Genomic DNA, 72089 nt, shown 5'->3' on the forward strand with positions numbered 1-72089 from the left:
AGATTAGAATTCAAGTACTGGGAAATTGCCTTTTAATTCACATTTTCAGTCTCATTTTTTCACCAATGTTCCAGTCATAATCACAAGTCTTTAGGAACCCGAATACCCCTGACACTTTCTGTTGTCTGGTCATTCCCATCTCGTCATACAGGTCATTGCTTATTGACAAATATTCTTTTGATTTTTTTTTTTAATTTTGAGATAAAATATTTTAAAATTTACTTTACAGTCAAAGATATACTGTGCTACTTGATAAGAGTTCCACAAACATAAAATTGAAAGACCACAGTTCAGCAAGAATATAGGGAAGTAGTTACAAACAATAAACAATTGAGACAACTCTATTTCACTCAAAAACAGTAAATTTTGAAACAGCTACAGATCATTAAAACTATAATAGAATTTCATTATTAACAATCTGTTTAGCAAAGTTTTCAAACAAAATTTGACAAAACACTATGCTGCAAAACTAATGCTAACAATCATTCTTTATTTGGTTTTGTTTTCATTTTTTAATTATAGCTCCCACATATAAGGAAACAATTGAAGAATTTGTGTTTGTGTCTAGTTTCTCTATGAACATTAAATTCTTTAATTGCAACCATTTTGATGCAATTGACCAAGTTTCATTCTTTTTATAAGAGGAATAACTTTCCATTTCTCTGTATATATATATATATATAATAGCATTTATATATTTATATATATAAATCATCAAATGAATGGATAAGGTGATATATAAAGAAAAGGATATATATAATATCACTTTCTTTATCCATTCATTTGATGATATATATAAATATTTATATATAAATTTATAAGTTATATATTCATATATGTAATATGTATATATATATCACTTTCTTTACCCATTCATTTGATGATGGATACCTTTGTTGTTCCCAAACATAGATTATTCTGAACAGTGTTATAAATATTATGATGCAGGTATCACTGATCCTTACCTTATTTTCAGACACAGCCTGTCAAATTGCTAACACTCCATTAGGAATCTCCGAGTAACTCCACTTATTAAACCCTTTCTTTCCTATAATCTTATAGAATATACTTTTAATGGTATATTGTACTTATTTCATTGTAACTTTTATTAGTAAATGCATAAATGTCTAGGTCCTCTTACTTTGCCATAGGCCTTAGATGAATGAGAAAATGAAATGTAACCTTCAGAATACTTAACATAATAAGGATTGAGTAAATTTTGCTGAAAAAATGATCATTGGATTAGATGATTGGATGTGTTTACACAGAAATTTTACTTAAAAGAGAATCTCAGTATCTATTATGCAACCTAGTGTGTCATATAAATATTATGGTATTAGTATTTTGTCCCCCAAAAGATCCTTTCCACTTCTAGGCCAACAAAATGAAGATTATATGTGATGGAATCCCTCAGTACTCTTCCAAATGGACTAAAACTTGAAAGAATGAGTCATTCTGGTCTCTGCCTTCAAGGATCCAAAAGTTCATTATCTCTTTTCAGAAAGCACAATAAAGTTACTGAGGTGTTAGCTTATTAGAGGATCTCATTTCCAGGCAGTAGCATATTTAGTCTCAGAATTTTAGTTAAAGTTTATTGTCCAACATCATGGTTCAATGGTTAAATCTTCACGTTGCAAGCATCAGCATCCCATATGGCAGCCGCTGGTTCATGTCCTGGCTGCTCCACTTCCCATGCAACTCCCTGCTTGTTTGTTTTTTGCTTCTTTTTTTTTTTTCCATTTTGTTTTCCAATTGACCCAGATATGTTCCGTCCTTGTGGGAGCCCAGATCCATGCCGAATTATTACCCTTTTTCAAATGCACCCAGTCAGATTGTAATTGTATTATTCCTTCTCTCAAGGAATGTATACTTCAATGGAATAGAATGTGAAATATAAATACATAATTATAATACATGAGGGCATGCTTTGTAACATTTAAAGGCTATAGATTACGGGATCATAAAGGTGATAATTGGCTTGGTCCTGAAGATCAATGAGATGAAACATTTGATTGTAAACATGAAAAAATGTGATGCATAGTTTGAAAAAGGACTAAAGGAAACCTAGAGTTATCTAACTTTACTCTTCTATATATGTGCATTCAATACTGTCAGTACTGTTTATTGAAGAGAGTATCCTGTCTCGAATGATGTTCTTGGCACTTTTATTAAAAAACAATTGACTGACATTCCATAATGTGTACTGGTGTTGTCGCAACCAAACCCGGCTCAACCCACACTTTGTTCTGGTGATCGGATTTGCCAGTGGATGACATGAACTGATTCAGCCTGGTCTGCCCCTGACCCATGCCAAATGTGTGCCAGTGGGAAACTTTCCATGGCCTATTCTGGGCTATTTCCTATCATGCTTCTTGCGCTTACCTGCAGGGACTGTGTCCTGCCAGAGGAGTTGCCCAGGCTCCTCCATCAGAACCCCTCCCAATGCCAGATTTTGCGCATGCCAGGGGGTCCTTGAGCCAGCCCTACTCAGTTCACCTCCTGTCCTAGCAGGAACAGTGGCTTTTCCTGGCTGGCTTTCACCCCATTCTGGTTCTTGTTGTTGGATGTTTCAGCCCAGCCATGGCTCGTCCATACCCACATAGAGCTCACAAATGGTTCAGTAGGGGGTTGAGACCCAGCCTAGTCAGTCCCACATCTACCCTGGTTCTCCATGACACCAGATGGTGTTGGGATCTGAACTGGCCTGGTGCATCCAATCCCAGCCCACACTAGTGCCTCGGGTGACTGCAACTGTTTCCTAGATAGAACGCAGCCCCCATTCCAGCACACAAGCCCCTTAGTGGGAACCTCAACCCTGTTGGACCCTTGTCCAACTAGGGGAACCAGTACACATTATGGAATGCCAGGGTGAGGTTGCCTGTACTGGATTTGACTGCAGCACCCAACCAGCACACGTAAGATCCAGGAAGGGAGGGACAGAGCTGGCAGGGGGATTAAGGGGCTGGTCCCCTTGCCGGACAGCTACTCCCACTTTAGAGCGTGGGCTGGGATGAGGACAGACCAGACTAAGCGAGGCTGCAACACCTGTGCGCTGCATGGGGACTAGATCAGGGAAAAGCCAGGCTGGGCTGATTATTCTTGCGGGTGCAAGCATGAATTAGAGCGGGTGAGGGATGTTTGGGCTTGGCCGCAGCATCAGCTGGCAGAAGCTGGCACTGGGGACTAATTCTGTCAAGTCAAATCACAGAACCACCTAAAGAGTGCATAAACCGGGACTGAGAGAGACCTGGGAGGGAAGAAGTGGGTTCCCCCTTCCTGGGTCACTAGTCCCGCGGGAAGGCATGAAAACTAGGATGGGGGCTGGGGTGGCTAGACAGAGAGGCACTCAACAACATCCGTGAGGGCTGGATGGTTGAGTTGGTCAGATGGAACTAAGCTTTAATACCCATTGACAAGTACAAGAGCCAAATGGGATGGGGGACAGACTGGTCTACTGCTACACATACTGGCAAACCAGGGTAGGGGGTGGGCCTGGTGGGGATTATTGTGGGTCGCCCTGACTAGGCTGCAGCTCCCACTGGTTGATGTAAGGGCCGAGTATGTGCTGGGCAGAACCAGACTGGACTGCAACACCCATTGGTTCCAGTGCAACTCGGGACTGAAAACAGAACCAACCCAGCAATTGCAACCACCAGCTGATCGGGGTGATGGACTGTGCCGGGCCCTGTGCTTGCTAGAACATACAAGAATCTGGTCTAGGAATACCTCAAGGTTTCTTTGGATATCTCCCCAATCGAACTGCTGGACTCAGAACTCTAACCAAGAAAAGACAGAAGACAGAACAGGCCAATCATTCATCTCAGCTATATGTTGGCAGCGAAATATGGGGCAAACAGAGACTTTATGATGGACCATATCAATCAGTGGACGACCTCATCTAGCGAAACTGGCAGCGATTCATAACTGGAGAACTATTAACTCCACTTGAGCAAATATCTCAGAGCATGCCCCACATCCAGGACTTGGGGTGGGCGGGAAACCGGGTGGGACTTCTCCCTCAATATCCCCCTTTACCTCAGATACATGATGGAAACAATATGGACATAATAGTATTACCCACTTCCCTATACCCCCTGAACCTTTTTTTTTAACTGCAATTAACTATGTAAAGATTGTCAACAACAATAAAATAAAATAAAGTAAAATAAAATAAAATAAAATAAAATAAAATAAAATAAAATAAAATAAAATAAAAACAATTGACTGAAATGTATGGATTAATTTCTGCACTCTCTGTTAAATTTTGTCTACTGCTGATTTGCCGGGTTGTATCCCAATACTAGGCTGGTTTAGTTACTACAATTTTGTAGTAGGCTTTTAAATCAGGTATTGTGATGTTTTCAGTTTATTTTTTGTTTGGGAACACTTTGAATAATTTTAGTCTTCCAAATTCCAGGTGAATATTAGGCTTTTTTTTTCTAATTCTGTAAATAATTCAGTGATATTTCCATAGACATTGTTTTGAATCCACACACTGGTTTAGATAGCATTAACATTTAACTATATCAGTTCTTCCAATCCATGAGCAAGCAATTGTGAAGCTAGATGCATAGATATCAACATAAAGGATTAGGAAATATGAATAAGCAGGGAAGCATTACACCTTCAAAAATACAGAAGTGCTTAAGAAATAGAAGCTAATCTGAAGGAAATCTGTGAACTATCTGAAAATTTCTTCAAAATAGTAAGGCTTTGTTATTCGGGTTGTCAAAAATCATTGTCTATGCCAATGTCTTAGATTCTTTCCCCTGTGTTTCCCTCTAGTAATTTCATAGTTTTATGTCTTAAACCTAGATCTGTGCTCCTTTTGCATTGATTTTTGTATGGGCTGTAATATGAGTATTCTCCCATAATCTCTCTTTATATCATTTACTGAAGAGATTGTTCTTTCTCCAGAGAATATTACTAACAACTTTATTAAAGATAAAATCTCCTAGCTGTGTGTAATTTTTATCAGGGGTTTATATTCTGTTCCTTGATTTACTTTCATATTACTGTTCTACTATGTCATCTATCATTTTGAAATCTGTTGTGGTGCTGATTTTACCTTTATTTTTTGTGATTTTTTTTTCTTTAGGCCAGCAGAATATATTTTTTTTATTTCCCTGGTAACTTTGTTTTCAACTGTGAAGAACTCTATTCATATTTTGACATAGATTTCAATGAATCCATAAATCACATTGGATAGTGTACATTTTTCTTATTTATTCCAACTGAAAAATGCCGGAGGTCTTTCTCTTTTCTTAATTTTGTTACAAGTTCTTCATGAGCAATATCATTCTTGGTATACAAAAATAATGATGATTTTTGCTTTTGATTTTGTACCCTGAAACTGCAGTGAACACACATGTTCTAGTAGTATCTTGGTGGAGTCTTTTGATTGCCCTATATACAGACTGATGTCATCTGCATTATGAATAATTTGATTTTCTCTCTCAGTATTTGTATGCCTTTGATTACTTTCTCTTTCCTAATTGCTCTGAGTAAAACTTCTAGAACTAGATTGAATAAGAGTAGCAAGAAATGATGTTCTTATTGGCTTCGAGACCTTAGTGGAAATTCTCTCCACATTAACATATTCAATATAATGCTGACTGTGGATTTGTCATGTTAAGACTTTGTTTTGTTGAGGTTTGTTGTTTTTATGCCTGGTTTGTTCAAGGCATATTAAATTATTATTATGAATCAATCTATATTCTATTAGGTGCTTTCACTGCATCTAATGAGAGAATCATTAGTTTTAATATATGAATTTTTTTCTTTACCTTTTAATTTCCTCAGCAATTCATTCTTCTGAGATGCTGGGATCACAAGTAGAGGCTTAAACTTCCAAAATTCTGAGTTACTGATGGAAAGCAGGCTGTTTTTTGTGCCAGCTACCTATGAGTTCTCTTTGGCTGGTTACTTCTTAGGCCTGTGGGCAGACTTCTCAGTCCCTGATGAATATATGGTTCCCTACCCAGCCTCAAGAAATGAGAAAAATAAAAAATAATGTCCACATTTTATGTAATATCATTGACCAACCTAACATAGAGGCCTCAGGTGTTTCTGAAGCCATGGTAAGAATCGATTAGAAGACCTATTCAGTGAAATAATAATGGAAAATTCCTATGGAATGAATAAAGAAGGGGGTATCCATATACGGAAATAACATGGAACTCCTAATAGACACAACCAGAAATGATTGCTTCAAAAACCCCTCACAGCAAACAAACAATCATACAAACTAAAAAAAACCTAAAATAAATAGACAAACAACAAAAAGTAGAGCTTGAAATCTGACAGGAAAGAGCTGGCGTGGATTGGCTCATGCCTCACTGGGTGGGACACAAAGATTAGTTACTCCTCACCATGGTGTTGAGGATTTTCCTGCACACCCCCCCAAAAAAAATGTTCTGCACCTTAATTGTCAACAACTTTCTTGTTAGAGTTGCAAGCCAGTCTAGATTATCCTAAAATCTGCCAAGATCAGCAAAATTATACTTCAACACAACAAATGGCTAAATACTAAAATGAAATAGACACGAGACAGCTGAATGGTACCCTATAGCCATTTTAAGGTATATAGCAGCCGGTCCGGTCCTGTATATAAACTAAAATTGAAATGTCAATGAGCTAATCATAGGTTGTGGTTAGGACTTGCTTTTTTTTTTTTTTTTTTTAACATACTGGTTACACAAAACCATGTCAATTCCATAATATTGTTGCAAATTGCTGTTGATGTTATATTGGGACTCTTAATTGACTGGGATGATATTCTACCATCTCTAACTTTGGACCAGAAATGGTCTCCCCAAGAAACTGTTCAACTCATCTGGACAATAAGTAGCTGGACTCTATGCTTGGTATACGTTTGCAAGGAAAGAATCTTGATTGAATTTGAACTGTAATACTGCATCAAGGTGGAGGAATCCACCAGGAGGGAGGGGAGGAGGAGGGGTGGGGGATTCCTAGAGCCTATGAAACTGTCACATAATGCAAAATAATTAATAAAAAAAAGATACTTTAGAGTCAAATTTTTCACACTAAAATACAAACAAAATTCTACAATATGCATGACTGAAATGGCAGGTTACCTTTAGAGGATTTCTCACTATTTTCTCATCAAAAACACTATAGACTGTGAGGGAATGGAAAGTCATAGTCCAGACTTTAAAAGAAAGAATTTGCCAACCCAGAATACTATACCCAGCAAGGCATTCATTTATACATGAACGTGAAATAATGGCCTTCAAAAATAAACAGAAATTGAAAGACTTTTCCACCACCCATCCAGAAATACAAGTGATGCTTAAGAATGTGAAGGGATATTGAAAATAGTAATTACAGTAATGGAAGGATGTAAAGGTTTAAAAAAATCCCCTAATAAAGGCACAAAGGAAATGCAAAGCAAACAATGAGCATATTTATGAAAAAAAATCTTTCAATAATAACCCTGAGTACAAATGACCTGAACTCTTCAATGAAAAGATACAGGTGACTGAATGGTTAAAAATAAGACCCATCGATATGCTGCCTGTAGGAAACACATCCCAGCAGCCATACACATAGACTGAAAGTGAAAGGTTGAAAAATGGCATTCAATGCCAACAGAAAGGAAAAAGAGGCAAGTGTAGCCTTTCTAACAACAGACAAAATAGAGTTGAACACAAAAACTACGAGAAGAGGCAAAGAAGGACATTACATAATGATTAAGAGATCGATTCAACAAGAAATGACTATAGTAAGTATATAGGAACTTAGTGCCAGGGCACCAGGATCTGTACGTAAAAATTAATAATAAATCTGAAGGGAGAAATAGGCTCCAATACAGTAATAATGGGATATTTCAATATTCCACTCTAATCCCTGGACAGGTTGACTAAACATAAATTCAACGAAGAAACAACAGAGCTAATTTATATCATGGACCAAATTTTTACACAGACTCACACACATGTAATAGATATAGGTAGAACGTCATCCTGCAGTTTCAGAATGAGCATTCATTCTACAGAATGAAACTGGAAAATAAAAATTCAAGAAATTTTAGAAACCACGCAAACACACGGAAATTGAAAAACACTCTGCTGAACTGACAGTGTGTCATACAGAAAATTAAAAGAAAAATTAAAAATTAAAAAATTCCTGGAAATAAAGACAACAACACAACATATCAAAATTTATAATTTATAGCAAAAGCAGTGTTCAAAGAGAAGATTATAATAATTAGTGACTATATTAAATCATAAAATGATCAAATGAATGATTTAACATTGCTTCTCAAGAACTGAGAAAAACAATAAACCAAATCCAAAGTTAATAGAAAGAAATAATTAAAATTAGAAAATAACCAAAAATCCAAGCAAATAAATCTGATACATAAATTCAGTAAACTGCATAGATGGTTTCTTGAAAAAATAAATAAAATTGATATAAATAAAATGGATACATCATTGTTTCAACTAACAAAAAAAATTGAGGGAAAAGTCCCAAATTAATAAAAAGAAAGACAGCAAAGGATACCACATATACAACAAACAACCATTAAAAATTACTGCAAACAAGTTACATAGCAACATACCAGAAAATCTAGAAATTGACAGATTTTTGGACATATAAAATCTACCCAAATTGAGTCATGATGATATCAAAACAAATACAAAAAACACCTAAGACAGATTGAGTCAGTGACAAAAACCCTCCTAACTAAGAAAAGTCCAAAACCAATGGTTTCACCACTGAATCTCTCCAACTTTTCAAGAAGATATAATTCCAGTTCTTCACCATTCAATGAAATTCCAGCTTTGCTTTTTTGAGGCCAGCATCACCACTATCATCATAAATCAGAAGAAAAATTATAAAGATAGAGAATTATAGATCAAAACCTGTGATGAACACAGATGAGAATGTGCTCAATAAAATACTAGATAATTGAACCCACCAACAAATCACAATGATCATTCTCCTGGACCACACAGGGTTTATACCCAACATGTAAGGGTAGTTCAACATACACAAATCAATAAAAGTCCATACCATGGTAACAGGCTGAAGAATAAAAACCATATTATTATCCCAATATATGCAGAGAAATGATTTGACAAATACCGTATCAATTCATGTTGAAAATCTTAGATAAACTAGATATAGAATGCACATTCCTCAACACAAACAAGACAATATCTGAAAATTCAGTTGCCAGCTTGATACTGAATGGGAAAAAGTTGGATCCACTTCCACTAAAATCCTAAACCAGACAAGAATCCCCACTCTAAACACTGCTATTCAGTACAGTCCTGGAAGTTTTAGCCAGAGCCATTATCAAAGAAAAAGAAAGCAGAGTATACAAATTGAAAAACAGGAAATCAAGCAATCTGTGTTTTCAGATGATGTTATCCTCCATGTGTAAGAACCAAGATTCTACTAAGGCACTGAAGAAAACCATAAGAGAGTTTGTGGCCTAGCACAAAGGCTCAATGGCTAATTCCTCACCTTGCAAGCACTGGGACTCCATAAGGGCACTGGTTCATTTCCTGGCTGTCCGAATTCCCATTCAACTCCCTGCAAAAGCAGGATAGGATGGCCCAAAGTCTTGAGACACTGCATACATGTGGGAGACCCAGAAGAAGCTCCTAGCTCCTGACTTCGGATCAGATCAGCTCCTGTCATTACAGCCATGTGGGGAATGAAACGGCCATCTTTCTTTCTATCTCTCCTTCTCTTTGTAAATCTGATCTTCCTTTCCAATAAAAATAAATAAATCTTAAAAAAAGAAACTCATAATAGTGTTTGGTAAATTTGCAGGATATAAAATCAACATAGAAAAACCAATGGCCTTTTTGTACATCGACAGTGCCATGGTTGAGAAACAACTTAAGAACAGTCCCATTCACAATAGTTTCACAAAATACAAATGGCTTGGTATAAATCTAACCAAGGATGAGAGGGAAATCTTTGATGAAAATTGCAAAACATCGAAGAAACTAATATAGAAAGACACAAAAAATATAGAATAATCTGCCATGATCATGGAATGGTAGAATTAATATCACCAAAATGTCCACATTACCAAACATAATTTACAGAGTAAATGCAATCACAATCAAAACACATATGAGATTCTTCTTGGATAAAAAAAAAAAAAAACCCTGATGTTAAAAGTCATATGGAAATACAAGAATGGCTATAGCATTCTTTTTTTTTTTTTAAGATTTATTTTACTTTTGTTATAAAGTCAGATATACATAGAGGAGAGAAAGAAAGGAAATCATCTATTAACTGATTCAGTCTCCAAGTGACCACAATGGCTGGAGTTGAGCCAATCAGAAGCCAGGAACCTCCTCCAGGTCTCCCACACAGGTGCAGAGGGTCCCAAGGCTTTTGGCCGTCCTCAACTGCTTTCCCAGGCCACAAGCAGGGAGCTGGATGGGAAGTGGAGCTGCCGGGATTAGAAGTGGTGCCCATATGGGATCAAGGTGAGTGCAAGGCAAGGACTTTAGTCACTAGGCTACCATGCTGGGCCCTAGCTGTAGCATTCTTAAACAACAAAAAGAAACCTGGAAGCACTACAATACCAAACTTCAAGATATACTACAGATATCATAATCAAAACTGCCTGGTGCTGGAACAAAACAGACATGAAGATTAATGGAACAGAATAGAAATCCCAGAAATAAATTCACATGTCTATAGACAAGAAATATTGTCCTTTCCAGGAAGAAAGGGCTGTTTGTTTTCTTTTTTTTTTTTTTAAATCAAACCATAAAACAAGACCCTTACCTGAAAAGCCATATACAGAAATTAACTCTATTTGGGTCAAAGACCTAAAACTATGATCTCATTCCATCAAATTATTAGTGGAAAGTATCAGGGATGTTCTTCAAGGCATAGGCATTTACAAAGACATATTGGAAAGGATCCCCAGAAACAGAGGCAATTAAAATAAAATAAACAAATGGGATTGTATCAGCCTAAAAAGATTCTGCATGCATTGCAATCTGTCAACAAAGTAAAGAGGCAACCAACACAGTTTGAGAAACTATTCACAAGCTATACAATTGATAGAAGATTAATATCTGGGATCTATAAACAGAAGAAACTCAGCAACAGTAAAATAAGCAATTCAGTTAAGAAGTGGACAAAAGTAATGAAAAGGTGTTTTTCAAAGGATGGCATTCAAATGGCCAACAGATATAAAAAACAATTCTCAGGTTCACTAGCCTTCAGAGAAATATAAATAAAACCACATGAGGTTTAACCTCATCTCAGTTAGGATGGATATCAGACAGAAATCAGAAAACAATAACTGCCAACAAGAATGTGAGGAAAAGATACCCTAATCCACTATTGGTGGGAATGTAAACTAGTGCAACTATTATGGAAGACAGTATAGTGATTCCTCAGAAATCTAATAATAGGTCTACCATATGATTCAGCCATCCCAGTGCTGGAAATTTATTCAAACAAAATGAAATCAGCGTATGAGAGAGTTACCTGTACCTCCATGTTTATAATAGTTCAAATCATAATATCTAAGATATGGAATCAACCCGGATGTCCATCAACATAACTGGATAAAGAAAATGTGATACATATACAGAAGGTGGCTAGGAACTCGCATTTACTTTTAACATATTGGTTACTCATTACTATGTCAATTAATTCCATAATGATGTAAATTTTTGCTGATGGTATGTTGGAGCTTTCAATTGACTGGGATGATACTCTGCTGGCTCTGTCTTCAGACCAGAGAGGGTATACCTAAGAAACCGAGGAACTTGACTGGACAATAAGATGCTGGACTCTATGTTTGGTATATGCTTGCAATGGGGGAATCTCAACTGAACTTGAGCTGTGGTTATGTAACAAGGTGGAGGAATCCACCATGGTGGGAGGGTTTGGGGAGGGGAGGGGAGAACCCAAGTACCTATGAAACTGTGTCACATAATACAATGTAATTAATGAATTAAAAATAATAAATAATAAAAAAAGAAAAAAAATTGTATCATTTGCAACTAACTGGATCCAAAGTAGAAACCATTAAGCTTAGTGAAGTAAGCCAGTCCCTAAAGCAAATATCATATGCTTTCTCTGATCTATGGCAAATAATATACAGAACAGAATAACTGTAATCTCTGTAAGATTTACAATCTGGGATTTGATTAGTGTTAGGACTTTCGTCTATACTCCTGAAGAATAGTATGATTTTTAATTTATTTTATTTTACTTCTACTTGCTTTTTCGTCATGATATCTTTACCTATTGAAGTGTTGAATTTATAATTTTGGAATGAAAGGGAAAATATACCATTGTAATAACTTGAAAAAAAAAGAGAGATGAGATAGAGAAGAGGGAGGGAGGGAGGGAGTAGCCCTTATGCTTCTAAATCTGTCATTAAATATGTGAAATCTATTCATTTTATATGAATAGATAATCAGTAGCTTAAAAAAAGAAAGAAGGGTGGGGATGTGTACCTGCTTCACAGTTCCAGATGTGTGCACTGCCCCCTGCCAAGCCACCAGCCCTGACTCAAAGTTAATGAGTAGCATAGATTTATCCTTTCAACAGAATCACAGAATCATGTGCTCCCATGCAATTCGCAACTCAGCTGCTGCCATCAAACCTTTGCTTATCTCATCTCAGTAGTCATCCCCAGCCGATCCTGGCCACCTTCAAAATGGCAGCCTTACTCTTTGGAAGAGTCGGAGAAAGGAACATGGCTCCTCCCACGTGGCTACCCAATGAATCTTTCCCTTGCTCCTGGCCCCTGTCAAGGCCCAGGCAATGTGATCCATGAGATTCTATGCCAGGCAATGCCGCAAGTGACTTTGGCCACATGTTCTGCTGCTGGCTTTTTTCTCTTGATTTGTTATCTTTCCCAGTCCCCAGCATGGTGTTTCTTGAGGTGTTGATGAGCTGCAGCTCACTCCCAGCTGTTTCACACATCTGTCAGTAAACAGCATTTCTGAACAGTCCTCTTGTCACAGAGCTTCCATTTTTCCCTTCCTCTCTCCCTTCTTCCCTCCCTCCCTTCCTTCCTTCTTTTCTTTTATTTCCTTCCTTTCTTCCTTCCTTTTTTTTTTACAACGTGGAAAATGGTTTCTGTTGAGTGATGGTTATATTTGTAAAATTCTTTGTTTTTTTAGTTTATTTATGATACAGTTCCGTAGGTGAAGCGATTTCCACCCTCTGATTCCCCTCCTGATTTCTCCTATATTATTACAATAATATAGTCCTTCAAAACCAGTCATAAACCCATGAACATATTGTCATCTAGAGGAACTATATAATAGAAAATATCATATCAGTAAGTGAAAATATATTGCCGTATGCATCTCTACTCCCGAATCAAACTGGACTCCCAATGAAACTGTTAAAAATATCTTGACAATCGGATGCTGGACTTTATGTTATTGTTTATACCTACAATGTCATGAAACAATTAAACACCATAGTGATGGACTTTCAGTGTTTTCTTTTCTTTTTTTTTTTTTTTTAAAGATTTATTCATTTTATTACAGCCAGATATACACAGAGGAGGACAGAGAGGAAGATCTTCCGTCCGATGATTCACTCCCCAAGTGAGCCACAACGGGCCGGTGCGCACCGATCCGAAGCCGGGAACCTGGAACCTCTTCCGGGTCTCCCACGTGGGTGCAGTGTCCCAATGCATTGGGCCGTCCTCGACTGCTTTCCCAGGCCACAAGCAGGGAGCTGGATGGGAAGTGGAGCTTCCGGTATTAGAACCGGCGCCCATATGGGATCCCGGGGCTTTCAAGGGGAGGACCTCAGCCGCTAGGCCATGCCACCGGGCCCAACTTTCAGTGTTTTCTTTTGCTTTGCAGACAATTTGTTAAGAAGCTCTCTGGAAAAGTACTCCTTCCTTCATTCTTTTCATATCCCAAGGTAGCCAAAGTTAGTGTGGCTGTCCTCAATTCAACCATATTGGATCCTCCTCTAAAAGTTTTTGTTTATCTTTCCTTTGTGAAAAATAACTCTGCTTGGCAAAATATTATGGATTTGCATTTTTTTCAAAACTTGGACTGTATCTTCCAATTGTCCAATCTGCACATTTCACTTTCAGGAATCCGCCGTCAATATAGTGAAAGGTCTTTCAAATTAGCCTGGCAGTTTTCTCTTGCAAATTTTAGAATTTTTTTTTGATATTGTACTATTGAAAAGGTGATTATAGGGACCGGCAGCGTGGCCTTGTGGCTAAAGTGCTTGCTGTGAACACGCCAGGATCCCATATGGGCGCCACTTCTAATCCCGGCAGCCCTGCTTCCCATCCAGCTCCCTGCTTGTGGCCTGGGAAAGCAGTTGAGGATGGCCCAAAGCCTTGGGACCCTGCACTCACATGGGAGACCTGGAAGAGGTTCCTGGTTCCCAGCATCGGATCAGCGTGCACCGGCCCGTTGCGGCTCACTTGGGAAGTGGATCATTGGAAGAAGGATCTTCCTCTCTGTCTCGCCTCCTCTCTGTATATCTGAGTTTGTAATAAAATAAATAAATCTTTAAAAAAAAAAAAAAGAAAATGTGACTATAAAGGGTCATGGCTAGGTTATTTTCTGCTCATGTGATTTGGAGTCGTATGATGCTTTCATATGTGCATTTCCATGTCTTCCTCCAAATGAAGGAATTTTCCCCGTACTTGTTCATTGAATAGATTCATAAAGTGGCTGTTTTTCCCATTAATACGGGAACTCCCCAAACATTACTTTCATTCTCCTTAAGTTTGTTCTCCTTCTCCTTTATATTTTTGTCTCACAGACATTTAAAAAAAAACCCTGCTTTTTTATTAATTATTTTGCATTATGTGACAGTTTCATAGGCTCTGGGAATCCTCCACCCCTCCCCACGCCCATCCCCCCTGGTGGATTCCTCCACCTTGATGCAGTATTACAGTTCAAATTCAATCAAGATTCTTTCCTTGCAAACATATACCAAGCATGGAGTCCAGCTACTTATTGTCCAGATGGGTTGAACAGTTTCTTGGGGAGACCATTTCTGGTCTGAAGTCAGAGCTGATATAATATCATCCCAGTCAATTAAGAGTCCCAATATAACATCAACAGCAATTTGCAATATTATGGAATTGACATGGTTTTGAGTAACCAGTATGTTAAAAAAAAAAAAAAAAAAGCAAGTTGTTAACCACAACCTATGATTAGCTCATTGACATTTCAATTTTAGTTTATATTCAGGACCGGCTGCTATAAGACCCAATTTTTTTTCCTCTACTTGATCTAGTCCGCTGATAAAGCATCCCACTATATTTTTTCATGAAATGTTGAATTCTTCATTTCTAATATTTCTGGGTGATTACTATTAATACCTATTTTTTGCAGAATTTCTCATTTAGATAATGTACTTATTTACTAATTTTGTTTAATTACTTATATTGATTATCTGATATCTCCTTAGGTAATATTGTAATCATTCTTTTCCATTTTTATAAAACATCTCAATCATCCTTCCTTCATGGTCTGATATTAAATCACTGTTCTGTTCTCTTTGGGGATATCCTATTGCCTTGATGTCTTTTGTTTTGTTCATCCCTAAACCGATTTTGTTGTACCTGTGGAAATCAGTAGTTTCTGTCACTTTTACAGGATTATTTTCATTGACTGATGATATTTCCCTGAGGAAATGTGTTTGAGAATTGGCTTGTTAGACTAATTTGGATTAGTTTGGGTTGGATTTCACAATGTAGTCTCCCTTATCCTTTTAATGTTATAGTTTATTGTAGCAATAGTGGATATTCTGGATATTTCTGGGGCCCAGTGCAATTGCTGGGATCCCTGTCATGCAGAACTCCAGCCACCTCATGTCATAGAAATTAGAATCAGCTATTTCTCAGGTAGTAACAGTAGTCTCTACTACAGGTGTTACAAGTGGGCCTGGTATATAAACATTCAGAAATTACCCAAGTCAGGAGGTAAAGTTGCATAAACATTGGTTCTAGTATAAGGTTGGGTTCATTGACTTCTAACCTCTATCCAATTCCAGAGTCCCAAGAGTAGCACTCATGTTTGTGTGTTGGGGGTAGGGGGGTGGGGAGGGCAGATGGGAGAATGGAGGCAGGGTCCCACCGATGCTGTCTAAAACAGTCACTGAATCCCAGGTGGTTTTCACTCTGGGATGGCAGAACAAATACTCCCAGGCCACTCCAGACTACATGCTGAACTGAGTCAGGTGTAGGAACTCTAGCTCAGAGGCATGAGTGAAGAGCAGTGCAATTTCCTTGGAAGATCATAGAAACATGGAAGCTTCTTTGAAATTATTTGGAGTTCAGTGCAATATTACCCCAGAAAACCTATATAATGATACAGTATTTCAGAAGCATCCTGAAGAAAATGAAGGCAAAAGTCATTTAGAAACCTGAAGGATACAGCAAGGGAAAGACCCCAAGATTTCAATATGATTAAATAACTTCAAAGTGTGCTTGTATATCTGAGAGTAAAAGGGGATGTGGTAAAAAACAAAATCAGAGAATTGAGTAAGGGTCTGATCACACAGGGCCTTGTAGACCATTGTAAGGGTTTAAGTGAGTTATAAAATCTTCATTATATTTTAAGATTTCTCTATTTTGTGTGATTATGTGGGGAGCATTGTTGAATTCAGGGAAACCAAATATGAGACAGTAGCTTTGATGAAAAAATGCAGATGATAAAAACTGTAAGATAATGGGTTGATGAGAAATCGTCCAATTGTGATTATCTTTAGATGACAGAAATGCAAGAAATAGGTTAAGGACTTAATATGAGGCTGAGAAAAAAATGAGTCAACACTGTTGCTCCAAAGTCTGACCAAATGAAAGACTTAGTTTATATTTGTGGGAATTAGAAGTACAAGAGGTAAAATATATTTGTGATAGTTAATTTTTGTATTAAACATCTTTTGTATACTCATATCAGGAACCTTGTTGACCATTGACTGCCCCTCTAGAGCCAGTCAGTTCCTCATATGAAGAGAAGCTCTTCAAGTACAAATAAAACAAATCCAGAGTGCAAATCTTTAGCCACTTTGATTATTTAGCATACAGAAGGCTATTTTTCATTCTCTGTCCTCTTTGTCTTTGTAACTCTGAATTCTAAATAAATAAATAAATCTTCAATAGCTGTGATCTCATGACCTTTTGTCTTTGTCATTCCTTAATTACAATAAAACTTATAGTCTAAAACCATCAGGAATTAAATTTTGTATTAAATTAATTTGTGGAGAAATTGGAATACTTGTACATAATTAATATAACGTATGATGATGCATTCACTATGGAATACAGCATGCAAGTTACACAAATATTTTACTCAGAATTGCTATATAGTCTAGCAGTCTCACATGTGAGTATCTACATGAAAAAATTAAATCAATATTGCTAAAAAATATTAGCATCCACATGTAAACAGCCATTATGTGTAAGTAATGTAAATTGTCACCATCCGACTGGTGAATAAGGATAGCGTGATGTATATATACACAACACACACTCGTCATTCTTTTCAAGAAGAAAATATTGTCATTTGTGACAACAACACGGAAGTACCTGGAGGCCATTTTCTTAAGTGAATTAAGCCATGTATTCTAAGAAAAGTGCATATAATTTTATATGTGAAATGCAAAAATATATAACTCAGAAATTGACAGTATAGTGATAATTAATAAGGACATATTGTTTTATGGGACGGAAAGGGAGATACTAATAAAAAGAAAAGTTTTGCCAGGAGAAACAAGTTTGAGAAAGTTATTATATGACATAGTAGCATATTATAGTATGTTATAACAGCTTATGGTAACATTATATTATTTTTTATCTTAAACTATCATAATTATGTAACACTTTTTCTTCAAAAAATGTCAATATAAGGAAAAATTAAAGACATGGTTGTCGTTTTTTTTTTTTTTTTTGGTGTATTCCTGAAGCAAAATATGGATATTGATTTTAAGTATTATTACCAACAATTGGTGAGTATGTGAGGAAATACATGTCAAATATTTTGATTAGCCTTTACATATGTGTATATATGTCAAAAGATAATGTTGTATATGAAAATTGTATTTCCTGTTTATTTATTAATTAAAATTATGAAAATGGAGAAAATACAAATCTATACCTCACTAGTTGGAAAAATTTTATTAAAAGCCAAACAAATCAAATTATCAATCTAAACACTAAGCCTATTTTCTGATCTTCTTATGAAAATGAGCTGACAAAACTAAGAACTAAAATTACTAAGCTTGTATACTTTGTAAACTATTGATATGGTGCAATAAATACATTAGAATTTGCTCTAAACACTTAACTGCTTTATTTCAAATAAGCTGTATATTTCAATTAAGTTCAATTTCCATGATTAGTTTACACATGTATGGCTAAATTCCTTTATTTAGTGAGGGAGGTGACAGGTTCATTTTTATATACTAAATTCTTACAACATTTGGAAGGATTTCTGAATATTCTAAAAAAGCATAATACTTATTTTGCTGAACTGATTCAAGTAAAGTGCAAATTTTATGCAAATGGCAAAAACAGTATTTGAAAAGAATGTGTACAATATTATAGGAAAGATGGATTAGATTTAAAATGGAATTACATATATTCACTGTAAGAGTTACAACCCATGAAATAATGTAAAACAAAACAGTAAAATTCAATTTTGCCCTCAGGGTGTTTGTGTCATTAGAATTCTTGGTGAACAGTTTTCCACAGCATAAATCCCTCTTTATGTTTTTCGACCTTAAGGAAATCACTTTATCTGCTCTTTGCCTTGGTTCCCCTACCACATTATAGATCTTCTAAATCTCTACTATTTACCATCAAGAAACCCTTCAAACATGAATGAATCAGAACTATGTAAAACTGTGGAAATATGTTTATGGTATATGTGTGTGTTCAAATAAGAAAATCAGGATTAAGTGTTCACATTATAAAGTTTAACTTTAATAATTTCAATTCACATATTTCCACACCTCTATCAGAAAAGTACTTTATTGAGTCATGCTTTTGAGCAGATGTCAGATTAATGTAACTAAAAACAAAGGTAAAAGATAAGTCAGATAAGCACTTGTTGACAACTGTAGAAAGTTTTATTATTTTTTTTAATTTTTTTATTTTTTTTTAATTATTTATTATTTAACTTCAGTAATTACATTGTATTATGTGACACAGTTACATAGATACTTGGGTTCTCCCCACCCCTCCCCAAACCCTCCCACCATGGTGGATTCCTCCACCTTGTTGCATAACCACAGCTCAAGTTCAGTTGAGATTGCAAGCGTATACCAAACATAGAGTCCAGCATCTTATTGTCCCGTCAAGTTCAACGGCTTCTTAGGTATACCCTCTCTGGTCTGATGACAGAGCCAGCAGAGTATCATCCCAGTCAATTGAAAGCTCCAACATACCATCAGCAAAAATTTACATCATTATGGAATTAATTGACATAGTAATGAGTAACCAATATGTTAAAAGTAAATGCGATTTCTTATCCACCTTCTGTGACCACCTCACCTATACTTCAATTTTAGTTTATACACAACATATAACATTCAAAACATAACATGTTATACATAACATCATATCATCTTAAATTAAGGCAAACATGTGGTATTTAACCTTTTGGGATTGGCTCATTTCCCTTAGCATTATGGTTTCCAGTTTGGCCCATTTGGCCACAAAGAACTGCATTTTGTTTTTTTTAATAGCTGAGTAGTATTCCATGGAGTAGATGAACCATAGTTTTCTTATCCAATCCTCTGCTGATGGGCATTTTGGCTGCTTCCATGTTTTTGCAATTACTGATTGTGCTGCTATGAGCATAGGAGTGCATGTTGGTTTCTCATAGAACAAGTGTTCTGGATATATTCCTAGGAGTGCTATTGCTGGATCATACGGTATGTTGAATTTGAGTTGTTTGAATATTCTCCATACTGATTTCCATAGAGGCTGTACCAGCCTGCAGCCCCACCAGCAGTGGAGTAGGGTTCCCTTTTCCCCGCAACCTCGCCAACAAGTGTTGTTGGTGCTTTTATTCATGTGGGCCAGTCTTACTGGCGTTAGGTGGTACCTCATTGATGTTTTAATTTGGATTTCCCTTATTGCCAGGGAACTTGAGCATTTTTTCATATGTTTATTTGCCATTTGGGTTTGTTCCTTTGTGAAGTGTCTGCCCATTTCCCGTGCCCATTTCTTGAGTGGCTTGTTTGTTTTGACATTTTGGTTGTTTTGTAGCTCTTTGTATATTCTAGACATTAGCCCTCTATCACCTATGTCGTGTGCGAAGATCTTCTCCCATTTTTTATTTTTTTTTAAAGATTTATTTTTTTTTTTATTACAAAGTCAGATATACAGAGAGAGGAGGAGAGACAGAGAGGAAGATCTTCCCTCCGTTGATTCACTCCCCAAGTGAGCTGCAACGGGCCAATGCGCGCCGATCCGATGCCGGGATCCAGGAACCTCTTCCAGGTCTCCCACGTGGGTGCAGGGTCCCAAAGCTGTGGGTCGTCCTCAACTGCTCTCCCAGGCCACAAGCAGGGAGCTGGATGGGAAGTGGAGCTGCCAGGATTAGAACCGGCGCCCATATGGGATCCTGGTGCGTTCAAGGCGAGCACTTTAGCCGCTAGGCCACGCCGCCACCTTTGTGACTGAGCGACATGCATTTTACATACTATAATAAAGTGTTATTATAGAAAGGGAGTATGATTCATTTCACCTATACATGTTTAGATACAGAATGTATTGCTGAGATCAGTCTCCAAATAAAAGTATTAAATTCTAAAGAAGCCATTTAATAAGTTATTTTTTCCATTCTACATCTACTATCTTAATCAATGTACTGAATTGTGAGATAAAAAAGTGGTTTTGTGCAAATACCATATCCCTCTATAATTGCGTTTATTCCAGCATCATAATTACATCACAATACCTTTACTACCTATTTTACACAGTATTTGGATGAGGAAAAAAATAAACTATTGTGAGAAATAAAAAAGTACTATATATAATCAATTTTGAATGCAACCTGTGCATAGCCTATTTAGTTCCCAAAGCTCATTCAAGTTTTTCATCCTACAAAGAGTTTTTCTGGAGCATATCAGCTCTCACATTGTTATCTGTCTCTTATGTTGTTTGCTAGTGAGTCATGACAAATACTTTGTCTTTTCATTCAGACTGTAACTTAATAGGAATGAATGCATAATTCTCTGATGATCTCTAGTTCAGCTAGCACAGGGCTAATGAGATAATGGACATTCAGCAACTGCTTTTAGTTTAGTGAAAACACATAGTAAGGGCCCAGTGCCATGGCTCAATGGCTAAATCAACACCTTGCAAACTTCAAGATTCCATCTGAGCTCTTGTTCATGTCATGGCAGTTCCAGGTCCTATCCAGCTCCCTGCTTGTGGCCTGGGTAAGCATTAGAGGATGGCCCAAAGCCTTGGGACCCTGCACCCGTGTGGGTGACCCAGAAGAGCTCCTGGCTTCAGATCGGTTCAAGCCTGGCTATTGTGTACACTTGGAGAGTGAAAAAGCAGATGGAGGATCTTCCTCTATGTTTCTCCTTCTCTATAAATCTGCCTTTCCAATAAATAAAAAATAAAATAAAAACCACACAGCACAAAAACTAATATATTTTATGTGTACAGTAAACTATATGTACATTTTTGTACAAGTCTCTACAACTTTTTCATCTTACTTGACTGAAACTTTGTATACATTAATCTGCAATATCTCCTTCTCCTTCATTTAATCCTCTGGAAGCCATTTTTCACTTTAATGATGTTTAATATACAAAACAATAAAATTTATTACTGAAGGATCTTCAAGGTACTTAAAAAATCTAAGCGTTTGGGGTTCCATTACTTGCAAAGACTGTCAAAATAGATTATGCAACCAAAAAGTGCTGCTGCTTTTGGTTTTCTATCAGACCTTCTGAAAGAACATATCACATATCTGATTTCATCTGATCTATGGTCCATTCATGGAAGTACATAACATGATATTTTCTGGTTTTCAGAGTCAAAGCAGGAGACAATGTGCTCGATTGTAAAATTAGTGGAATATTGGCCTTGTGTTTGGTGCAATAGGTTATGCTGCCACCCTTGCAGTACGAGCATCTCATATGGACATTAGTTTGAGTCACATTTGCTCCATTTCCAACTCAGCTCCATGATAGCAGCCTGGGCAAACAGGGTAATACTCCTGGGTTTGTCCTGACCAAGACCTGGCCATTATAGCATTTGGGGCAATGAATCAGAAAACTGAAGATCAATTCTCTCTCTCTCTCTCTGCAATTCTCTCTCCCTCTCCCTCTTTCTCTCTGTTTCTTCTCCTCTGCAATGGTGTCTTTCAAATAAATAAGCAATACTTCAAAAGTTAGAACTTATTAAACAATTGATGAACTACTAATTTGGATTTTTGTCAAATCAAATCATTTACCATCTATGGACACGTCACCAGATTTGAATTGTTCATGGCATTTTTTTCTTCTGAAATTTCCTTTCCCTTCAAGCCTCTTCAAATACCATTTAGTCTTTTGAATTGAACTTAAATGAATCCCAATACATCCAAAGAATTTTAGAATACTCTTACATTAATACATTCTACTTTTTGTTGCACAGGGTGTGTTGTGTATATACACTGACACGATGTGATCCTATAAAATATCAAGTAGGAGTTAAGCATTGTGGCTACAGTGGGTAAAACAATATTTCTGGACACCTGTATCCCAAATCGAACAGGAAGTTTGCATCACACCTAGTAAGCTTCCTGTTAATGTGCGTGGGCAAGAAGAAGAAGAAGAAGAAGAAGAAGAAGAAGAAGAAGAAGAAGAAGAAGAAGGAGGAGGAGGAGGAGGAGGAGGAGGAGGAGGAGGAGGAAATGGCCCAAATAATTGTGTTCCTGTCATCATATGGTGGGCTTGGAAGGAACTTCTGGCTCCTTGCTTCAGCCTCATCTAGCCCCTGAGTGTGGTAGTCACTTGGGGAGTGTGCTAATGAATGCAAATCTCTCTCTCTCTCTCCCCCCTCCACTCTGCCTTTCAAATAAAATAAATCTTGAAAGCAATGAATGAAGATGACACATTGCTTACTTGTATAACAGATACTAAGCAATATCTGTTAAACAGGATTCACTTTCTGTAATTTCATAAAAGCTATAAGTAAATACATTCAAAACAGCAAGACAAATTTGTTTAAGGATGCCTACAGCAGCAATAGTTGTGGCAACATATTGGAAGTGGGGAATGAAGCATATAAATTCACACATAAGCAAAGTATGCATTCTAGCAATCATGAAAAAGTGCACTGTTTTTTTAAGAGACAACCTAAATAGAAGAGTATACAGAGAATGTGTTCTACAGCAAGCAGCTTGAGAGAAGATAGATAAATTCTCCAAAGCATATGCTATGTATTCTTTAAAAGTTTCCATTTCATTGCTATAAATTAAAGAAACAAAAAAATGATGCAGTAAAAAAAATACATTAGGTAAATACATCTGAGAAGAGAGGACCTGAAATATTACTAAATAAACATTAAAGAAGCTAAAAGAAAATAGAAATAGAAATGAGGAAAGAAATGAAAATCGTTATAGTCCCAATGTAATACATTTATCACATATAATAACATGTGCTGTTTATTTAACATTGACAATCCCTAGAATTACAAATGGAAAGATTTTGTGCTGGCATTTATTACTTTCTGCACAATAGCAACAATTAACTTATAAAGATGGAGGTTCCTCCTAGCTCTGAACTCCAGTTGTCAAACTTTCACTCTGGAGTAACATCAGCACTTGGGTCTCCTATGTATGACTGAATTATCCTTAACCCCTGCCTCCCTTTCTCAGTCCATCTTGAAGCCTTGGTCACAGAGCCCTTGTGTCACCATGGCAACATTTGCCCCGCCCACCTTCTCTGATGCACCAGTTAGTATTACTCTCAGATTGGCAGAACTGCGCAGGCAGCCACAGCAGCTCACCTGTGATCATCAGTTTGGTTAATTCGTGGAGCAGGTAAGCTTACTTCTTCCTCCTGCGAAGGTAATCAGACTTCACTCTCACTATCTCAATAAAAACTGAGGTCGGCAGGGTGGGGAATTGGGAAAGAACAAGGGACTTTTAGAATTACTGGTTCTGGACTGGCACAGTAGCCTATTGGCTGAAGTCCTCGCCTTGCCTGCACCCGGATGCCATATAAGAGCCTGTTGGCATCCTGGCTGCTCCAGTTCCCATCGAGTTCCTTGATTATGGTCTGGGAAAGCAGTAAAGGATGGCCCAAATCCTTGGAACCCTGCACGCGAGTGGGAAACCAGAGTAATCTCCTGGCTCCTGGCTTTGGATCTCGCTCAGCTCTGATCATTGCGGCCACTTGGGGAGTGAACCAGCGAATGGAGGCTCTTTCTCTCTTTCTCTCCTCCTCTATAAATCTGACGATCCAATAAAAATAAATAAATCTTTTTAAAACGTACCAGTTCCTAATTTCTGTAGCGCTTTTGTGAAATTTAAGCTAGAAAACAGGATGAAATAACTTTGAAAGTTTGATATAATAAAAGTAAAATAAATTCAGTTTCTCAAATATGTTTCCTTATTTCTAAAGTAATGCCAATAGCACTAATCTCCAAAGGTTCTTATTAGAGGTAAAGGAGATATATCAAAGTGTTTTCTAAGCTTAAATAATCATGAATACTATTATCAATTTACTGTGTAGCCTTAATAAGGCATTTTGTTGATCTTTTACTTGTCTTTTTGTTAACTGTAAAAGGAAGGAAACTGCATAAAAATATACAGGTTATTAATATGTGTACTTAAATACAATACATGTATATAATTTTAAAGGTTGGAAGAGAAGCAAATAACTATGCATTTCTAATTCTTTCAGCAAAACCTGCCTTCTTCAGTTCTCAAAAACCTCCACTGCATTGGCTATTGTTGTAGTGCTGCAAGTAAATCCACCACCTACAATGCTGGCCACTGCAATCTACCTACGAGATCTGGATGAAACTCCAGAAATCTGGCCCTGGTCTGGCCCTGTCCTAACCATTATGGAGATATGGGGAGCGAACTAGTAGATGGGCGATCTCTTTCTGTGTCTGTTGCTCTCTGTATATATAACTGTATTATTGCTATTCATTAGCAGATGTATTTTCCAAGCTGTATGCTTGCACAGGTCTTACTGTGAAGAAAACATTTATAGGTAATAATGCATTTGTTTTTTGAAGCAAATGGGCAGGTGTCACTATTTAAATTGATCTGGATATTCAATCATCTTAGGCAATTAGTTTGTTATATCAAGTAAGCTACTTGATACAAGGGCTATAATTTAAATATCTGTGTTTCCAAGGTTTGGAACATATAAATTATGCCCCCAAAAGCTCAATAATCATTCAGAGGTCTCAGTGGATTGAAAGGGGGAAAGTTCAAATCTACTTATATTAGACCATCTCAGAACTTAACACTTGGGGCAAGTTTAATGAAATTTTCTTTCTTTTCATACACAGAAATCTGTTAGATATTCCTTATTAGCTGTAGCCCAAGATCAGGGGAAATGAGAGAAGCAGGGGGGAAATGGATAAATATGGCACATAAACCCAGGGACAAACCAATTAACCAAATGAAAAAGAGAAGGAAGAGCTACTAGATTGTTTCCTGATAAAATAGTACTTTAGATCTCCAATAATCACATTTCTTTCAAAACAGGAACTTGGCCTATCTACAGTCAAAAAAATAATTGAATAGAAAAAATGGAGGATTCAAGCAAGTAAGTAAAGTCTCAAAGAAAAGATAGTAATATTGCTCTACTTTCATGTGGAGTCCCAAGAATTAAATCTTCAAAAGAAACTCTGAAAATGTCCACATAAGAATTATTTTTACTGTTTGCAAAATAATTGTATATTTTAATTGTGTGGATTGCATGCTATGCAATTCACAGGTTAACATAGTTATTTTAAAAATCTGTAAAATTATTCCCCAGAAGTCCCAAAAGTAAGAAGACATCAGAGGATATTCTTATTTTTGTGACATTGCATTTGATGATTACCTGATGTTGCCTGAGTATTTTGTTTGCAATCACCAATTATTAAGAATTGGTGCCTTTGGAATAAATAGTCGAGCAGATAAGAGAGGCTTGCTCCTTAGTTTATCCATTTACGATACTCAGAATGCTTTGAGATCTCATGATCTGAAGATAATTAGAAACCTGTTTCTGGCTGAGACTGAGGTATGGGAAAGTGATCCACTCCCAAATACAAAACGCAGATGCTAAGGAGTGCTAACTTCTATGAAGTCTTTGTGCAGAAGCACAAAAGATACGGTTAAATTAATCTTCAATTCTATGAAACTGCAAGGCTTCCTGTTTATTGTGGAAAGATGCTTACTACCTGTGTTATATAATTGGTGTTATATTAATTCAATGCGTAGTATATACTACTGCATTATTATGTCATTAGGATTGCACACTCATTTCTCCTTTCTACTTCATCTTAATTGCTCTCCTTCAGTCACTGTCCTCATATACATGAACCTGCAATACACCAATAAAATTTTCAGCTCTTCTATTACCCACTATTTATTCAGTTATATAAGGGAAACAGACTTCATGTATTTGAAATAAGCAGCTTTAAATACGCAAGGATACTTCCTTCCATTCTGCTTTCCCCCACCCCTCCTTCCTTTCTTATTTTTCTTTAATTATTGTGATGGCATGCCTTCAATTTACTTTATAATTACAAATTGAAGAAGGTAATCCTTACTAATTCTACCACCCAAATGAGCTAGAAGTCTGTATGAAATTATGAAAAACTAAACAATTCCTTAATGTCCTATTGTTTCTAGATCAGATGATGAATATTTTGATACAAAATCAACCTTCAGTACCGAATCTGAAGAAGCAGACAAAAGTCAGGAAGAGAATTTTGAGGAATTTTTTGATGCCTTGGGAACCCAAGAAGAGGAGCTACCTTGCAAAACATCTGAAAAAGGAACAGCTCCAAACGAAATGAGTGATACAGCATGTAGGACAGATTTCAAAGTGTTACTTGGTTCTAAAGCAGAGCTAGTTTAAAAACCAAATTCTGAGGTTTTTTCAAAGTACAAAGCATTGGAAATTTTCAGGAAACAAACACAAATGTTTGCTTAATGTTCTAAATTAAAAATTTAAATAAACTTAAAATTTTAAATTCCCAATTAGAAAGAACAACTTTTGGACCAGAGAGATGGCTCAGTTGGCTAATCCTCCAATTGCAAATGCCAGGATCTGATGTGAATTCTGGTTTATAACCTGGCTACTCCGCTTTCCATCTAGCTGTTTGCTTATGGCTTGGGAAGCAGAAGAGGCCGACCCAATGCCTTGGGACCCTGCACCGTCTTGGGAGACCCAGAGGACGCTCCTGGCTCCTGGCTCCCAATCGGCTCAGCTCTGGCTGTTGCAGCCATTTGGGGAGTGAACCAGCGAGCAGATGGAAGATCATTCTCTCAGTCTCTTCTTCTGTCTGTAAAGCTGCCTTTCCAATAAAAATAAATAAATCTTAGGAAAACAGAACATTTTTCTAAATTTAAATTTTTTATTAGCAAACTGAAAGATGAGGAAGCCTAGGTTTCTTAAATTCTTTCTCTAATAGAACTCTAAGAAATACAGTGAGCATAGACCTCAAATTGAACCAGATGACTTTAGTAACAATCTTCTATCAAATGATACTGTGAATTGTTAAAGATCTAGAAAATATTATTTTATCTCCTTTTATAATTTCTCATTTAACTCTGGAGAAAAAGTCTGATGCTTCAAACACATTAAATGTCTTACTTCCCCTACACAAACCCATTAATGTTGTTTACAGAAAATAAGAGCGTGGGGATTTAACTGAAATGACAGTCAATTCAAAAGGAAGCTTTATCTACTATACTCTGTCTTAGTATGTGAGAAATTTTTTGTCTGTAGTGTTGCAATGGAGCCCATCTTTCAATAATATTTCCATATTGTTTTTACAGTCCTTTCTATAAAATTTCAGTAAAGGTTCTATAACATCAGAATGGCAAAAGTACAAAGTAAAATTTCATAACAAGAGTAGTTTATACCAATTCATTTAACTGCTTGAATCTCTGAACTTTCTCTCAAATTGCTAACCCCATAATGCTTTTTAGAAATAACTATAGAAAAATAATTGTGAAACAAATGTACAAGTGCCTTTGATCCTCAACTCATACACAACTTTTTTCATACTAATGGCCATTGAAGCAGAAAATATGAAGTATATGTTATCAAGGGAAAAATAGAATATTGTGTGTTCTTACTGAATCATTTCTCCTCTCTGGGGACTAGGTGAATTTGTTTGCTTTTTTTTTTTTTTTTTTTTTTTTTGCTTTCCAACATTGAATAAAACGGAAAGTCTTCCTGTGGAATTCTATGATACCTATCAGAAGTTTAAGACATTTCAGGGAGCACTTAGAGAAATTGATAGAGGGCAGACCATAAGGGACTTTCTTTAAAAATGTATAAATTTAACTTAGTCTTTGAATTATGATTTCACAGAAAGTAACCAACTATTATATTTTCTGATCAAATTTATTTGTACTCATAGAGAGAATGTGATATTTGAAAGTGGAATATGTTGTGACCCAACTAAGCCATTCTTAGGATCTCAAAATATTGATTTTTAAAATAAAGAGAGTTTAATTGATGTGAACCCAAATTTGGGAACTTATAAGATTTCTAATTTGTGCAGAAATAAGTTAGCACAGACTGGTGTTTAGAAATGTGAGCTACACTGTGAAGACTTTATCTTTTAAAGTAATATACTTCTGATGTTAAAATGATAGTATCTTGATCAGAATCATCAGAATGAAAAGTTTAAATGCACTAAGCTCTAATCATGTTAATAAATGTAATCCCAAACATAATTTGCTAGGTATTTTGACATTGATATCCTTTATATCTATTAGTTTTATATATGACTATTTTAGAGAGATGAATTTTTGGTGTCTACCTCCATGAAAATCAAAATAGCAAGTCTGTTATCACTTTTCTAGATCTGGATTCTGTTTTTGGACAATTACCTCCGAAGTCCATCATTAAAACGAATCTTCTCTTTGCCAAGCCCGCTTGTCCTCAGAGAAGAGTTCGATCCAAGAACTTTTTCAAGAACAGAAAAGTAAGTATTTAGCATTTTAATTATATCAGCAAAGTAAAAGTTATTAGTTATTATAACTAAAATGGTTTATAGCAGCAGCAGCAGCAGTTAACATAAGTCAATGTAGTATAGCCTCACTTTATCCATTAATGTAAAGAGAAGCACAATAAAGAAGTGGAATTTTTACTGTGCTTGGTTTGCCTTTTTATGTTCATAAAGTGCTTAAACCTCCCCACACAAAAATTGAGGCTTTAGTCAAACAGACAGCCAATCCATGAAAAGAAATGTAAATATTTAAATACATCATGTTAAAAATGTGCTGTAATGTTAACACTCATTTCATTGACAATCTCTTTTGCATCTAGCAACTGTTTAACAAAAATCTGTGGAGTTTGTTTCCAATGCTTGATGCTAGCTAAGCCATAAACAATTTCACCCATTTACAAGTTACTAAAATGCAGGGTATTTGCACATCTATGAATGTCACATAAAAGGTGACCCTCCTGGGTTTTACAAATTACCAGTCATAGTAGGTTAGTCTATGATGAGCAAAAGGTCTTTAAAATAACTTGGCTACCCTAATGTTGAATTCTTATCATAGAAAAAAAAATGTTATAGTCATTGGAATTTTGGAAGAATATAATTATACATTTCAGGTGAGTTAATAATCACCATTTTAAAATTTAAATCAGCATGTTATTTTAGTCAATAGTCAATTAAAAGCTGTTGAAAACTGGGCCCGGCAGCGTGGCCTGGCGGCTGAGGTCCTCGCCTTGAAAGCCCCGGGATCCCATATGGGCGCTGGTTCTGATCCCGGCAGCTCCACTTCCCATCCAGTTCCCTGCTTGTGGCCTGGGAAAGCAGTTGAGGACGTCCCAATGCATTGGGACACTGCACCCGCGTGGGAGACCCGGAGGAGTTTCCAAGTTCCCGGCTTCGGATCGGCGTGTACCGGCCCGTTGCGGCTCACTTGGGGAGTGGATCATGGGACGGAGGATCTTCCTCTCTGTCTCTCCTCCTCTGTGTATATCTGGCTGTAATAAAATGAATAAATCTTTAAAAAAAAAAGCTGTTGAAAACTAATTGAACGGAAAAACAAATATTTGAAGCTCACATTGCAACATTTCTTCAGATTATCTTCATTTTATGGCCCAGTGCAGAATTTAGGGAAAAAAGGCCTATCTGGGGTAAAAATGTATATGCCAACTGACTTTTGAAAGCTGTTCAAAAATAGTTATACTTATCTGTTGTATTAGTTTTTTCTTTCTTTCGTGATTTGCCTTTGAAGTGATTACTCTTTAAACTTATTTATTATAAAGAAATTGTTTTTAAAAACTCCCTCTTTCCAAGGAACACATTCCATCGAAGCAAAAAATCAAGCCTGTGTTATACAGATGCCAAAAATAATTTGAAAAGTGCAAATTCAGTAAATATACATATTTTGTCTAAATAATAGAAAATAATTTTTATTTTTCACTAACATTGGTTCTTAAAATACTCAACTGGATTTTTTTTCTTTGTGTTCTATAGACTGAAGCATAATGAGACACAGCATCATGCCTCTTCAATTGAAACAAAGACATTTCTTGGTGGAGATAATCTCTTTCACATTTCTTTCGGCAGTTGTCATACTAAGTGATTCAGTTATATGTTTTGAAAATCCAGGTATCTTCAACCTATTAACACCTATGTACCACTATTTATAACAATATTTGTGATCTTACCATTATTCCTGAAGTTGTTCTAAAGAATTGTCATTAAAATGTAAGAGGCTCATCGAATTTTTGTACTTTGTGATTATTTTATTCTATATAACTTAAATAATTTTAAAAATTTCTTAAGTACGAGAGAGCATTTAGTGTCAAAGGACCTGTGAGGCTTTTCCTTTAGTGTAGTAGTTAAGGTGCTCCTTTGGACACCTGCACCCCACATTGTAATACCTGAATTCAAGTCCTGATTCTGCTTCCAATTGCATCTTCCTCGAAAACTCATTGGTACAGTGGCGTGCCACAAGTGTCTGCCTGCCTAGGACTGGTGAGGTCCTTAGTCTGACTGCCACGTCTGTATGATGGTACACTGCAAGTTTGGCTGACTAGGAAACTGGCATCAATTCTCAGAATTGGCCAGCTCTTCCCAGAACAACAGTCTAAGTGTAGCGGTTGCAGCCTATTCAGAACCCCTAAAATCCTTGGCCTTCCCACTCCCAGCATAGGTGAAGTCTTAGGACTTTGTGATGCCCCTGGTCTGCCTGCTCCCAAATCAACACATTCACCAATAGCAGGAGTGTCCTTCCTAGGACCCTAATATATTACTCCTCAGCTACCTGCTCTCAGACTGGTACATTTGTGCATTGCAAATGTAGCTCCCTAGCACCCTTAGGGTTCCTGACTTGCCCATTCCCAGGACAGCATATTGGCACACTACAGCAGTGTCCTGCCATGAACTTATGATATCGCTGGACTGCCTGCTCCCAAACTATCATGTTGGTGTGCTGCAGAAATAGCCTTCCTAGGACCAGGCATGTCCCTGGCCTAACTAATTCTACACCTTCATGGTGGTGTAGTATGGTGCAGCCTTCCTTAGGGCAGTTGTGTCAGCCCCTGGTCTTCCACTGCAAGACCAGTGCAGTTGTGTACTACAGGCACTGTCTGCCTGGGACATTGATGGTCCTCCTTTGTCCCTCCTCTCCCAGACCATCACCATGCACAGCACAGGTGTAGCTTGTCTAGGTCTCCTGAGTCCCTTGGTTTGCTCAGTCTCAGACCAGTGCATTGGCACACCATGCAAGTGACCTGCTTAGGTTCCATGAGCCCGCTAGCCTTCCAAAGGCCCCCAGTGGAACATCCCCCTGGAATGTGGTCTCAGGCTCCTGGCCTACCTCAGTGTTGTGCTGCAGGAACAACCACCATGGACCAGTGAGTTTCCTGCCCTGCCTATTTCCAAGCTGGCATGGTGGCAAGTCATGCAATTGTGGCCTACCCTGTAGTCACAAGGCCCCCAAACTATTCACTCCCAACCTAACTGTGGTTTGTCTAGGACCCATGAAGTTCAGGTCTTCCCACTCCAAAACTGGCATAGTAGCACATCATGAGGACAGCCTGCCTATGATGCTGAAATCTCTTTTTATAAGTAATAAATACTTATATACATATATATGCACATGTTTACATATATAAGTAATTAGAATAATCTCATGTTTGTTGGTTGTTGGTTACATGGAATATCTACAGACATGAGTATTTTCTGCAGAACTTGGCCTGAAAATTAGAGCAAACTACATACAAAATTGATCTGTTTTTTTTTTTAAAATTAGCTTCATGTCACACACTAAGATCTTCTAGTAATATATTAGAAGAATTCACTAAAGAGTTCTCCTGCCAATAGCAGCTTGCAGAGAGGATCAAGAGAGAAAGCCAGTAAAACATGGTTGCCTTAAAATGTCACAACCTTAATATGGATAATGCAAAAGCTATGCTTACTTTTGGATTTTCAAGAGGGATTTTCACAGGGTCGATTCTCCAGTAGGCCCTGAGACCACCAAGGGGTGAGCCTGTGCGTTCTTTTGCAGCAAAATCACCAGAGACAAAACTGATGAGGCAATATCCATTTATTTGAAAGAGTTACAGGATTATATAAAGTAAGAAAAGGGGGCAGGAAGAGGAATGGTCCAGACAGTACTTCAACCCAATGACACTGTGACTGGCTAGTAGGCATGTCTATCTCTCTGGACCCTCCACTGAAGCTAAAAGTCATGAATCACAGGAAGCTATGTCTAAGAGCAAACTCATTACCTGCTGAAAAGCAGGATGAATATAGCATTTGACTTCCTAGGGTTGTATGCCAAGGAAGTCCTAGCACAGTTTGATAAAGAGGCAGAGAAGTGAGACTGGAGTGCAGCCCATTGCTCTTGCTGCATGCCCAGTGAACAGGCCATGTTGGGATCTCAGTTAGCCATGACACCCAGCAGGTGTTCCCCCAGAGACACAGTGTGCCATGTACCTATGGTCTCCCACATGGGCTAGGCAGGCAGAAATCCAGGGGCAGTCTCCCACATCTTTCCCCTCTGCTCTTCAAACAGTATCTATACCCAAAGAGACCTTCGCCCAGAGACCCTAAGACAGTAGAGCAGACACTGCAAGACAAAAGTTCGCATAAAAACATCATCTGCCATCACACCACAGTGCAGGCAGAACTCCTGTCACAACAATGTTAATTGTTCTTGATGCAAGCCCAATTTCTGTTGAAGAGTCAGGATGGCAGATGATTGGGATGATTCACATCCCAAGGGCATAGGAAGCTAGCATGGTTATGTTGTTTACAGATTTTGTTGGTTTTTTTGTTTGTTTGTTTGTTTTCATTTTTAGTTTTATTTTGACAATCTTTACATAGTTAATTTGGGTAAAAAGGTTCAAGGGCTATAGGAAAGTGGGTAAGACTATTATTTCCATATTGTTTCTTTCATGTATCTGACGTAAATGGGGATATTGAAGGAGAAGCCCCACCCAGTTTCCCACCCACCCCAAGTCCCGGATGTGGGGCATGCTCTGAGATACTTGCTCAAGAGGTTTTGATAGTTCACCAGTTATGAATCGCTGCCAGTCTCCCCACTCCAAACACAATGAGGTAGTTGAAGAATCCACTGATTGACATAGTCCATCATAGAGTCTCCATTTCCCCGTTATTTCGCTGCCAACATACAGCTGAGGTGGTTGATTGACTTGTTCTGTCTTCTCTTGGTTAGACAGTCCAGGTGGTCTAAGTTGGGGTAGTGCAGACACTGCAGTGGCAGCCATCATGGCCATGAGAGAGACAGCAGTGGTGATGATGAGGTTAAGTGTGTGTTGGGTCTGAGGTAGAGAGAATCTTGTCATGTGCTTGCTTCCAAAGTCCCCCTTATTTGTCATTTGGCTGTGCTGGAGTCCCTGGCAATCACACCATTCTTGCTATAAAGATAGTAAAAAGCGTATTAAGCCACATGTGATCAAACAACACAAGTTGTGAAGTGCAAGATGGATATATCCCTAACATTAGTGAAAGCTGTGATATTTCATATGTACGTATGCTCACTTGAACCATGTATGGGAATAAGGAGGCCACAAACTGTGGAAATTAAAAGGTAACTTCACCAGGGACCAGAGACCCTAACTGCCTGTTATGCCATCTGACACCTCATATCCCTCCCCAGGAGAATGGACCATAGCTAAGACACAGGCCGACGACCATTCTGGCTGCTTCGTGTTGAAAAGGGGGATTGAAAGGCCAGGGAAAGCAGCAAGGCACTCTTCAGGGTGTCGATCTAGAGGTTCCTGATAGAAGATAGAAGTGTGTCTGAAGTATTGATTAGAGCTTGGAGATTTCTCTTTGTTGAAGTCAATTTTTGTGAATCCTAGAACCTCAGAATAACATTTATCCTAGAACATAAAACAGGATAACAAAGCACTTGTTATAAGACTTGTTATATGAGTCATACGGTAGCTAGTAATGGATCAAAAACTGGTTGTGATATACAATAACCCAACAGTTTATAGTGCTATAGTAAGATTTTATAGAACTTTACATACTTATTGCATAGACAAGCAATTAAGATTTCTGTAGTTCTAACATGTCATATATTAGCAATTAGGGAACAGAAGAATCTTAGGTAGATGAACAGAGAAATCCTCAATAAGGTAATAAATGAGGAAGACGTGAACTCTGCGTCAGAGCAGTGATGATGTTCTACCTTAGTAGAGTATAGCAAAACTTAAGAAGAACACCGCCAAATAGCCTTGTAGGGGCCTGGCCAAAGGCACAGTCTGAATAGTAATAGGCCAGCAAATTTTCCGGAAGGATCTAATATTCTATATTAGTTTCTATCTCAGTTCTAAATAAGAACAGTGATCTTTAAATGAGCTAAGCTGGGCCTCCTGAAAGACTCTTATGATTATGCTAAGAGGAAAGGGTACCAAAGCTAGAGCTTGTGGATAATCTCCTAAGTGCTCATGAGCATGTGTGGGGCCATCCTGCTCACCCTCATCACCCTGCTACTGCTGCCTCTGCACCTTCGCCAGAGTGCCAAGGATCCCGAGGTGGTCAATGATGAATCCTCGCTTGTCAGGCATCACTGGATATGATGCTCCCTGGCCCAAAGTGGCCTTGGACTGCACATGGCTCCAAGATGTCCACGCCGTGGGCCACAAGCCCGGCATGTGGGCAGGGAGGGCTTCCTGCTGTGCGTGTGGCACTTGACTCTCAGTCTACCCCTGCTGCCTTCCAGAATCAACCGTATTTTGATTCTTGATTTTTTTAAAGCTTTCGATTCATCTTTCATACTTCCTAGAAAAAATAATAATAGTAAAAGAAAAATCAATTTTTCTGAGGATCACAGTAAATGATTCTATTTGTCACTTCTGCCCTTCCCACTGCCCCCCCCGAAAAAACTGTACATGAGTTTACAAACATATTAACACATAAATAACAAGGGCACCAGGCGATGCCAGAGGCCAGCAGCTGTGGGCTGGCTGCTGGCTTCTTGACCGCCTTCAGGTCCAGGCGCCAATCTCGGGGCACGCCCAAGGGGCAGTTGCACATCCCCTATCATTGCCCGGGCTCCAGCTTGTACGGGCAGGGGCGCTTTCGCTCCCGACAGCTCTTCTGGTGGACTGGTCAGTCCTGCTGGCACTGGGAACCGCAGTAGTGAGCCACCTGGCAGTGCCCACAGATGTTGAACTCCCGGAGCTGCTTCTCGGTCACCTTGCAGGGCGGGTAGTGGCACTCGTACTAGGTGCACGAGTTCTCCTCCTCTACCACGTCCCCACTGACTTTGTAGCACCGGGTCATGTTCAGGACGGGGAACTGCTCTTCTATGGTGTCTGTAGGAAGCTGCTGAATGGCGAGCCAATCCAGGCTCTGCTCCCTCTGTTTTCTGGTGGTCTCATCAGCTCTGGGCTGCCAGCCCCAAGACACCAGGTGGTTGTCCACGGTCACTGCATTGAGATGCACCACCTGGAAGTCGGACACCACGCCATCCTGGTGCCACTCCCACAGCAGCTCGTGTAGGAGCCTGCCAGATTCCCAGCCTTGGTTCTTGTCAAAGGTATGTGTGAAGATCTTAGCACCATTTCCATCTGCATCCACTTCCATGCAGGCATTGAAGGACAGAGAAAGCTGCTCTCCCATGTGCATAAGGAAACTTTATATGTTTCCCTTCACCATAAAAAACACCCAGGGTTCTTGGGTGCTGGTCTGGTATGACACTGGAGTCTGTAGAAGATTCTGGGCTGCTTCAGTCCTGTGTTGGCAACCCAATGGAAGTTGCTGACACGGAAGTTGTCACCCTTTGAGGGCAGTCAAATCAGCAGTGATCTCTTTGGCGGTTGGGGCATGGTCCTGTGTCTTTTTTTTTTTTAATTAATTTTTAATCATCTTACTTAGTTGATTAGGGTACACGGGGTCAAGGGCTACAGGGTGAAAGTGGGTAACACCATTGTTTCCACATTAATATTATCATTTTTCCCTGTATCTCGGGCTAGGGGAGAAACAAAGGGAAAAGCCCCACCCAACCTTCCACCCATCCCAGATCCCCAACGGGAGGCACGCTCTGAGGGTCCTGCTCAAACAGTTTTGATAGTTCATCAGTTCTGGATTGCTGCCAATCTTGCCGTTCCAATCGCAATGAAACCTATTCAGAGTGTACGGCTGACAGTCTCTTCATGGTTGGGGTTTTAAGATCAGCAGTTCAGTTGGAGGAATCTCCAAACAAACTTCATCTGAGAAGATCCCAGACCTGCTTCTTGCGTGGGTTTGCTAGTACAGACCCCAACACCGTCCGTCACCCCAATCAGCTTATGCACATGCTGGTCGTTGTGATTGTTGGGTCAGTTCTGTTTCCAGCCCTGTCTTCCTCGTGAACCAATGGGTGTTGTAGTCCAGCTCGATCCTGCCCACTTCATACTCGGTCCTCAGGCAAACCAGGGGCAGCTGCAGCCTAGTCAGGGCGACTCCCATAACCCCTACCAGTTCTGCCCCCTACCCTGGTTCCCATGCTTGCCAGTATGTATTGCAGGCTTGTCCAGTCTGTCCCACCTCCCATTTAGCTCTCACACATGTCAATGGGCACTGACGCCTAGTTCAACCCAACCAACCTACTCTCCAGCCCATACACCTAGTGGCAGGTGCCTTTCTGTCTAGCCACCCCTGCCCCTATCCTAGTTTTTGTGCTGTCCAGTGAGCATGGTAACCCACGAGGGGGGTGCCCACTATTTCCCTTCTAGGCACACCCACTCCCAGATTGGACACTCTCCAGGTGGTTCTGGCATTTGATTTGACAGAATTAGCTCCCAGTGCCAGCCTCTGCCAGCTAATGCTGCGGCTAAGCCCAACCAACCCTCACCCTCTTTAATTTTGGCTTGCACCAGTCGGAACAGTCAGCCCACCGTGGCCCTTCCCTTATCTAGCTCACATGAGGCCCACAGGTGTTATATCCCTGCCTAGTCTGATCTGCCCCCATCCTGACTCACGCTTTCCAATGGAAGTAGTTGTCCAGCAGGGGAGCCCACATTCCCCTGTTTGCTTTGCCTCCTCCCCCTGATTATCACATGTACTGTTAGGGCACTGCAACCACATCTGGTATGGCTCATCTCACCTTGGCATTCCTTAATGTGTACTGGTATGTGTCGCAACCGAACCTGACTTGACCCATACTCTGTTTTGGTGCTCAGATTCACCACCGGGTGATGTGAACAGGTTCAGCCTGGTCTACCCCCAACCCATGCCATGTGTATGCCAGTGGGATAATTTCCATTGCCTATTCTGGGCTGTTTGCTATTGTGCTTCTTGCGCTTACCTGCAGGGACTGTGTCCTGCCAGAGAAGTTGTCCAGGCTCCTCCATCAGAAACTCTCCCAGTGCCAGATTTCACGCATACCAGTGGGTCCATGAGGCAGCCCTGCTCAGTTCACCTCCTGTCCTAGCAGAAACAGTGGCTTTTCCTGGCTGGCTTTCACCCCATTCTGGTTCTTGTTGTTGGATGTTTCAGCCCAGCTGTGGCTCGTCCATACCCACGTACAGCTCACACATGGCTCAGTAGGGGGTTGAGACCTAGCCTAGTCAGTCCCACATCTACCCTGGTTCTCCAGGACACCAGACGGTGTTGGGATCTGGCCTGGCCTGGTGCATCCAATCCCAGCCCACACTAGTGTCACAGAGACTACAACTGTTTCCTAATTAGAACGCAGCCCCCATTCCAGCACACACACCCCTTGATGGGAAACTCAACCCAGCTAGGGTGTCCCCTTAGCTCCCCTACCGGTCCTATTCCCAGCCTTAGATCACATGAAGGCCAGTGGTTGCTCTGACTCAGCTTGGGTCAGCCCCTCACTTGTCCTGGCCCCTGCCTTAGATGCTGTGGCTTAGCGTCCCTGGCTCACACAGATTAGTAGGTGCAAGGACCTACTTGGCATGAACTGTGCTCCAACCTGATTTCTGTTGTTTCTTGTGGGTTAAGGTTTGCTTGGCCCTGCCCATTCTGCCCCCTTCCAGTGGCAGCCCGGCCCACCCCACATCCTGTTTTAGGATGCACATTCAGGTGCTGCTGCCTTGACCTGCCGTGACTGTTGTGGGTTCCCTTACCCGTGAGTGATGGCAGGTGGCATGGTCACACCTAGCTTAGTCCATCCCAACCCCAGCTTGCAAGCTAACCATGGGGACTTGTATTTCCACAGGGTTGGGCCCACACAACCCCACAGAGTCTACCCCCTGACCAAGTTGTGTTGCGTGCAGGATAGTGTCTTGACCCTGCCAAATGTGACCACTCCACCACTCCACCACCCAGTCAGGTAATGGTACCCAACACTGCCAAAGAGGCCCCCATTCATAGCTTTGGTGTGGGCTGGTGTGTAGCGGTCAAGGATGTTCTATAGTACCAGCCCATCTCTGGATTCCTAATTGGGTTGGTGAATCTGTCTAACCCAAATTATCTTCTGGATACTTCCCTCCAAACCAACGGGTCTCAGTCCCCTTGCATGCCTGAAACTTTCATGACTCTGACACTGGGAATCACCTGAAATTCATTACACCTACACTAAAACTGACCATAGTCATGGGTGGCCCCAGGTAGCACCTAGATATCTTAAAAGCCCCAGAGTTCGCTGCTGGGCAGCCAGCAGGCAAAGCCTGGCACCACTTGGTGCACTGGCCACCCTGGGGGAGGCCAAGGACTCGTTCACTGCCTTCCAGCAGTGTCTTTGGCGTGAGTCCCCAGCATTGGGTCCGACCCAGCAGGGGCAACCCCCCACAGCTGCCGCACTGCGGGGAGCTGCAGTTGCCCCCAAACCCAAGGCCCAAACCCCTCCCAAACTCACCCAGCCGCAAGGTCTTAGCAGCAGGGCAGAGCTAGGAATTTTAACCCAGTTCCCAAGTTCCCTCTTGCAGACTTACCCTGAGGGAAGAGCTCTCTTGGGTCCTGGGGGAGGCCGAGGACTCGTTCATTGCCTTTTCTTGGTGTCTTTGGTGTGAGTCCCCAGCATTGGGTCCAACCCGGCAGGGGCACCCCCCCCCCAGCCGCCACACTGCAGGGAGCTGCAGTTGCTCCCAACCCCAAGGCCCGAACCCCTCCCAAACTCGCCTAGCCACAAGATTTTACCTGTGTCCTTCTTTAAATCCTTTGGCAAACAGATTAATGCATCAGCAGTGAAAGCTCTTGGGAGGTCTCCAAGCGACCAGGACTACAAACTTCTTAGCCTCCTTCTCTGCTAAGGGCTCCCTTCCTGGTCTGTGATAAAAGACCATGTAACCATGTAAGAGGTTGTCAGGTGGTCTCAGGTCCCAATGTAAGTCTCTATATCTTTTTTATTAATGTGCAGAACAGTTAAGAACTTGTCATTTGGAAAATCTTGATGGCCGAATAGGGTAAGGACACGTTTAAACAGACATAGAAACAAAAACCAGTGTGAAGCAGAGAGGGCAAATTCCAGAAAACAGGAGAGGACAAACCAACGGCAGAGGGGTACCTGGAGACTGACCGACACAGGATAGCAATGGAAACAATGGTGCGGTGTCTCAGTGACTGATACCCCACCAGCATTCAGCAAGTGGTGATTTGAATTGCCCCTTCAGTCGGAACTCCACCAGAAACAAGGTGGGAAGGGACGTTCACCGGGCACTCAGGTGGTGAACCAAGACAAAGAGCTGCCCATCCTGCTGGTCTGTTTTCTTTGACCAGGAGCAGAAGCAGAGCAGCAGTTCCCAGATAGGCAGTGTGGGAATAGGGTGGATTTCACAGCCCAGTTCTCCCCCAGAGCCGATTTGGGCACCATTCTGTTTAAGGAGGCAAAGGCTATGGACAGTACTGCGTGTGCACCAAGCTGAGAATTAACACATTTCCTGTTCAGTGAATGTCAACAACGTGGCATCCTACAGCTTCAACCCACGATAGGTCCAGGTACCACCCAAACCTGACGGCCACCAGATCAATAACTCTAATAGTGGCACATCAGGCACAATTTTGTATGGTGAGCCAAAGGCTTTAAGACTGCAGGGACAACAGTGAGCTGTGAATGTGCTGAGCTCGGAGAAAACTCAACTTCAGATTCATATAGGTTAAAATAGCTCCATGTAACGGCCAACAGGTTCCAAAAGATCAGTACCACCAACAACCTAGCATTATAGGACACCTGTTGTTTCCCTAATTCTGGAACCTGCTTCAACCAAAAGTGGGAGAAAGGTTGCACAGACAATGGTGCAGCCTCAGCATGGTATCGCAGGAGGTGGAGACTGGTGACCTAGGAGCTGGGGCTACTGAGACCATGGTGGAAATCTAACATAAGAACTCAGAGCTGAAACTTGCTGGAAGGAGTGGCACAAGTGACTGAAAACAAAGAGAAGTGCCAACTGCAGTAAGTGATATTGAACTGTAGACCTGTGGGTGACACAGCTGAGAAACCTGCCCCAAGGAGAAGAATATGATAACCAGAAGTACAGTAACTAAGAGCAAAAGAAGAGACAGAGGAACAATGAACATTACTGAAGACACCCCTGCAAAGGAGCAAAACCCTTTGCCAACCTCAGAGTTAACTGAGGAAGACATCGAGAAAATAGGGGATACAGAATTCAAAACACTTGTTATAAAACTTCTTATCAACAAGAAACACGTAAATCAGGCATTCAAGGAATTCAAGGAATATGTCATACTGCAAATTAATCAAATGAAAGCTGATATCAGAAATGAAGAACATAGTGGAGCAAATTAAAAGTACAGTGCAGAGTCTCCAAAATAGAATGAAGGAGGCAGAAGAAAGAATCTCAGAATTGGAAGATATTTAATGTCACTAGGGGAAAACAAACAAAAAGCTGGAAGCAGAGCTGAATCATGCTAAAAAAAAGTATTGAAGAATTGAAAGACACTATTAAAAGGCCAAATATAAAAGTTATGGAAGTCCCAGAAGGTGCAGAAAGAGAAGCTGAGATTAAAGGCATATTCAACAAAATAATAAGGGAAATTTTTCCCTAATGTGGAGAAAGAATTGGCAAACAACATCCATGAGGGGCACAGAACTCCCAACAGGCTTGACCAAAAGCAATCTTTACCATGACACATGATAATCAAGCTCTCTCCAATCGAACATAAGGAAAAGATCCTTAAATGTGAGCGTGAAAAAAATCATATAAAGGAATGCAAATTAAACACACAGGAGATCTCACACAGGAAACTCTACCGGCCAGACAGAAGATCTTTCTCTCTGTCTCTCCTCTTCTCTGTATATCTGCCTTTCCAATCATAGGAAAAAAAACACTAAGATTCACTATGTGGTCATTTTTCGTTTGTTCTCATGGAACATTAAGATCAAGTAATGCTACAGTAAAACAACACTTTTATTTTGCAAATCACACCCTAAAGGACTGTAAATGTAAACTTCCAAACGATTTTAACAGAAAGACATACATCAAGACAAACATAGGTAGCCATCGCATTCACCCAATTTTAGTAATCTAATGGGCTGTAACAGCATCTCTTATGGACATTGACTGAAAACATCGTGCTATGTCCAGCCTTTCCAAGTCTCAAAAGAGTACTAAAAACAGAAACAGGTCAGATGGTGAGATATTTGCTTATGGATAAAGGTCAGTGCTTGCCCTGAAGCCATGAAGCCAGGACTGACATCTGTGGCCGTGCTAGTCATCACGGTGGGCCTCCAGACTACCGAGCCGGATTCTAAAACACGGGATGGCCACTGCCCTCTGACTGAGGTCTTAAAATGTTGCAGGGTGCAGGAGAGATCATGTCAGACAAATCTAGGATTTATTAAGGAGTCTTTATTAACCAAACTTGGTGATAGTAGGGCCCACTAGAAATTAGCAAGTGAAAAGTCAACCATGATAATCCAGTCTGAAGCATCCTGAGTCAGTTTCTTCAGCTGTCCCCAGGTCAAGGTTTTGCCTTCTTTGTTGCTGGAGTCACCTGCACTGAAGCTGCTATTGGCGGTCTGTATTAAAGTTTCTTCTTGTTCATGGAGTGGTCTTATCCACCTACTGGAAATCCACAGACTTGCTTCATCTGTTGAAATAAGAGCATAACCACATCCCCACACTTTAACCCATCCTTTATTTTCCATTGTTGATTGCCTTAATGAAACCATACAGGTTGTTGAATATTATTTCCTGGTTGCTTTAAGATGTCGTTCTGCGGTTTTTGTATTTGCTTATGATTTGTTTAAGAAATTTAGGGTAAATAACTTTTTGTAACTGAATTTTAGGGCTACTATATCCATCTCCCCCTTTTGTTTTGAGGAGATACTGCTTAAGAGTTTCATGAGAGTGCTCAACATTGGCCTTACTTTGTAGAATTATAAGGAATGTCTGTAAGATGCAGTATATTAAAAGTTGTTAAAAGGACTGAAATTTATAGCTTAGACAGGAGCATGATCAGCTTTAATAGTTCAGGGTATGCCCATAACATTAAAACCTGCATATAAGTGATGAATAAGTGCATCAGCATTTTCAGAAATGCAAGGCATAGCTCATCGAAAACCTGAAAATGTATCAATAGAATGGTGAATATATATAAGTCTGCCCAAAGGAGGAAGATGTGTGACATCCATCTGCCATATCATATTAGGTGTGCCTCCTCAGAGTTTAATTCCTGTAGGAAGATGTTCAAAAACTCTTCACAATGCAGGGCAATGAGCAATAATAGCTTTTGTTTGATTTTGTGAACGATGAAAACGAGAGTGAAGAGTATGCCAACTATAATGCATGAGTAAAATTATGAAAATTAATAGCTTGAGTAAAGATTGTTGCTACCAATTGACCCATTTGTGAATTTTTTTTTCCCACTAGAGGTCCTGGCAATCCTGTACGGGAATGAATATGAATAATAAAGAATGGATGCATTCTCTTATGTTAAACCTGTTGCAATTCACGAAATAAAAGCAGTATGGGGTCATTATATTCAGAAAATAGAAGAGGAAAAGTTGTGGTGTAAAGATTAGTTACAACCTGAACAGAACATTGAAAATCAGACACAAAGTTTAAAGGAGAAGGTAATAACATGATGACTGTTTCTATTTTAGCCTGTTGTGCAGAGGAATAAAAAGTTTGTTTAACTTGAAAAGAATCTGAACCTACAAAGCCAATTTTACCATTGCTAGAAGCATCTGTAAAATACATAGGTGCATTAGGAATGGGCATTTTAGAAATAATATGGTCAAGAGTAATGGAATGTTGAGCAAGAAGCTGAATCCAAGGGGGAAGAAAAAATGGCCGACCATGGAGGGTTGATGTAAAGGGGAAGGCAGAGAGAGAGGGCCAAAAAGTGCCAGAAGAAGGAGCAAGTCTAGTTAAAAATAGTATACACAGGTGTGCGAATCCCACAGGACACTGTGGAATCAACAAGATCCACGCAATTTGGAGAATCAACCAAAAATAACAACAAATAAACCAAGGCAGCGCTCAGTGGCCGGCTCAGTGGCACCGCAGCTCGCAAACGGTGAGTTGGAAACCCAGCAGGGGAAAGGCCGGTGGGAGTTTTGAACGGAAAATATACAGGCAATTTTGGGAGATCGTTGCACAAGGCCCCGCCAGTGGCGGCTGGAGACTGCAGGAGTGCTGAAACCTCTAGCACTGGTGGCGATATTAATAACCTTGGTGGGACCCAGGCAAAGACAGGGACAGCTAAGTAACACACATTCCCACATAACGAACGCTACGGTACCGGAAGGGCGCAAGGACCCTGAAGTGCGGTAGCCGGCAGCTACCCCAGGATCACAGCTAAACTAAATTCTGGGCCAACCCAGGCCGAAGGAAAGCGGCCGTGCCTCAGACAAAAAACCAAAGCAAAACAACAACAACAAAAATCCTAGGCGCTGAAACCTGAAACCCAGAAGGGAAACAAAAACAACTCCCTGGGCCAGAAGGAAAACAAACACCTAGGCTAGCAAGACCTCAGGCCACCCACTAGGTGGCAACAGAGGTCAAGGGTGAGAATTCAGCAACACCTTGGGTCACAAATATGAAACGCAATAAGAGAGGTAGTGACCTAGACAAAGCTTCCTCCACCCCCAAAAAGCCACCATAAAGCCTGGTCAATCGCAGAGATTACAGATGAAGAAATTGAAGACGTCTCTGATAAGGAGTTCAGAAAAATAATTATAAAACTCTTCAGAGACAATGAAAAACGATGGGACGAGTTCAAAGATTTTAAAAACCACATAATCACAGAAACAAAATCACTCAAAAACGAGATCCTGGACTTGAAGAATAAAGTTGAGAGCTTAGCCAACAGAATTACAGCAGCAGAAGACAGGATATCCGACTTAGAAGATTCCCAGAATGAAAACAGGCAGATTATTAACCAACTAGAGTCACAACTACACAAGGCGACCAAGACGATCCAGGAGATGAATGACAACATCAAGAAGTCAAATATCAGAATCATGGGGCTCCCAGAAGGAGTGGAAAGAGAAACAGGCATACAACCAGTACTTGAGGAAATTATGCAGGAGAACTTCCAAAATACCTGGAACATGAGTCCAATCCAAATTCAGGAAGGCCAGAGGACTCCCCACAGGGTGGACCCAAAACGATCCTCCCCAAGACACGTGGTAATCAAGCTATCCTCCAATGAATACAAAGAAAGAATCCTAAGGTTAGCACGAACCAAAGAGAAGCTTACATTTAGGGGCAGGACCATCAGAATCACTGCTGACTTCTCAGAACAGACGCTCCAGGCAAGAAGGGAGTGGCACAAAATCTTTCAAGTACTGAAAGAGAACAACTGCCAACCAAGAATACTCTACCCAGCAAAGATTTCATTTGTATACGAGAATGAAACTAGATACTTCCACAGCAAAGAGAAATTAGAAGAATATGCCAACACAAAACCAACTCTACAAAATCTCCTTAGAAATGCGCTACTCCCAGAGAAAAAGGAAGCAAGCTATAAGCAAGGATGGCAATCAGAGAGATCTCAATAAAGTCCATCCACGGAAATGACAATCAATTACCAACAACCTCAAAAACACAGGCATATGTCACGGCATAATTATAATTTCTCAATATTAACCCTCAACACAAATGGCTTAAATTCATCACTGAAAAGGCACCGATTAGCAGACTGGGTTAAAAATCAGGACCCAACTATATGCTGCTTGCAAGAAACACATCTAACCAGAAGAAACTTCAGGAAACTCGAAGTGAAAGGATGGAAACAAATATTCCATGCCAATGGACGAGAAAAAAAGGCTGGTGTGGCAGTCCTATTCTCAGATGATACGGACTTCAAAGTAACAAACGTCAAAAAGGACAGGGAAGGGTGCTACATCTTCTTGAAAGGGAGGATCTAACAAGAACCAATCGCAATTCTTAACATATATGCTCCTAGCCCGGATGCACCCAGCTACGTGAAACAACTACTTTTGGACTTAAAGGGAGACATAGATGAACATACGATAATTCTAGGAGATCTGAATACCCCACTAACACCAATAGATAGATCAACGCAGCAAAAGCTCAACAGAGAAGCCACAGAACTCACACAAACAATAGAACAACTGGACCTAGTAGACATCTATAGAATATTTCATCCTAAGGCCACAGACTATACCTTCTTCTCAGCAGTGCATGGTACCTTCTCCAGGATAGACCACTTAATAGGACACAAAGCAAGTTTAACTAACTACAAAAATATCAGAATCATACCATGTACCTTCTCAGACCATCACGGAGTGAAACTGGAAATCAACAACTCAAAATGTCCCAGGAAACATGTAAACTCCTGGAGGCTGAACAATATGCTACTAAACGAACAATGGGTTAGAGAAGAAATTAAAGACGAGATCAAAAAATTTATGGAAACCAACGAAAACCCAGATACAAACGTCCAAAACTTATGGGACACCGCCAAATCAGTGTTACGTGGTAAGTTTATTGCAATTAGCGCGCACATCAAAGCCCAAGAAAGGCAACAAATGCAGGAATTAAGCACACACCTCCAGGAACTGGAAAAGCAACAGCAGAAGGACCCCACAAACAAGAGGAAACAAGAAATTATCAAAACAAGACAAGAACTAAATCAGAAAGAAATTTAAAAAAAACCATTCAGAAAATAAATGAATCAAAAAGCTGGTTCTTTGAGAGGATAAACAAAATAGAGACCCCACTGGCCAGACTGACAAAGAAAAAACAAGACAAAGCAAGAATTAGCAGCATCAAAGATGAAAAAGGCAATGTAACAACAGACACTACTACCATTAAGGAAATAATTAGAAATTATTACAAAGAACTATAAGCCAAGAAATCCGATAACCACTTGGAAATGGAAAGATTCCTAGACTCCCACCACTTACCAAAACTCACCCCAGAAGCAACAGAAGACCTGAATAAACCCATTACCGAATCAGAAATTGAATCAGTGATTAAAGAGCTCCCAACAAAGAAAAGCCCAGGCCCAGATGGTTTTACCACAGAATTCTACAAAACATTCCAACCAGAGCTAACCCCAATCCTTTACAAGCTCTTCAAAACAATAGAAAAGGAAGCAGCTCTTCCAAACTCATTCTATGAAGCCAATATCACCTTAATCCCCAAACCGAATAGAGAATTAACAGAGAAGGAAAACTACGGACCGATCTCCCTGATGAATGTTGACACTAAGATTCTTAACAAAATCCTAGCCAATAGAATACAAAAAAACATCAGACAGATCATCCATCCAGACCAAGTAGGTTTCATCCAGGGAATGCAGGGATGGTTCAACATAAGGAAAACCATAAATGTGATACATCACATCCAAAAACTGAAAAACAAAAACCATATAATAATATCAATAGATGCAGAAAAAGCCTTCGACAAAATTCAACACCACTTCATGTTAAAAACCCTAACCAGGGTGGGAATAGAAGGAACAATCCACAACATAATCAAAGCAATATATGAAAAACCCAATGCCAGCATCATACTAAATGGAGAAAAACTGGATCCCTTCCCACTGAGATCTGGAACAACACAAGGCTGCCCACTATCACCACTGCTATTCCATATAGTCCTAGAGGTACTTGCAGAAGCCATAAGACAAGACAAAGAAATCAAAGGAATCCAAATTGGAAATAAAGAAGTCAAGCTTTCACTATTCGCAGACGACATGATTCTCTACATAGAAGAACCAAAAAACTCAATACAAAGACTCCTAAAACTCATACGAGAATTTGGCAGAGTGGCAGGATACAAGATAAATGAACAAAAATCAACAGCCATGGTGTATGCAAATGGCCGCACGATTGAAGAAGATCTAACCAACAAGCTACCATTCAAAATAACAGAGAAAAGCATGAAATATCTGGGAATAAATTTAACCAAAAGCGTAGAAGACCTTTATGAAGAAAATTACAAAACACTCAAAAAACAAATAGAACAAGACCTCGAAAGATGGAACAACATCCCGTGCTCCTGGATAGGCAAAATTAATATCATCAAAATGTCTATACTACCAAAAGCAATATATACATTCAATGCAGTCCCAATCAAATTACCCACAGCATTCTTCATCGAACTGGAAAAAATGATACACAGATTCATCTGGAAACACAAAAAAACACGAGTAGCCAGAACCACTCTGAAGAACAGGCACTTAACAGGGGGAATCACAGTACCGGATCTATGGACATACTATAGGGCAGTGGTTATCAAAACAGCCTGGTACTGGCACAAAGATAGAGAGGAAGATCAGTGGAACAGAATAGAAACAACAGATGGAAACCCACACAGATACAGTCAATTAATCTTCGACAAAAAGACAGACAACAACCCAAGCAAATGGAAAGGTCTGTTCAATAAATGCTGTTGGGACAACTGGTTGATAGCCTGCAGAAACAAAAAGATAGACCCACATCTCTCACCATACACCAAGATCGAATCTAAATGGATAAAAGACCTAAACCTACATCCAGAAACCTTCAAACTTTTGGAAGAAAATGTTGGAAACACACTGCAACACTTAGGGGTAGGCCCTCACTTCCTAAAAAAAGACTCCAAAAGCAGTAGAAATCGAGACCAAAATAAACAACTGGGACCTCATCAAACTAAGAAGCTTCTGTACAGCTAGAGAAACAATCAACAAAGTAAAAAAACAACCTACAGAATGGGAGAAGATCTTTGCACACTACATAGGAGATAGAGGGCTGATCTCCAGAATATACAAAGAGCTACAGAGAAGCCAAAACACCAGAACAAACAAACTGCTCAAGAAATGGGCACGGGAAATGGGCAGACATTTCACAAAAGAACAAACCCAAATGGCAAACAAGCATATGAAAAAATGCTCAAGTTCCTTGGCAATAAGGGAAATCCAAATGAAGACAACAATGAGGTACCACTTAACTCCAGTAAGGATGGCACACATACATAATACCACAAACACTTGTTGGCGAGGATGTGGGGAAAAGGGAACCCTTCCCACTGCTGGTGGGACTGCAGACTTGTACAGCCTCTATGGGAATCAGTTTGGCGAATACTCAAACAACTGAAAATCAGCATACCATATGATCCAGCAATAGCACTCCTAGGGATATATCCAAAACATCTCCTACACAAGAAACCAACATGTACGCCTATGTTCATAGCAGCACTATCTACAATCGCAAAAACCTGGAAGCAGCCAAAATGCCCATCAATAGAAGACTGGATAAGAAAGTTATGGTTCATCTACTCTATGGAATACTATTCAGCTATTAAAAAAAAACGAAATGCAGTTCTTTGTGGACAAATGGGCCCGACTGGAATCCATCATGCTAAGAGAAATGAACCAATCCCAAAATGTTAAATACGACATGTTCACCTTAATCTGAGATGAAAAGATGACAACTTGAAAGATAGTACCTGTATATTGTGATAGTAGTGCAATCTCTAACAACCTGTATCCAATGCAATAAGATAATGCGATATAATCTATAAACTAACAATTAATGTCAGAATATTTGAGATCTACATTGTAAAACTGTAAAACCTACTATACCCTCAATACGCTATGTTAACCGGTAATGGGGAGGGAGTGCAGGGAAATCTTTCAGGACCATAAAAAGAGTGAGAAAAAAAGTACAATATAGCCTATCAAGGTCAAATCTGGTAATTCATAGACAACAGACTCAAAGCTGCACTAAACAACAATAAAACTACTATACCAATGCATGAGGGGGGAATCGGGTGCGATCCTGACAACCTCTTAACAGGAGGTCATGTGCGTGGAGCAGGGGGGCACTCCAGAGTGGAGCAGGTGGTAAGGAGGAAGCTTGGATCCCAACCACGAAGACTCCCAGACCTTCACCACGGACTATTAATACGAGCAACAAGGACTATACCCCAACTGCCAAGGAGGCCACAGGGAATTGGATGCCCTTGGAGGCTGAGTACTCTGAGGTCACCCACCCCCAACTGGAGCTTCCGCAGGGGATGGAAGAAGTCCAAACACTACCGTGCAGAAACCAACGTCATCGGAAAGACAACCAGAAGCCCTGAGCGGTCCACAGAAACAGAAGAACAATAAATGTCCTTTGGGACCAGGGAGGAGAGCTTTCTCTGGTCTGAGCCTGGCTCCACCTCTGGACCCCCGCCCTCCCTCGCAGTGACCATCGCGATCGCTTCGAAAACCGCTCACAGCAAACAAACAATCATACAAACTAAAAAAAAAAAAAACTAAAATAAGTAGACAAACAACAGAAAGTAGAGCTTGAAATCTGACAGGAAAGAGCTGGCGTGGATTGGCTCATGCCTCGCTGGGTGGGACACAAAGATTAGTCACTCCTCACCATGGTGTTGAGGATTTTCCTGCACAACCCCCCCCCCCCAAAAAAAATGTTCTGCACCTTAAATGTTGACAAATATCTTGTTAGAGTTACAAGCCAGTCTAGATTATCCTAAAATCTGCCAAGATCAACAAAATTATACTTCAACACAACAAATGGCTAAATACTAAAATGAAATAGACACGAGACAGCTGAATGGTACCCTATAGCCTTTTCAAGGTATATAGCAGCCGGTCCGGTCCTGTATATAAACTAAAATTGAAATGTCAATGAGCTAATCATAGGTTGTGGCTAGGACTTGTTTTTCTTTTTTTTTTAACATATTGGTTACTCAAAACCATGTCAATTCCATAATATTGCAAATTGCTGTTGATGTTATATTGGGACTCTTAATTGACTGTGAGGATATTATACCAGCTCTGACTTCGGACCAGAAATGGTCTCCCCAAGAAACTGTTCAACCCATCTGGACAATAAGTAGCTGGACTCTATGCTTGGTATATGTTTGCAAGGAAAGAATCTTGATTGAATTTGAACTGTAATACTGCATCAAGGTGGAGGAATCCACCAGGGGGGAGGGGAGGGGGAGGAGTGGGGGGATTCCCAGAGCCTATGAAACTGTCACATAATGCAAAATATTAATAAAAAAAGAGTAATGGAATGTTGTTTAAAAAATTGTATGTGCTTAACTTTTGGATAGTGATTATCTAGTTTTCCTACAAAATTTGATAATGTAATTTGCCATTCTATGTGAGTCTGAAATACTGATTCAACTTGATTAATGTTTAAAGGAACTATTATATGAGAGAATCTGCAGCAACCAATTGTCATAAGTATTGTCATCCTCACAGGATTAGTATTTCAATTTTGGTTTCTACGTAAAAGTTTCCAATCATTGATTTGTTTTGTTAGGCGAGAATATCCACTCAATAACAGAGTCTGCTTCTTGAAAAATGTAAGCTATAGAGAATGAGGAGTAAGGTTAATAATGAGGATAAAAGTGATGGAAAAGTCAACTTGATCCAAGTAATTATTTTTGAAAGGCTGTTTGACTAAATTTATTTTTTGTTTGTCCACCAGAGAGAATTGCCAAGGGAAGTTTACATCTGAACTGCCCTGTAAGATAGCGAATAAATTTGGCAATGCATAGTTAGAAATTCCTAAAGAAGGTCAAAGCCAATTAATACCTCCTGAAAGTTTCTGAAAGTCATTAATGGTATTTAAATTATTCTCTTGGAGCTAAACAGGTTGAGGACAAATTTGATTATTGGTTAATTTATAGCCTAAATAAAGATTTGGCAATGTGGTTTGAATTTTTCTGGAGCCACCTGCAAACCATATGTTTGTAGGGTGGAAGAATTGTAGGAATTAAAGAAGTTAAAGTGGGCGTTTCTGCTACAAACAAAATATCATCCTTATAGTGAATAATTATAAAATCTGAAAATTGTTGCCTTAACTTTTGTGGTGGCTAATGAAGAAATGACTAGGTATTTTAACATGCCTTGTGGAAGAACTTTGAGCTGACATCTGATTACTAGTAGCTGGAATAGTAAAAGCAAATTTAAAGCAATCATTAGGTAGTAATGGAATGCTAAAAAGGTAATCATTTAAATCAATGATTAAAATATGCCAATTAGCCAGAATCATTGTAGGTAATGACAAACCAGGTTGTAAAGACCCCATGGGTTCAATGCAAGCATTAACTTTTCTTAAATCTGTGAGCATTCTCCATTTTCCTGATTTTTTTTTCTTCGTATCAAACACAGGGGAATTTTAAGAGCTAGTGGATGGTTCTATGTGACTAGCCTGTAACTGTTCATTAACTAATTTTTGAAGGGCCTGAAATTCTTAGACACTGATCAACAGAGGCTGGAGTTGCTGCTTTCCATTTTAATTATAAAACATAATGAACAATGACCCTCACTATAAATGCAAAGCTAGATAATCTAGACCTTGGTGATTAAAATTGCTTTTGGGTGAACAAAAGTATAAGTCCCTTGTGAATTTTTTTTCTAGCCCTAAGCCACTTTCATACTCAATTTTTTTGCACCATAGTTTGAGTTGGAGAATGAAAATTATTTTCTGAGGAATTTGTTCCTAATGTTATAACAGTTTCTAATTCTTCCCAAAAAATCTCTCCCCAACAAAAACAAAAGCCCTATATTTGATCTATAGGGGGGAAAATTATCAGTTTGACTTTCAAAAGTGCACTCTAACAAATCTGTTTATTGCCATACTTAGTCAAATGTGCCAAGAACTCTGGAAAATGCACAGATTTGAATTATGTTTTTGTAATTTTTAAGACATCTGTAATAGTAGTATTTTGATATAATAAAATTTGTCCCACTTGACAGTGTTTTAAATATAATTTAAATGGTCTGATCAGTTGTTGTTTTTATAAAATGAGAGACATTCCTTGATATTTTCAGAAAATTTGAAATTCCAAAATTTGAAATTTTTACTTTTTTTTCTTTTGGATGCCTGTCAAGAATGCCAAGAAGGTTTAAAATATCTGACAAAAATGGGATCCTTTCATATATAATATAGATCAAATTATTGACATGATTACTTAAACACTTTTAAAGAACATAACCTTTGTTAATTTTAAACAATGAAAATGAGACAGAGAAAACAACAATTACCTTAATTTAAAAGTTGTAAATAAGAATTAGTACATTTGTTTAACTTGTAAGACTGGCTGTTCAGGAAAAAGAGATATATAAGTAGCATTCATTTGTCATAATTAATTGAAACTTTGTCCTTGAGGATTATCACCTGTATGATGAGAAGTATACGATAAAGAGGCACAGGAATGACTGAAATTTTGAGAGATATCAATGTCTAATTAGTACTTCCAATAGTAGCAGGTTGTAAGTCTGTTACTCTTCTGTATGCACAAATTGGATAAGATATTGATGTTTTGCAAACCTCTGATTGTTTGACATCTGGGGCTGGCCCTGCCAGGACTTTTCTGGACACAGGTATCAGCCATGGCAATTAAATTTAGATTTATATTTTTTAATCCAATTAACTTTTCAAAAATTAGCATATGTTGTGGGAGTCAGTGGTGCCAAAAAAGTCAGACGCTCCTTCCCTAAGTGGAGATTATCCAGCTCTCCAGCTATCTTTCTGATTTCTCCCAGTAATGATTGATTCTCTGATTTTTTTCACAGGAGCATCATTTTCTAAAATTTCAATTTGTCCTGTTTTAATGCTAATTTCACTATCTGATGACTCCATTTCACTCTCCGGGTGAATTTCTGTTTCAAAAAGAATTTTTACTGCTTTTCTGGCCTCCTTCCTCTTCTGGAATGAAAAGTGAGCTCTTAGAAACTGACAGAGGAGGCAAAGAGCAATTATGTAACTCATCTACTGACTGACATCCTCTGCTCTGTTGTTTTACTAAACCCTTTTCCATATCAGAAGCAATTTCCCTGGAAATTTGAATTTATGCTCATTATGGAGCACAGAGTCCAAACTTTAGGTGGAATTATTTTCCCCCTGCTAATGAGCCTTTCTCAGAGTGCACAACATCTGTTTTCACACTTTTTGATTTAAAACTCTTTTCCCCGAGGGAAAACAATGACAATATTTATTTATTAACCCGAACAGCTCTTCAAATATCTCTTTGTGGACATTACATCCAAAGACTTTTACTAGCCCCTGCAAAACTTTCTTGTGCTTTTTTTTGTGTGTGAACTTTATGTCCAGAGTCTTTTATCAGCCCCTGTGCTGTGCGCTCACGGATCATGAATTTTCCATGCTGAACAATTCCTCCAAAAGTTCACTTACTGAAGGCATTCACAATCATTTATCCAACTTCCTCCTTTCAACATTCTACACAATCCCCTTGTGTCCTCACGTTAGGTGCCAGTGAATTTAACAGAGAACGTGAGAAGTTAAGCAGAAGTGAATTTTTATTATTGTAGCAGGGCGATCATCATCTCACTGGGTGATGCACCAAAACAATCAAAGTGAGAGTTTTTACACTTTTACAAAAATGTAGTGTAAGTGGTAGGAAAGCAGGTGTGCATAGCACAGATTAGCTGACTTTCTACAAGGTCAGAGTAGCCCATATAGTCCCAAGCAAAAGGTAAATAAGTAGCTCTCCTGTGGCGATAAGGAATTAGGCAACATTCCAAGGGACAACAACACATCAGACTCTAGGGTCAGGTCTTTGCGTGACTCCAGGCCTACTTACATCCTTGCATGTACACAGGGTGCCCTCTGTTTTATGTCTCTCTTGGAATGTCTGCCAGGCATCTGCATCAGCCAGCATCCAGGGTGATCTTGCCACAGCTGAAGCTAGTGAAACACTTGAGGAAGAGCGTCAGCATGTTGAAAGTCCTGTGGATGCTGAAGCGCTTGCTGGCAGGCACCTTCCACTTGCAATTGGTGTATGTAGGTGTTTTCTCCTTTCAGGTCATCCCGCATCATGAAAAGCTCCAGAGCCTGCATGATGATTGCAGCTTGCTGAATCTCCAGCACTATGTCCTGGTAGGGGTCATAGGTGTCCAAGATGCTCTCATACTATGAGCACTTCACTAGCGATCTCAGATACCCCCAAAGATCTGGTGGATCAAGGCAATGGCCTGCATCTAACAGTCCATTTTGGTGCAGCCATTCAAGCAGGCTTTCTGCCTAGTGTCAATGGTGTAGCAGCAGAGAAACTCGTGCACATCTTCTGGGTTCCCAGAGCAGAAGTGCCAGGCGATCCTTTCCAGGTCTCAGATGAAGGAAATGGGCTTGATGGTATTGTCACTGTTGGCAAAAGTCTGCACGACGTGGTTCTGCATGACATACAGCATGAAGAAGTCCCCCTGGTGTCAGCTGCATGCATGCTCCTGGGAGAGCAGGTAATTGGCCAGTGGTGGTGTGTAGGTCAAGCACTACATAGTGGAGTTCAAGAAGCAGTTGTTGCCCAGGTTGTGCAGGCTGGCGCCCATGCAGAAGACATGCTCCAAGTGCAAGGACAGTCACTCCATAGGGAAGAGTACTTTCTGGGGGCTGGTACCTTGTCATTCTCCTGCAAGTCAATGCAATCTGTTTCCAAGGCAGACTGTCTCTGTGTTTCAGATTCTGACTCCGTTGAATTCCTCTGACCCATGACCACAGTGAAACACAAGCAAGTAAACAAGAATGCCTGTGCGGTGGGAGCTCCTATGAAAAGAGCAAATATCCCCTAAGAAATTAAACCAAAGGGTGAAATCTGTTTCCACACAGAGGTAGAAAGAAGAGGACAAGAATCCAAAGGCTCCCCAAGACAAGCAGTCTGGTGGAGTTCATCTCATGGGGTCCCACAAACCAGGACGCAACCAATGCCTACTGCCACCAGAGCTGGACTAGTGCCCAAACCAGGGCAAAAACAGTCCACTGAGAATCTGGGTGAAAACCTCGGAGACCACTGCAAATCTGGATGAAAACCTTGCAGGCCACTATGAATCTGGGCAAAAACCTCAGAGACCACTGTAAATCTGGGCAAAACTTGGGCCCTCACCCAAATTAACCTGGCATCTTCTGGTCCCTGAGGTCCTGTTCAAGGCACCAGCTCTCCAGGATCTTTATCCAGTAGGCCCTGAGACCACAAAGTGGTGAAGCTATGGTATTCCTTTGAAGCAAAACAACTAGAGGGAAAACTAGAGAGGAAATGTCCATTTATTTGAAAGAATTACAGGCTTATGTAAGTAGGAAAATGGGGGAGGAAGAAGAAAGGTCCCAACAGTACTTCCATCCAACAATGTCATTGTGACTGGCTAACATGTATGTCTGTCTCTTTGGACCCTCCAATGAAGTTAAAAGTCATGAAGTACAAGAAGCTATGTCTCAAGCCAAACTCATTTCCTGCCGAAAAGCAGGATGAATTGACTTCCCAAGGAAGTCCTAGCACAGTTCATTAAAGAGACAGAGAAGAGAGACTGGGGTGCAGCCCACTGCTCTTGCTGCATAATCCAGTGAGCAGGTCATGATGGGGTCTCGGTTAGCAGAGACTCCCATTAGGGGTTCCCCCAGGGACATGGTGTGCTATGTACCTATGGCCTCCCAGATGGGCTAGGCACTCAGTGGTCCAGGGGCAATCTCCCACAGGGTTTAAGATTTTCAACTAGTTCACTGGAGAAGGTAGGCTTATCCTTTTTGCGTGTGTAGTTATGTCCCCATTTTGGCACCAGAGAGGCAAAAGAGGCAGTCTGTTGTGCAATATCTGTACCAAACTGAGGGAATACACTCATGGGGTCTGGTCCCTGCAACCAAAGTCAATAGGGCATGAAGACAAGGGCTATTTGCCAAGGCCAAAGGCCATCAGTGGGAAAAAGGCAAGGCTTCTGGAAAACTCTGGTTACCATTTTCCAAGATGTGGTGTGGACACAGGCAGCAACACCTTGCGCCACAAGGCTCAGGATGTCGGCCCTCTCCAGCTGGGCTGGGTGGCCACCTCAGCCCCTGAGGCACATGCCTCAGGCTTCCATGAAGGGAGCTGGTTCATATGTCATGGTTCCATCCATAAGCCCTCTCCCTGCTGAGTTGAAAATTTTTAATTCTCAAAGACGTATTCCAAACACTCAGATAGCTGCTTCAAAAAGATGGTATGTATGAATGGAAAAAAAGAGTTTTCTGTAATTCTTATATAATCACAGGTACATATTAATGAGGTATGTGCTTTTGTCAGACACTGTATAACTTCTCAAACTATGCAGTACCATTGAGTACCATCTTCCTAATCACCTATTACACACTAATCTTCATAGCATAATTTCTGTTTTATTAAAATGACAAAAATAAACCTTAATTATTATGACATATTCACAAGGAACACAGTAACACTAAATGTTAATACGGCCTCAATGTACAATGTCACTACTCATCATGAAAATTAAAACCAAACCATCCTGCAGCATACTGAGTTTGCTGTGGTGCCCCAAGACCTTTAATGTGTAATTTTGTAACTGCAGGAATCGTAATATACACTGATTTTATACCATCATTATGAGGAACGAGTGAAACAGCAGATGTGAATTGCTTTGATAACTGAAGTGGTATGCAAGTTAAAGCTGCTTTTAAAATTGTCATCCAAAGCCTATTGCTGAAGCACAGTAAATAATTATTTTTTTTCCAATTACTCATTGAATTTTTTATTGAAGCCTTCTTAGTTTAACTTCCAAGAGATCCTTCCTGCTATTTATTCTTTTGTTGGTAGTGTTTTTGTTTTGTTTTATGGATACAACATAGTCAATGAGGATGCTCCTTTTTTTAAAGATTTATTTCTGTTTTTATCTGGAAGGTAGATTTACAGAAAAGGAAGGAGTGACACACAGAGAGACAAGTTTTCTCAATCCCTGGTTCACTCCCCAGATGCTCACAATGACTGCAGCTGAGCTGCCCATGTGGGATGCTGGCATCACAGGACAGATCAGCTTGCGTCCCCACTGTGGGGTTTACAACAAGGATGCTCCTTTCACGTGTTTATTCTAACTTCACTTTGTTTTTACTCGCCTTTTTCTTACTTACAGAGTTTGATTTTGTTTTACTCTGTATTTGCCTTTCATAGCAGAGACTTTCTCCTAATGTTAGATCTCCTGTAGGTATCAGATCATAGTTTAATGTGAAGCCCCAAAGAACCCCATCTAGAATCTCGAGTGTGGCTTGTCAATTTGTGAATCTCACTGTGGGCTCAACACTGATGAGCCATTTTTGTTGATCAGGAAAATCTCCAAATGCCTGCAACCATACTTCAGAGGTTGTCATCCATTATTTGTCGCCATGGAAGTCTGATGAAGCCTGTGAGTCCTAATTCAGATTTATGATTTAAATTCATGAAAGTAATTATACTACTTATTGCTTATCAAATGTTTTTACATGTATGACCTAGTGATATGCATCATGGCTGTGTTTTGTAAATGCTGTAATGTTGAAATAACAATGAATGCAAATACTTTTTAAAAATACATGCAATGAAATCTCTGTGATTCCTGCTGGTCACACAGACACACAGTTGCACACGTGCCCACACGTGCACAGATGACAGAAATGGTAACCCCAGAAGCTTAGTGGAAGTAAGTGAATTGTTGTTTTCCTTCCAGTTCACAGGTCTATTGATACAATTCCTGCTCCAAGTTGTTACTTCTGAGAGGACTGCTTTTTCTAGAAAGCAGTCAACCTATATTCAATGCTAAGGATGTAAGCCTATTTGGCAACCTTTCGCAAACTGGCACAGTAAATAATTATTAGAACCACAAGAATAGGGAGATTTCACAGCCATCTCTAGGTTATTCAACTAGACATCTCTATATATTAATGACACTGAAACCATGCTTGTGAATTATATAATTCCATATCCTAACGTGCATCACATTATCAGGAATTTCTTTTCTAGTTATGTCTAAGAGGCAAATAGATATATGAGCCATTTTCTACTTTTCCTATAATTAATTGGAAGTAAACTTTTAAAAGGTGGAGCTATAATCAAAACTACTATCCTTTCGTTACATGGTTTATAATCCTCACATGGTATTGGAAATATGCTAGAAATTAATTTGTACTGATTTTATAAGAAAACGATATCTGTATCCCTCAGACGCTGCTGGAAATCACTGACTCAGATAGTTCAGAATCATATACTGAATACCTATCAGGTAAAATGTATTATATGTACCGTAATTTTTTAATAGAAGATTTATGCACTTGATCCTTGTCTACACAAAGTTTTCAAATAGAAATAACAATCACTAAAAGGAAATAAAAAGTTCATAAGAAATCCTTGTTGTCATTACATTCTCCCTCAGAAAGTATATAAAAGTGATTCCTACTAAATCAGCAACAACCAACTTGTTTCTTCCTCTATCCAGAAAAGTTCTTCCTCTATCCAGAAAAGTTCAACTACTGATTTTTAAATTTTTTTGTGTTTAGACTAACAAGTTTAAACTTTCATCTATCTAGTTGTCAACCTAAGCGGTAGCTAAGATTGGCAATCTCTCTCCAAACTTTAGCTCAAAACAAATTTCGCTAAAGGTTTTTGTTTTTTACCTCTAAATGGAGACAGCAGTGGTCTATGCAGTGACTGATCCTGCGATAGGAAGCACTCACTGGCCACTTTCTTATCTATCTATCTATCTATCATCTATCTATCTACCTGAAGAAGGCTCCTGTCTTTGGATCAGCTCAGCTCCATCAATTGTGACCATCTGGGGAGTAAACCAGTGGATGGAAAATTTTCTGTCTCTCCTTTACTCTGTAGATCTTCCTTTCCAATGCAAATAATACCAAAGGAAAAGTTACAGAACAAATACTTCCCTTCAGAGGTAATGATATATATTTGACTTGATAGAGGCCCAGTCCTAGCCTGGCGCTAGTCAAGAAAATTGATCACTCCCTGCACATGCTGCTCTGACAGATATATATCCTCAGTTATAGATGTGAAAGGCTGAGCGAGCACAGGTAACACGTGTTAATCCACCTTCACTTTTCTCTCTTTCCTGTGAGCTTCAGTGTACATCTGGATGTCACAGGCAGTGAGAAAGAAGATTCTGAGAAATGTCTAAAACTCAGGAGAAACAAAAACTGAGGAATTCTGTTTTTTGTCCTCTCACTCCAGATAGGAAATAAACAATCTACAATAGGCATTCCTTTAGGATGCATTCTTAGACCTTGGTTCATCTTAAAGAACAACAAGGAAAGCTTAGAACCAGACAGGAAACGGTCAGCGGGGATGCACTTATACCTCACTGGGTGGGACACAAAGATTAGTTACTCCTCACTGGGGTATGGAAGATTTCTCTGCACACCCCTCCTAAACATGCTCACCTAAACTGTTGACATATATCTTGTTAGAATTATAGAGTTAGACCACCCGAAAAACAGCCAGGTTCAGTGAAATCATGCTTCAATGCTATAAACTGCTAAAGACTAAAATTAAAATAGGCATGAGACAGCTGAAGAGCAATCTAAGCCATTTTAAGGTGTATAGAACATGGTTGAATATAAATCAAAATTGGAATGTCTATGAAACAGTCACAGGTTGTGGTTGAGAACCTGCATTTTCCTTTTAACATATTGGTTAATCAATACCATGTCAATTAATGCCACAATGTTGTAAATGGTAGGAAATATTATGTTGGGGCTTTTAATTGATTGGGATGATACTCTACCAGCCCTACCTTCAGACCAGAGATGGTCTCACCAAGAAACCATTGAACTTACCAGGACAATAAGATGCTGGACTTTATGCTTGGTAAATACCTCCAATGAAAGAATGTCAACTGAATTTGAACTATGGAAATGCAACAAGGTGGAGCAATCCACTGTGGGGGGAGGGTGTGGGGAGGGGCGGGGGGAATCCCAGTGCATAAAAAATGTATCACATAATGCAATGTAATTAATTTAAAAAATGAAATGCAATAAAAATATATGTTGAAAAAAAAAAGAACATGCTCTTTTCTTTAACAGAGGCAAAATTCTCTGTTTCAAAATATCTTGGCCACACTTATGCAGGAGGAGTATTTTAAAAGAGAAGAGGGCAACTCACTCTCCCAACTCTGCACCTAGGCCCTCCTGACTTTGGCTTGCCTAAAGCAATTAGGAGCTATTTACTACCCCCTATCTTCCATCTCAAATGTGTGTGTAAGGGGAGGGATACTGCCTAGGCAAGGCCCAGTGTGTAACCCCAGTCAGCTCTTCTATTAAGGGATGCCATGCATCTCATTTCCCCTACCTCATTAGTCACCATTTTGAAAAGGTGCTAGCAAGCAATTCATCACAACAGGCTTCATTTTAAACTGTTGTTTTGTTTTGTTTTATCACAGATCAGACTCTACATAGAGCTGTGCTTTCTAATCTGCCTCTTAAATATTTTTCTTCTTAGACTGACAAGAACAGCTCTCAGTCTTCTCACTCGCTAAATTACAAAAGTTTACCTGTCTATCTATGTAAGATTTCTCTGTTATCCAGCTGTCAATATATACATTGTTAACTAGACAACTCTGATTGGTTGTCACCATGCTAAAATGTATAAAGGTCTGTGAAATCTTGCTATATTTACTAAAATGCCATAAACTATTGAGTTACTGTAAACCATGGCTAGTTTAAAACACATTCTAATCTGTAATGTGATTTATGTGTATCTTAAAAAAAAAGCATTTTTAGGCTCAGTGTGGTACGCTACCTACTAAAGTCCTCGCCTTGAACACATCAGGATCCCGCATGGGCGCCAGTTCTAATACTAAACCCGGCAGCCCTGCTTCCCATCCAGCTCCCTGCTTGTGACCTAGGAGAGCAGCTGAAGACAGCCCAAAGCCTTGGAACCCTGCACCAGTGTGGGAGACCTGGAAGAAGCTCCTGGATCCTGGCTTTGAATCAGCGCAGTTCTGGCAGCTTGGGGAGTGAATCAGCGGATGGAAGATCCTCTCTGTATCTCCTCCTCACTGTGTATCTGACTTTCCAATAAAAATAAATAAAATAAATCTTAAAAAAACACTTTTGTGTTTTCAAAATCATAAATTATTTTAAATAATTAATTAGATATAGTCTGTGCCTTTGGTTAAAATGTTCAGGTATAAATTTTCCTTGGGTAATGATTCAAGACTCTGAGCATTCTTTCACATCTTAAGCTCTAAAACTAAGTGTTCAACATTGAAGTTTCCAGCTGCGACCTTGAAACACTCCAAAGATGACATGCTATATTGGTAGAGATTATAACTGGTTTATGTTTTGTTATTTAGAACCTAAACTGAGAAACCTTCAAGTTCCAGATGTTACTTCAATGTCCCTGAGGATCTTCATTCTACCAGGGACACTTTGGTCAACCCTTGGAAGGATGTTTTACTGCTACCTCCCCAAGTCCCCTTTCAGCATGAATCAAAATAGTCATTGCCCCCACATCTTTAATACCAGTTGGAGTCCATCCTACTAGGGAAGGAATTTAAGGGATTAGATGAGAAGATATATAGTTAGGACTAAGGTCCCTGGTGGACTGCTAACTGCTAAAAGGAGGAGTCTCTTTGAAAGTGTACATGATGATTTCTTCTCCTTAGAAACTGCCTTTAGGAGGACAGCATGGCAATCCCATTCCTGATTTTCTAACTTATCATTGAATCACAAGGAGGCAATGGCTTTACTCTTCCAAGATTTTAGCTTGTCATGAGAAGAAAAAAAAGAAGCTACAAATCACATCCTCCTGATGGCCTTTTGTTTTGAACAACTTAAACAATATTATTAACTCTGGACTTTGGTTCATTTTGTCCCAATCCTCTGCTAATTGGTTATTGACCTATTTTTTTCTCCCTCAAAATTGTACTTAAAAGACTCCACTTCAGTCAGATTTTTAAATCTGTCTCCCTTGAAAACTCCATTCCTGACTGCTTGTGGTAGGAGTCTATTCTTGATAAATCCTGCTCTTTCTCATTGTGAAGAAAAGGAGAAAAAGAAAAAAAATGCAAGGCAAGGGAAGGAAATGAGGGGAGAGGAGAGGAGAAGAGAGGGGCAAAAGGCAAATGTCATAACCAGGAGTTTTTCAAAGAATGAAATAAAATGAATTCCAAATGACCAACAGACACATAAAACAATGCTCAGGATAATTAACCATCATGGAAATGCAAGTAAAAATCACAACGAGGTTTCAGTCAACTTCAGTTAAAATGGCTATCATTCAAAAATTCAGAAGAAATAAAATAAAGAAAATAATAAATGCTGTTGTGGATATTGGCAAAAAAAAAAAAAAGGTAGCCTAATGCACTGTGTGGACAATCATTAAAAACAGTATGAATATTCTTTAGAGATCTGAAAAAGGTTTTATCATATGACCCAGCCATCTCACTCTGGGAATTTACCCAAATGAAATGAAATCAGTATATGAACAAGTTTTCTGTACCCCCCTATGATTATTGTAGCCCTACCAAGGTTACCCAACCACAAAAGGTAAGCCCACAGTGCCCAAGCACTTCACCCATATGGACACCTTAATCACAAAAAGAAACATGTGCTCTTTAATTTAAGCACCAAACCCATGTGTCTTAGAAGCCAGACACAGCAATTGCCCAAAGACCTAGCCACATGCTATCCCACATCCTATCTGAATTGCAGTCGCAGAACACAGGCTTCCACAGTCACAAGGAACAGAGTTTCAACCCTCAGCCCTACAAGCCTCGCCAATCCACAGAAAGAGCTGTGGCATTTCCAGCGTCAGCTCCCTAACCCATAGGGGTTTTTTGTTGCTCCATCTTGGCAAATCGAGTCTGGGTATCAACAGAGTGAAGAGAAGGGGATGTTTCACCAATACAAGTGGGGGTTGTGTCCCCTCCTCAATCCTCCAGGTTAGGCTCAGTCAGTGAGATTGTGAATTTATAACCCAGTCATGTACCAGATGTAGCAGCCTCTATTCACCTTAATAACATGGTGTTTCCTCACTGCTGCTAGCTGGAGTTTCTTTTTTTTTTTTTCGAACCTTTTTATTTTTTGAGACATGTCTATTGAGACGAACTGGCTATTTTAAAATTGGATTATTTAGAGGGGCATGATTACATTTTTGTGTCAATTATATATTGTGAATACAAATACATTGATGAATAGATCATAAATATTTTGTTTGGTTGTGTACATTGTTTCCTTAATGTTGATTCATTTTTTATCTAGTAACTTCGTAGATTTATGTAATCTCATTTACCTACTTTTGGTTTTGTTGCCTGTGCTTGGAAACTTTATCACTAAGAGCATTGCTGATATCTATGTGTATTTTTTCAAGTCTTACATTAAAATCTTCACCCATGTTTAGTTCATTTTTCTATATGGTGAGGGGTAAGGATCACATTTCATTGTTTTGGATATGAATATTCAGTAGTCCCAGAACCATTTACTTAGGAAACTGTCCATTTTTCCATTTCTAATTTTGGTCTGTGTGGACAGTTAGTTTTTTTTAGAGATATGTGAGTTTATTTTGGAATCTTTATTGTGTTTCAACAGCTTATCTGCTTCATATCAGTACCATGCCATTACTATATTTTGTTTACTATAACTGTTTAGCAGATCTGGAAATCAGATACATGATATGTCTACTTTTACACTTTGTGTTTAATGCTGCTTGGGTATACAGTCTTTTCTGATTTCATGTAAAAGATTTTCTGAATTTTATTTTATGGTACAGTTCCATAGGTTCTGGGATTTCCCCTACCCTTCAAATCTCCTCCCCCAACTAACTTCCCCCATAGTATTACAATAATATAATCCTTTATAAACAGCATAAGTCCTTCATTTTGCTATTTAAGTGTATCCTGACATTGTAGGTGTGGACAATGGCAGAAAGTTCAGCATCCTATTGTCAAGATATATCTAACAGTTTCATTGGGAAACTTTGATTTGGAAGTAAAGATGCATGCTGCATTGTATTTTCAATATGGATATGATAATCCCTATTACACAGTTACTATGTATCCCCTTAAATGAAAAGCCATAAATATTTAATTGCATTTTATAGTCTCATGAATAATGTCATTGGTATTCTGGTGGTAAAATAGCCATACAATCTAAAGTGAGATACAGACCCAGTTCCCATCACAACAATTGTTTTCTTGACTTTCTCTGATAATTTGTTGTTAGAATGTGTATTTATTCTGCCTACATGGTAGATGCTGGGTCCGTGAACCCTGGGGCCAGTGGATCTGGCAGGGCCCAGTACAAGTGGCCCGGGTCCTTGGGCCCATCTGTGTGTGGATGCTGGGTCCATGAACTCTAGAGGAAAGGGATGGGTCTGATAGGGCCTGGGTCATCTGGCACAAGTCCTTGGGCTTACCTGCGCAATGCATGCTGGTTCTCTGAGCCCTGGGGATGGGGATCCAATGGCACCCAGGTCATCTGGCAGAAATCCTTGGGCCCACCTGTGTGGTTAGTGCTGTGAGAACTGGTCTTCCTCAGTGGAAAAAGCAGTGAACAGCAGTCTCTGATGCACATAGAGGATATGCCAGCCCATTGGAGCCTGCAGAGGACATCTGGTGCCATAGCAGAGGAAGGAGAAAACAACAAATTAACAATTACCCCAGCCAAATGACGAAAACATATATCTGGGTGAATGGAGACCGTTAAATCGACTGTGTCAACCAATGGACATTGGAAGGGTTTGCTCATCCATGGATCGGGGAAGACTGACATCATTTCAGAGCTATTGCAACCACCAGGGGAGAACATTTGCAGCTTGAACCACATCGGGACCCAGGGTTTATATCAGGTGGCTATTCCCTATCCGTGGCACTGGGATGGTTGGGAGGCTGGGTATGGCTCTCTCCTTATCTCCTCCCATTCCTCCCCCCAAAAGGAAGAGGAAATAGAAAATTCAGATACAATAACCAGATCCACTTTCCCTAACCCTGGATCCTTCCCACCCTGAGCAACTGTGTAAACATCTAGGGGAGGCAAGATGGTAGTTTAGGGTGCAGACAGGTTTGGAATAATGGAGAATCATTAGACAGGGTGAAGCATGAGGAGCAGATTCTAAGAAAAGACAGTGATCAGGCAGTTGGCAAAGGAGTACCTGGAGTCCCCCTGTACACAGGGATGCAGCAGCAATGGTGGAGGGGTGTTGGCAGTGAGCAGAAAACCCATCAGCAGCCAGTTAAACAGCGATCCAGACTCTGGAGAGCCATGGTTCCAGCAGCAGCCCAGAGATCCAGTAACAGCCACAGCTCACATGAAAGCCAGGTGGAAACGTGAAATTCACCAGGAACTTGGGAGGTGAATACAGGCTAATAACGGCCCATTCTGTTTGACCTAACAAGCATAGAAGAAGCAGTGGACCCCTAGGGGTGGTTCAGGGGCAGGGTGGATCTCACAGCCAACTCCAAGTAGTGCCAGATAGGGTGCCATCTTGTGTAGTGGTGCGGATTATGCAGATTTGAAGGGACAGCATGGAGCGGGCTCATTTCTAGCTATTCACACTGAGCTGATCCTACAGGGAAAGCAATGCCAGCTTTGCATCATGCAGCATCTGTGTGGTCCCCAGATCTGACAGGCAGCACCCTCAGATCTCCATCAGTGCCCCTCAGGGTACCATCTTGCACAGAGAGGAAAGGGCTGAGAGGATGAGAGGAGCAGTGGTAAACTGCACATGCACTGTAAATCAGTAGGGCACAAGTGCCATTTACACAGGGCCAGACACTGTTAGACCAAAGGGACAGCAGCTGAGCTATGCAAGTGCTAAACCGGGAGCAAAATCACTTCCAGCTTAGCACATTGCACAGGTCCCTCAGGGAAAACAGTTCCATTGTGGCACTCCACCAGCTCCACCCAAAGTATCTCCAGGTGTCCCTCAGACTTAACAGCCAGAAGGTGTCAGCAAGATCAGCGCCACCTAAACCTAGTTATTTAGGGCAGCTGGTATTTTCCTAATCCTTGACACTTGCTTGAACATAAAGTTGACTTGTAGACCTGTGGGTAACACATCTTAGAAACCTGCCCTAAGGAGAAGAATCTGTCAGCAAGAATTGCAATGACAAAAGGTAAAAGAAGAGAAAGAGGCACTATTAATGTTACTGAAGACTCTTGGGCAAAGGAGGTAATGCTTCTACCAACCTCAGAGTTAACTGAGGATCACATTGAGAAAATGGGGGACACAATGTAGAAAACTCATGTTAAAGCTTCTGAACAATAATAAGAAGCACATACAGGAGTTCAAGTAATTTAAGGAATGTGTCACACAGGAAATAGCAGCAATGAATCAAGTGAAATGTGATATATCAGAACTTAGCAACACAATGGAGCAAACTGAAAATACAGTGGAGTCTTAACAATAGAACGAATGAAGCAGAAGAAAGAATTTCAGAATTGGAAGATATTTCCTGTCACCATGAGAAAAAAATTTTTTTAAATGGAAGCAGAGCTGGGTCAAGCTAAAAGAAGTGTTTAACAATTAAAAGATAGTATTAAAAGGCCCAATATAAGAGTTATGTGGGTCCCAGAAGCCAAAGAAAGAGAGGCTAGGGTTAAAGGTGTAGTCAATGAAATAATAAATGAAAACTTCCCTAATCTGGAGAAAGAATTGGAAAACAATATCTAGGAGGGGCACAGAACTCCCAACAGAGTTGATCAAATGCAAAATTCACCATGATACATGATAACCAAGTTCTCTTCAATTGAACATCAGAAAAGATCTTTAAATGTGCATGTGAAAAAAATTAAGTGACTTCTAGAGGAACCCCAATCAAACTCACAGTTGATCTTTCAGAGAAATGCTAGAGGCCAAAAGAGAATGGAGTGGCATATTCTGGATTCTGAAAGTGAGAAATTTTCACCCAGAAAAACATATCCAGGAAAGCTTTCCTTTGTCTTTGAAAGTAAATTAAAATTTTTCCACAGTAAAGAAAAACACCAAGAAGTTGCCTCTTCTAAACCTGTCCTACAAATGTTACTCAAAGATGTTTACTCAAAAGAGCTGGCGTGGATTGGCTCATGCCTCACTGGGTGGGACACCCAGATTAGTCACTCCTCACCATGGTGTTGAGGATTTTCCTGCACACCCCCCGGCCCCCCAAAAATGTGTTCTGCACCTTAAATGTCGACAAATATCTTGTTAGAGTTACCGGCCAGTCTAGATTATCCTAAAATCTGCCAAGATCAGCAAAATTGTGCTTCAACACAACAAATGGCTAAATACTAAAATGAAATAGACACGAGACAACTGAGTGGTGCCCTATAGCCATTTTAAGGTATATAGCAGCCGGTCCTGAATATAAACTAAAATTGAGATGTCAATGAGCTAATCATAGGTTGTGGTTAGGACTTGTTTTTGTTTTTTTTTTTTTTTAACATACTGGTTACTCAAAACCATGTCAATTCCATAATATTGTTGCAAATTGCTGTTGATGTTATATTGGGATTCTTAATTGACTGGGATGATATTCTACCAGCTCTAACTTCGGACCAGAAATGGTCTCCCCAAGAAACTGTTCAACCCATCTGGACAATAAGTAGCTGGACTCTATGCTTGGTATATGTTTGCAAGGAAAGAATCTTGATTGAATTTGAACTGTAATACTGCATCAAGGTGGAGGAATCCACCAGGGGGGAGGGGAGGGGGAGGAGTGGGGGAGATTCCCAGAGCCTATGAAACTGTCACATAATGCAAAATAATTAATAAAAAAACAAAAAAAATAAATTACATTGTAAAAATCCTGGCCTATTTCAATGACCTAAAGAATATTTGTTTTATTCTAGTAGTTTTAAAGTTTCAAGTTTTACATTTAGCACTTAATTAATCTAGAGTTTTATACACCTGGAAAGATATGAAGTAATTATAAGCATTGTCTTCATTCAATTACATCAATATAACCTTCTTTCTTTCCTCACTTTACGCTCAGTGCCATGAATTCCACATTTGTCATATTGACATCCATATTTCTAAGAAATAGCAGATAGCTGTATGTATATAATATCTACATATGGAATCAACATGGAAATATTGAATATTATATCCTGTTATAATTTTCAAATATTTCTACATATTAAAATATAGATACCCCCATCCTGTTTGGATTGTCAGGATTTGAGTTCTACCTCTACATACTTGTTTTGTTTTGTCTTGCTTTTTGCTCCCCCCCCCAATTATTTTTGTTCTGGAAAGCTAAACGTGATAATATGATAATACATACACGTGGGTCCCTCCCACAGCAATGGGAGAAGCAGATAGTCATCCAACGTCATGGTTTTAAGCTAATCCATCCTCAGCTGTTGCAAGCATTCAAGAGTAGTCAAATGGCACAGGACATTCAGTTTGTCTCAACACATTTATCATTGCCTTTCTGTGAATATGAACTGTGTGTGTGTCTATTTAAAATAAAGAAAATCTGAGTAATGTGATTTTTTAGTCTCTAAAAGAAAGTCATCTACTTATTAAAATAGCAGGTTATCTCATTTGATTAAAATGGCTGGGATTTGATCTTTCAATTGTGTTCAAAGCCGCTGCTGCGCCACTGTCACTCTAACACCAGTGTAGGCTCTGACTCACCAAGCTCCAGCCAATGAAGAAGGGGGTAGGTGAGTAAGGAAGTACTTACACCATGGCTCATGCAAAGCAGACAACCCACAAAGCTGTAAAGCACCAAGGAAGCAACTGGTTACAAAAGCCAGTCACAATAGTGTGCTCTCTGCTGCAGGGGTGAAGAAACCTCACCATTACAGGCCTGGTACTGTGGTGTTCCATGAAATTAGATGTTATCACAAGTCCACTGATCTTCTGATTCGCCAACTCCCCTTCTGGCATCTGGCATGAGAAAGTTCTCAGGATTTTAAAACAAATCTGCGCTACCAGAGTACAGCTATTGGTGCTTTGCAGGAGGCAAATGAGGCCTATCTGGTTGGCCTCTTTAAAGATGCCAGCCTATGTGCTATCCATGCCAAACATGTAACAGTTATGCCAAAAGATATTTAGCTAGCATGCCACATTCGTGAAGATTGTGCTGAAGAATCCACTACAGTGGAAAACATTTCATTCCCAAATTTGCTTTCTCTTTTTCCTGTTATTGGTAGTTCTGATCATTAGATTTTTTTCCCCATGGGGCCAAAACGTACTTAAGTATATGGATATACATGAAAAAACAGAGGACAGAAACCAGGTACTGGCAGTTTTTCCATTTTCATTTGTGTGTGGAGTTTTAACATAAATGCGGGGATGAAAATCATTAATGCAAGTCAAAATGTTTAAGTGAACAAGTTTCAGCAGTTCAACTTTATAACAATTATAAATAAACCTGTTAAATTTTTCAGAACAATGTCAGCATTTGGATTTTTTTAAAAAACAAGTAAATTTCTTATTGATGACAACTTTCTTATTGGTTTCTGTTAAGTATATCATGTGATCCTGCCTTGTGGTAGCATTGACTTTGAAATAAGCATAGATTACTCACATGGAATGTTCAACCATTTTAAATAGAAATAGAAGTCTTACAAGAGGCATAGCATTTCTCTGGAGTAATGTATTACATATATTTCTTTCATGCTATTTTTAGAGATAAATTGTAATTTAAAATGTATAATCAGAAATTGTTCATTTATAAAAGCTATTTAAAAGCATATAATAATAAGCAAGAAATTTAATCAAATATTTCAAATATTTGTAAACTAAAAATTGGAAGGTGTTGATATTTTGGATCAGTTCAGTGGCTCACTTGCGGAGTGAATCATCGGAAGGGAGATTTTCCTCTCCATCTCTCCTCTTCTCTGCATGTCTGACTTTGCAATAAAAATTTTTTAAAAATAAGGTGTTGATAAATTGAAGTTGAAGAAAAGCATTTTATGTTCATGGATTAGAAAACATGTCATTTTTAAAATGTTTGTAATACCCAAAGCAAATTACAAGTTCAATGCAATATTTATCAATATCACATTGACATGTTCTACACAAATTTAAAAGAGAAAATTTAAAATTCATATGGGGAGGGCTGATATGATGGCTCAGTAGCTAACGTCCTCACCTTGCATGCGCTAGGATCCCATACAAGTGCCAATTTGTACCTTGGCTGCTCCACTTCACATCCAACTCACTGCTTGTGGTCTGGGAATGTAGTAGAGGATGGCCCAAAACCTCGGGAATCTGCACTAACATGGGAGATCTGGAAGAAGCTCCTTGCTCCTGGCTTCAGATCGGCTCCCCTCTGGCTGTTGCAACCATTTGAGGAGTGAACCAGTGGAAGGAACATCATCTTTTCTGTCGCTACTTCTCTGTAAATCTGCCTTTCCCTACTGAGCCATGTGTGAGCAGTGTCTGGGTATACATAAGCCTTGGCTGGGCTGAAACATCCAACAGTAAGAACCAGAATGGATTGAAGGCCAGCAAGGCGGGCTGACCCACGGAACCACCAGTACAACAAGATCTGGCATAGGGAGAGGTTCTGATGGAGGAGTTTGGGAAACACCTCTGTCAGGACACAGTCCCTACAAGTGAGCGCAAAAAGCATGATAGGCAGCAACCCAGACCAGGCCAGAGGAAGATACCCACCCACATACATTTGGCATAGGTGGAGGGCAGAACAGGTTGAACCCATTCACATCACCTGCTGGTGAAACCGAGCACCAGAATAGAATGTGGTTCAGGCCAGGTTCGGTCATGACACAAACCAGTGCACATTACGGAATGCAAAGGTAGGATGAGCCATACCAGATGTAGTTGTGGCGCCCAAACAGCACACGTGAGAACCAGGGAGGGAGGGGCAAAGCTGACAGGGGAAAAGTGGGTTCCCCTGCTAGACAACCACTCCCACAGGAAAGCGTGAGTTGGGATGGGGGCAGACCAGACTAAGCAGGTCTACAACACCTGTGGGCCTCATGTGAACTAAGTAAGGGAAAAGCTAGGTTGGGCTGACTGTTCCAATTGGTGCAAGCAAAAATTAGAGTGGGTGAGGGTTTGTTGGGCTTTGCCGCAGCATTAGCTGGCAGAAGCTGGCATTGGGGGCTAAATCTGTAAAATTAAACTCCAGAACCACCTGGAGAGTGCATAATCTGGGAGTGGGAGTAGCTTAGTAGGGAGATAGTGGGCACCTCCCTCGTGGGTTACCACTCCCACTGGAGAACACGAAAACCAGGACAGGGGCAGGGGTGGCTAGACAGAAAGGCACCCGCCAGTATGTCTGCAGGCTGGAAAAGAGGGTTGGTTGGGTTGAACTAGGCTTCAATGCCCATTGACATGTGCCAGAGCTAAATGGGATGTGGGACAGACTGAACAAGTCTGTGGAACATACT

At 39.7% G+C, this 72089-nt stretch overlaps 2 pseudogenes; one reads left to right on the plus strand and one right to left on the minus strand.

The window, feature by feature from the left end:
* Positions 1-35695: 35695 nt before the first annotated feature.
* Positions 35696-36250, minus strand: LOC101529315 (zinc finger MYND domain-containing protein 19-like; annotated as a pseudogene).
* Positions 36251-69412: 33162 nt separating this feature from the next.
* On the plus strand, positions 69413-69783 carry LOC101529803 (histone H3.3-like; annotated as a pseudogene).
* Positions 69784-72089: the final 2306 nt, after the last annotated feature.

Source organism: Ochotona princeps, chromosome X, assembly GCF_030435755.1.
Source record: "Ochotona princeps isolate mOchPri1 chromosome X, mOchPri1.hap1, whole genome shotgun sequence".
NCBI classification, from domain to species: Eukaryota; Metazoa; Chordata; class Mammalia; order Lagomorpha; family Ochotonidae; genus Ochotona; species Ochotona princeps.